The sequence below is a fragment of the Cannabis sativa genome, chromosome 4 (genome assembly GCF_029168945.1).
Source record: "Cannabis sativa cultivar Pink pepper isolate KNU-18-1 chromosome 4, ASM2916894v1, whole genome shotgun sequence".
Lineage (NCBI taxonomy): Eukaryota > Viridiplantae > Streptophyta > Magnoliopsida > Rosales > Cannabaceae > Cannabis > Cannabis sativa.
The window spans coordinates 33,366,261-33,438,349 of NC_083604.1; positions in this window are offsets into that span (position 1 = coordinate 33,366,261).

Sequence of the window (72,089 nt, forward strand, 5' to 3'; positions counted from 1 at the left end):
GTTGGGGAATTTTCAGAACCCGTGTTTTTCCTCGTTTTTATGTTTTTAGGGGTATTGCCATGCTTTTTATCGATAGGGAAACTTTTAGTTCCTAGTTTAAGTCCCCGGAAAGTGATTTAGCGTGTCACTTATAGCGTTGTGATTTTTATGGTTTAGGAGCCAGTAATCCGCCGCTCAGCTTCAGTTCCAATCAGGTTGACCGGCACACCTGAATTCGGAATCCAGGTAAGATTAGTATAACAGTATGCATATGTAGATTACATGTTTAGCGAGCATGTAGGAAGCCTATTAGATTACATTAGTTGTATGTTGGCTTCGAACCATCCAACCCTGTCACGTCGGTACAGGCTGGAGTATGACCAGCAGCCGGAGTATGACCGGTTTGACCGATCAGGCTGACACTTGGTTGGTGGTTCCGTGCTATTGACGTATCCCGTCGGTACAGGCTGGAGTATGACCAACAACCGGAGTATGACCGGTTCGACCGATCAGGAGGATATAGTAACACGTCGATACAGGCTGGAGTATGACCAGCAGCCGGAGTATGACCGGTTCGACCGATCAGGTTGTTACGTGTCAATAGTACCGTCCCTATGAACGTTCAGAACTCTGTACCATGTTGGACATGGCAGTAGTGGCTCAGTACCATGTTGGACATGGCAGTAGCGGGACTCAGTATCGTGTTGGACACGGCAGTAGAATTATGTATGAGTATTATTATGCTTTTCTTACTGAGTCTGTCGACTCACAGTTCTACGTTATGTGTAGGTAAAGGCAAGGCTAAAGCTGATGGACCGTGAGCGAGCTTCAGAAGATTGTACATGTCGGGGCGGTTAGGCCTGGAGCGTACGATCATCGGGACAGCGAGGCTGAATTTTGTAACTGGTCGTTAGACGACCTTTATTTTATGTAACAGTTAAACAGTTAAATCTTTTTGTAAATGATTTTATAATCGGGATCCCGAGTCTTTTGTAATATTGTTTATAAGTTTAATTAAAAAGCTAAAATTTAATTAATCACGTTTTTCCATAAACCTCGTTGATTAGCAACGAGCTGCACAGTAAGTTTAAAAATCACGTAATACGCCTAAGTTAGTTAAGGTGTTACAAAGATATTCAACAAGAAGGAGTTTCAACACTAAAGAAAGGAGAGAAAGAGATCCAGGTTCAGATCTTGATAATACTCTACGACAGAAAGGATACAAGGTTTAGAGATCTGAACGGAAGGAGACATAAGATAGAGTGCATTGGTATAATGAATGTTATCTGAGAGTAGTGTGATACCGGCATAAGTACGGAGAGGTATTTGTAGTCTGTGGTATATCACTTAGGGGCACTCAGGGTATGAACAAACCCTACCAACACTCGTACATTGAGGTACGTAGTGTATGTGGTATAGTGGCTATACCCTAGTATGGAACATTCGTACTCATCTGTTAAGAATTGGAAATAGGTGTATGGGCGCCTAAGTAAAAGTTGGAAGTTATATGATATGTTATATGCTTTTCTTACTTAGTCTGTCGACTCACAGTTCTGCTTCCTTCTGTAGGTAAAGGAAAGGCGAAAGCTGAACAGGAGTGAACCTGAGCTGGGATGAGATTGTACATGTTGAAGCAGCGCGACCTGGAGTGTTCGGTCTCGGGACATCTGAGAGTTGTATTTTGTAGTCACTATGCGACCTGTAAATTATGTATTTTGGAATATTAAGTTTAAAAAGTTTGAAACGGGATCCTAGCACTTGTAAATATTTTAATATATTATAAAGTTTATTAATTAATAGAAAAATTTTAGTTTGATACGTTTTTCGAGAAAATTCTTTGATTAGCAAAGATTGCACTGTAATTGAAAAACCATTGTAGCGTGCCTTAGCATTAGGGCGTTACAATTTTGGTATCAGAGCTGCCAGGTTTGTCTACCGAAGCTTGCTAAGACATGTACAATCTTCATCAGAGAAAGCTCGGTTCAAGGTTCAGTAAGCCCGTACTTGCTCATTATTTTAAATAATTGTGAAAGCATGTTAGGAAGCATATTAGACTTTAATTAATTATTTTTAAAGTGTGTTGCCTTTAAGTCCTTAAAAGCGGTGTTAAGTTTTGATCGCTGTCTAACCTGCCTGACTTATGGATTCACAGGCTAAGTCCTATAAAATGGACGCCCCACGAAATACAAGAAGTCAGAGTGACATGGTTGAGACCGGAGGTAGTCAGAGGAATCCCCAAAATTCTCATGGTCGCTGCCGTGGCTGTGGCAGAGCTCAGGGTTGAATTTGAAAATTGGCGTTTTTGAGAAAATGAGATGCAAAAATGATAAAACTGCAAAATTGCAAAAAGTGAGGCCCAAATCTACATAGCCATGGCCGACCACTTTTATAGGCTTTATCATCTGATATTTTCGTTATTTTAATGCCAAATAATTCAAACCTAACCCTAGGTATAATGCTATAAATAGATAGTGAAGGCTTCAGGAAATTTACACTTTTACTTCTGATTTCCTTCAGAGAAAAACCTGAGCCTTCTCTTTCAAAACCCTAGCCACCACCTTCATACTCTTCTTCTTCCTTGAATAATTTCGAACCACTGAGTGTTAGAATAGTGCCCACACACAGCAAGTGATACCTCAATCATAGTGAGGAAGATCGTGAAGAAAGATATTCAACAAGAAGGAGTTTCAACACTAAAGAAAGGAGAGAAAGAGATCCAGGTTCAGATCTTGATAATACTCTACGACAGAAAGGATACAAGGTTTGGAGATCTTAATGGAAGGAGACATAATATAGAGTGCATTGGTATAATGAATGTTATCTGAGAGTAGTGTGATACCAGCATAAGTACGGAGAGGTATTTGTAGTCTGTGGTATATCACTTAGGGGTACTCAGGGTATGAACAAACCCTACCAACACTCGTACATTGAGGTACGTAGTGTATGTAGTATAGTGGCTATACCCTAGTATGGAACATTCGTACTCATCTGTTAAGCATTGTAAATAGGTGTATGGGCGCCTAAGTACAAGTTGGAAGTTATATGATATGTTATATGCTTTTCTTACTGAGTCTGTCGACTCACAGTTCTGCTTCCTTCTGTAGGTAAAGGAAAGGCGAAAGCTTAACAGGAGTGAACCTGAGCTGGGATGAGATTGTACATGTCGAAGCAGCGCGACCTGGAGTGTTCGGTCTCGGGACATCTGAGAGTTGTATTTTGTAGTCACTGTGCGACCTGTATATTATGTATTTTGGAATATTAAGTTTAAAAAGTTTGAAACGGGATCCTAGCACTTGTAAATATTTTAATATATTATAAAGTTTATTAATTAATAGAAAAATTTTAGTTTGACACGTTTTTCGAGAAAATTCTTTGATTAGCAAAGATTGCACTGTAATTGAAAAACCATTGTAGCGTGCCTTAGAATTAGGGCGTTACAATTTTGGTATTAGAGCTGCCAGGTTTGTCTACCGAAGCTTGCTAAGACATGTACAATCTTCATCAGAGAAAGCTCGGTTCACGGTTCAGTAAGCCCGTACTTGCTCATTATTTTAAATAATTGTGAAAGCATGTTAGGAAGCATATTAGACTTTAATTAATTATTTTTAAAGTGTGTTGCCTTTAAGTCCTTAAGAGCGGTGTTAAGTTTTGATCGCTGTCTAACCTGCCTGGCTTATGGATTCACAGGCTAAGTCCTATAAAATGGACGCCCCACGAAATACAAGAAGTCAGAGTGACATGGTTGAGACCGGAGGTAGTCAGAGGAATCCCCAAAATTCTCATGGTCGCGGCCATGGCTGTGGCAGAGCTCAGGGTGGACACCCTGTAAATCCACCATAAGCTCCTCCGGATTGGGAGCAAAGATTTGCGGAAATGGAAGATCAGATCTGCCAACAGGATGAAGAGATTCAGAGGTTGAGGTAGCAGGGTCCTCCTGCTGAGCCTCCTCAACAAGTTTCTCAGGCCATTGCATTTCCAGCGGTGCCAGCAGAAGAACCTATTGTTGGCAACCGTATGGAGCCGTTGTACGAAAGGTTTCGAAAACAAGCACCTCCAGTGTTTGTGGGAGGTCCTGATGTAATGAAGGCTGTGTAGTGGCTCCCAGTGATTGAGGGTATCCTTAACTTTATGGGAGTGGTTGGTAATGATCGGGTGACTTGCACCACTTTCCAGTTTCAAGAGGACGCTCTCGTGTGGTGGGAGTTGATAACCCTCACTCGGGATGTCACAGTGATGACCTGGGAAGAATTCAAGGAGTTGTTTAACTCTAAATATTATAACAAAGCCGTCCGCAGTGCTAAGCGGAAAGAGTTCACTGATTTGGTTCAAACCAAGGGGATGTCGGTTACGGAGTATACTACTAAGTTTGACCGTCTGGCCAAGCTCGCTGTGGGAATCGCGCCAACTGATTTTAGGAAGAAAGAAAAGTATCTGGCCGAGTTGAGCGCAAAGATTAGGCCGGATTTGGTGATTACTACCACTGAAGCTACCTCATATGCTGAAATGGTTGAAAAGGCTTTGGTGGAACCCCCACTTTTCCGACTCCTGTTTATGGTAGGGATGGTGGTGACTCCACCATTGATCAGAAAAGGAAAGTTATGTTGGGTTTTGTGCCCTAAATAAAACCCATTTCAATATAATCAAATTTACTTATTAATAAAGATTAGAAATAACATTTTATGTTGCATGGTTCACGTGATTTATTTCATGATTATATATATAATGTATGAATTCCATTTTAGTCCAGAACATATGAATTTGTTAATGATTATAGTGTTGTCAGCACAGTGGAATAGAATCTTAATTATATGTTCGAAAGTTTATTCCCTGATCTGTCAGAACACTGGATTTAGACTGACAACTCTATTCAATGGATGGTATCACTGACTCTCGCCTTAACGGGACACTGATATCAGTTTGTTGAAGACCTTGGAAATTATTTAGGATTGTATGTTTTAGTATTTTCACTTGTCATTCCTACTTGCTATATGTTTAATAATTTCTAAATTGTGTATGAATTTATATTGAACCATGTTATTTTCTGTTATTAAATTGTAGTTCCTTGATTTTGTAATTAATCTGGCACCTGGAGTCGAACCTATTTCTAAAGCTCCATATATAATGGCTCCAGCAGAACTCAAGGAACTTAAGTTACAACTTCAGGGGATGCTTGACATTGGGTTTATCCGACCCAGTGTATCGCCCTGGGGAGCTCCGGTGCTGTTTGTGAAAACGAAAGATGGTTCTCTCAGAATGTGTATTGATTATGGAGAGATAAACAAGTTGACAATTAAGAACAAGTATCTGTTACCCAGAATCGATGATTTATTCGATCAGCTTCAATGAAAGACAGTGTTTTCGAAGATTGATCTACGATCTGGTTATCATCGACTTAGAATCCGAGAAGAGGACATACCAAAGATAGCTTTTCGAACCAGATATGGGCACTATGAGTTTCTGGTAATGTCATTCAGATTGACTAATGCTCCTACGACCTTTACGGATCTCATGAATAGGGTATTCAAGGATTTCCTCGACAATTGCGTGATAGTGTTTATCGATGACATTCTTGTATACTCTCAGTCAGAAGAGGAGCACGAGCATCATCTTCAAATGGTATTGCAGCGACTTAGGCATCACAAGTTGTATGCAAAGTTCAAAAGGTGTGAATTCTGGTTGTCTGAGGTATCTTTTCTAGGGCATATTGTTGGAAATAATGGGATTATGGTTGATCCAAGTAAGATTGAGTCAGTGAAGAATTGGCCGAGGCTAAAGTCTGTGACGCAGGTTTGAAGTTTTCTCGATTTAATACGGTATTATCGACGTTTTGTCGAGGGATTTTCTAAGATCTCTATGCCCCTGACCGAATTGACTAAGAAAAATCAAAGATTTGTGTGGTCAGACAAGTGTGAAACAAGTTTCCAGGAGTTGAAGCAACGTTTGATAACAACCCCAGTGTTAGCTTTACCATCAGATCAAGAGAAATTCGTAGTTTATTGTGATGCATCCAGACAGGGTCTGGGATGTGTTCTGATGCAAGTTGACATAGTCATAGCTTATGCCTCTCGTCAACTAAAAGATTATGAGCAACGCTATCTAACTCATGACCTAGAGCTTGCTGTTGTGGTTTTTGCTCTATAGATATGGCAGCATTATCTTTACGGTGAAAAATGTGAGATTTATACTGACCACAAGAGTCTCAAGTACTTTTTCACCCAAAAGGATTTGAACATGAGGCAGAGGAGATGGCTGGAATTGGGTAAAGATTATGATTGTGAGATTCTGTATCACCCCGGGAAGGCCAATGTTGTGGCCGATGCTTTGAGTAGAAAGGGTCCCGGGCAGGTTTGCACCACGGTTCTGATAGCCCCTCAACTAGCCTCTGAAATGGTTAGAGCAGGGATTGAGTTCGCAGTTGGAAAGTTGCATAACTTTACACTTCAATCCGATCTATTAGAAAGAGTCAGAAAGGCACAATTAGAAGATCTCGAGCTAATTAAGGTTCAAGATGAGGTTATGGCTGGTCGGCCTAAAGACTTTTCAGTCTCAAACAGTGGAATGTTGTTGTACAAGACTCGAGTTTGTGTTCCTAATGTTGACGAGCTTAAGAAAGAGATACATTATGAAGCTCACACCACACCTTATTCACTGCATCCGGGAACCACCAAAATGTATCAGGATTTGAAGCCCTACTTCTGGTGGTATGGGATGAAAAGAGATGCGGTGGACTACGTGTCCAAATGCTTAACCTGCTAGCAAATCAAGGCTGAACATCAAAGGCCGGCAGGGTTATTGCAACCTTTGGTCCTTCCTGAGTGGAAGTGGGAGGACATTGCAATGGATTTTGTAACGAGGTTGCCTAAAACCACAGGAATGTATGACTCGGTATGGGTCATAGTGGATAGATTCCCAAAATCAGCTCACTTTCTACCAGTGAAAGTTACATATTCAGTGGATCAGTATGATGAACTGTATGTAAAGGAGATAGTTCGTCTCCATGGAGCCCCAAACTCGATTGTGTCAGACAGGGATCCAAAGTTTACATCGAAGTTTTGCCTGAGTCTTCAAAAGGCTATGGGTACCAAGTTAAAGTTTAGCACCGCCTTTCACCCTCAGACTGATGGTCAGTCAGAAAGAACGATTCAGATATTGGAAGATTTACTACGAGCCTGTGTCATGGACTTTGAGGGTTGATGGAATAAGTACTTTCCTTTGATTGAATTCTCCTACAATAATAGCTACCAGAGTACAATAGGGATGGCTCCCTATAAGATGTTATATGGTAGGAAATGTCGTTCCCCAATTCATTGGGACGAAACTGGAGAAAGGGAGTACTTAGGTCCAGAGTTAGTTCAGAGGACCAATGAGGCTATTGATAAGATCAAGGCTCGGATGCTTGCTTCTCAAAGCAGGTAGAAAAGTTATGTTGATCCGAAGCGCAGAGATGTCATATTTCAGGCAGGGGAACATGTTTTCCTGCGGGTTTCACCAATGAAGGGTATTAGGCGCTTCGGGAAGAAGGGTAAGTTAAGCCTTAGGTTCATTGGGCCATTTCAGATACTTGAGAAGGTCGGGCATGTAGCGTATCGGCTAGCCTTACCACCAGCGTTATCAGCTGTTCATGACGTATTTCATATTTCTATGTTGAGGAAATACATGTCAGACCCGACTCATGTCATGAGTTATAAAGCCCTTGAACTGCAATCAGACTTATCCTATGAAGAGCAACCTGTACAGATTCTTGATAGAAAAGACAAGGTTCTTCGGAATAAGACTATTGCTTTAGTTAAGGTGCTCTGGAAGAACAGTAAGGTGGAAGAAGCCACCTGAGAGTTGGAGTCTGATATCAGGAATCAACATCCAGAGCTATTCAGGTTAGATTTCGAGGACGAAATCCTTTTAACGGGGGGATAATTGTAATGACCGCTGTAGTAATTTGGATTAGAAAAGGCAATTAGCACTAAATTCTTTTATTTTATGATTATTTATGAAATTAATTATTTGTGGACCCCAATATTTAGAAATAAATATTAGAGTTATAATTTCTCAATTCTGGAGATTTTATTAAACTCTAGGGGTATTATTTGATTAATATATGAAATATGCGATTTTTGTATTTTGCTCGGCGACAACAGAAAATGCGATGGATGGCTAGTTTGATCACATGGGTAAGTTTAGAACCTTATTTCTTAGTGGGAAATATTTTAGAGAAAATAAAATATTGGGATTGAGCGGGGTTATGGAATTTGACCATTTTACCCCTAGCTTTTGAAAAACCTTAGTTTTGGGTTAAATGGCAATTTAGTCTTTTGGTTTATTTGATTGTTAGGTGGCTGCCCTAAGCAAGTGACACCTAGCAAGCCTTATTTCAGCAAAGGAATAAGCTAGGAAATTCCTTTTTCATTTTAGAAAAAATAAAGGAATAGCCTTATTTGAGTCTCTCTCTCTCTCTCTCTTGTTCGGCCACCCCAAAAACCAGAGGAAACCACTCAAATTCATCTCTAATTCTGTAATCAAGTTAAATAAAAGGTGTTCTTGAGGTTGAGGTAATCCCTAGTCCTTTAATCTTTGTTTTTTTAAGCTTTGAAATGGGTTTCATGTATTAATTTTGTGAAAGAGGGGCTACTAGGGTTAGTAATGCTTAGGGTTATGATTTTAGGTTGATTTTAAGTTGATTTATGCTCTGGTTATTAGTTTTGAGCTGTGGTGAGGGTATTAAGAAAGCTTGAGTTTTGAAGCTCAAGGTTAGGGCTTTAATGGCATCCTTTGATTTACAGACTTTTTCTGGGAATTTCTAGTTGGACTATATTGTAAATGCATTGTACAGGTATACTGGAAAGTTTGGTGGAGTTTGGCTTGATTTTGAGGTCATGGGGGGCATTTTCCAGGTTCCCGGCACCGAACCAGAATTCTGGTTCTGGGGACCTATAGAACCCGGTCGACCGGTTAGTGTCCCGAAACCGGACTTCCGGTTGGGAATCGATCTGCCAGTTGGGGTAGTTTTTGGAACCCTAGTTGTTCCCAGTTTTGAGATCCTTACGGTATTTCCATGTTATTTATCGATAGGGAAACTTTTAGTTTCAAGTTTAAGTCCCCGGAAAGTGATTTAGCGAGTCACTCATCTTTGTTATAATTAATGTGATTAGGGCATCCATCTAGCACGAGACTTTCCGTTCAGGTCGGCCAGCACACTTGAATTTGGAAAGAAGGTAAGAACTGTATATAATGTGCGATATGAATATCTGAGTGTATGTATATGTTATGTGTATATGCATGCTTAAAATGTTATTTGCACTACCAACACTTATACGGTTATGGTATAGAGTGCATTGGTATAATGAATGTTATCTAAGAGTAGTGTGATACTAGCATAAGTACGGAGAGGTATTTGTAGTCTGTGGTATATCACTTAGGGGTACTCAGGGTATGAATAAGCCCTACCAACACTCGTACATTGAGGTACGTAGTGTATGTGGTATAGCGGCTATACCCTAGTATGGAACATTCGTACTCATCTGTTAAGCCTTGTAAATAGGTGTATGGGCGCCTCAGTACAAGTTGGAAGTTATATGATATGTTATATGCTTTTCTTACTCAGTTTGTCGACTCACAGTTCTGCTTCCTTCTGTATGTAAAGGAAAGGCGAAAGCTGAACAGGAGTGAACCTGAGCTGGGATGAGATTGTACATGTCGAAGCAGCGCGACCTGGAGTGTTCGGTCTAGGGACATCTGAGAGTTGTATTTTGTAGTCACTGTGCGACCTGTATATTATGTATTTTGGAATATTAAGTTTAAAAAGTTTGAAACGGGATCCTGACACTTGTAAATATTTTAATATATTATAAAGTTTATTAATTAATAGAAAAATTTTAGTTTGACACGTTTTTCGAGAAAATTCTTTGATTAGCAAACATTGCAGTGTAACTGAAAAACCATTGTAGCGTGCCTTAGCATTAGGGCGTTACAATTTTGGTATCAGAGCCGCCAGGTTTGTCTATCGAAGCTTGCTAAGACATGTACAATCTTCATCGGAGAAAGCTCGGTTCACGGTTCAGTAAGCCCGTACTTGCTCATTATTTTAAATAATTGTGAAAGCATGTTAGGAAGCATATTAGACTTTAATTGATTATTTTTAAAGTGTGTTGCCTTTAAGTCCTTAAGAGCGGTGTTAAGTTTTGATCGCTGTCTAACCTGCCTGGCTTATGGATTCACAGTCTAAGTCCTATAAGGGTGGACACCCTGTAAATCCACCATAAGCTCCTCCGGATTAGGAGCAAAGATTTGCGAAAATGGAAGATCAGATCCGCCAACAGTATGAAGAGATTCAAAGGTCGAGGTAGCAGGCTCCTCCTACTGAGCCTCCTCCACAAGTTGCTCAGGCCCTTGCAGTTCCAGCGGTGCCAGCAGAAGAACCTGTTGTTGGCAACCGTATGGAGCCCTTGTACGAAAGGTTTCGAAAGCAAGAACCTCCAGTGTTTGTGGGAGGTCCTGATGTAATGAAGGCTGTCTAGTGGCTCCCAGTGATTGAGGGTATCCTTAACTTTATGGGAGTGGTTGGTAATGATCGGGTGACTTGCACCACTTTCCAGTTTCAAGAGGACGCTCTCGTGTGGTGGGAGTTGATAACCCTCACTCGAGACGTCACAGTGATGACCTGGGAAGAATTCAAGGAGTTGTTTAACTCTAAATATTATAACAAAGCCGTCCGCAGTGCTAAGCGGAAAGAGTTCACTGATTTGGTTCAAACCGAGGGGATGTCGGTTACGGAGTACACTACTAAGTTTGACCGTCTGGCCAAGCTCGCTGTGGGAATCGCGCCAACTAATTTTAGGAAGAAAGAAAAGTATCTGGCCGATTTGAGTGCAAAGATTTGGCCCGATTTGGTGATTACTACCACTGAAGCAACCTCATATGCTGAAATGGTTGAAAAGGCTTTGAGAGCTGAGGGTGCATTAAAATTTCTTCAGAGCCCCGAGTGACTCCGGTGTTGGTGGAACCCCCACTTTTCCGACTCCTGTTTATGGTAGGGATGGTGGTGACTCCACCATTGATCAGAAAAGGAAAGTTATGTTGGGTTTTGTGCCCTAAATAAAACCCATTTCAATATAATCAGATTTACTTATTAATAAAGATCAGAAATAACATTTTATGTTGCATGGTTCACGTGATTTATTTCATGATTATATATATAATGTTTGAATTCCATTTTAGTCCAGAACATATGAATTTCTTAATGATTATAGTGTTGTCAGCACAGTGGAATATAATCTTAATTATATGTTCGAAAGTTTATTCCCTGATTTGTCAGAACACTGGATTTAGACTGACAACTCTATTCAATGGATGGTATCACTGACTCTCGCCTAAACGGGACACTGATATCAGTTTGTTGAAGACCTTGGAAATTATTTAGGATTGTATGTTTTAGTATTTTCACTTGTCATTCCTACTTGCTATATGTTTAATAATTTCTAAATTGTGTATGAATTTATATTGAACCATGTTATTTTATTTTATTAAATTGTAGTTTAATTTCGAATCTTCATTGTTGGTCTAACTTTGTTTGTTTTTCTAATGAGATAAATCCCTAATGGATTTTCACCATTAGACAAACATAATAGTGTTTGGTCTCGAAAGATAAATATTGTATATGCAACATCTAGTTGTTCATCAATTGATGACACCTTAGACTAGTATTTCACAATATGAAACAAGAAGATTGTATAAATAAGATTACTTTGACTCTCGCTAATCAGTGCATCGTTGGATTCTTATTTAAAGCGAAATTATCCTAATTTCTCTTAACTTATTCATTTCGAATTAGCTCCATGACATATTATTGGATGAATGGTCTATAAATCATATAAAGTCATTCTATATTTTCTCTTAAGAAATTAAATGATAAATATGATTATATTCCCAAAATTCAACCCGAAATGATATAAATCCTCAATCTTAAAAATCTCCTACTTTTATGGGTAGATCAACTTAGAGTTAAATTAGTAGTGGTGGTCCAAGAAAGAATTACTCATCATACAGTTACACTTTCACAAGTGTTTATTAACCATTTTCTATCAATGGATTAAAACTATCTGACTTGAGTATTCTGTGACCAGAATCCACTTGCACTATTCTAAGAACTCTTTGATGTAACTAAATCAAGTTAACACGAGATACAACTAAATAAATCTATGGCTTTTGTATCTTGTTCATAGTGGTTTTAACAAGATCAATCTCTGCAAAGAGTTTATATGCCTATATCCACTGAAAGTAAGTTCATCTCATTCACAGATGGATGTACATTTAGGGGTGGATGTGAGTTTTCGTTGTATTCTTAAAACGGTCACTCTAGATTTTACCTTATGCAAAAGAAATTTGAAATGTTTGAAAAATTTCATGAATTTCTAACAATGGTGAAAAACTATCAAGGTAAGTGGTTAAAGATCTTGCGAACTGATAGGGGTGGAGAAATAGTTAGTTGATATGTAGTTCAAAGATCATTAATTTGATTTTTCAATTATATCCAAACTTACCTCCCCAGAAATTCGATTTGCATGTTGATAATTAGTTACTAGTTGTTGCCTAAATCCTTCTATGATAATACAATTTCAGAATGATGCAATGGTTGTATAATTAATGTAAATCATTACTAGATTCATGGATGACCTAATCAAAATCTTAAGAAAAGCTAGAACTGCTAACCTTGGTTTGCATGTTTGTTAGCTATTCTAAGTGATTAGGGGTGGACCATCCCATAGTCATTAGATAAGAAAGTGTTTGTTTAAACAAATACTACTTTTCTAAGGAAATGACTAAGTCTGAAAATAAAGTAGCAAATAAAGGAGATAATTTTTTTTTTCTTGATTCCAAAAGTGTTCTATCATCTTATTTGACATATGATGATTGTTGTGAAAATTATATTGCTTTGTAATTGCGCAAGTGTACACAATCACAAACAAGTAATACAATGATAAGTAAATCAAAGTTCGTCTCCACAGGGACTTTTTACTAAATAATGCTAAATCAACTAAGAGCAATTCCAAGAATTTCAAATAAAAATAAAATAAAATCACACATCAATTCACAAGAAAAATTTATAGCCTTGAATCTAAACTTGAGAACTAATTTTTTAACTAAATAAACTAAGAATAAGAAACTAAAAGTGATTAAAATGGTGGTAATTTCAGATTAGGAAAATAGACTTGGGTGATTAATTTCCACTTGTATGTCCCAGTTGATACAGCAATGACCCAGCAATGACTCAGCAATCCTGGCAGAGTTAACAAATTTAAAAAAAAACCAGCAAGCTTTTTCCAAAACTTGCAAATAACCATTCATAATCTCACAATGCATTCCTACATCAGTTTAGATCACAAATAGCCCAATAAAGCATCAAATCCTTAGTTATACATGGTAGCAAAATATTCCTATTTCACTACTAATTAATACCTAAAAGAAAAGGTAAAAATCATGCATCAATTAGAGGGGTTCAACTAGGTCTTACTTTTCCAAGTAAGATCTAGCTTGCTAAATGTTAAAAATGGCCAAGAATTAACATTCATTCAACATTTCATCACAACTAATTGAACTAAGTCAAGATTACTTCATCATTGCAAAGTCAAAACACTAGTCCATACAAGGGTTTATAACCACCCAAATCTCAAAAAGTTTAGTTCATAACTGAAATTAAAAACTCAAAACCAGAAAATATATTGTTCATGGAGTTAAAGAGAAACTTAAAGAGAAGAAAATGATACAAAACGAAGTGGAGAGCAAGAGAGATGAGTGGTGAGCTCAAATCCTTTCTTTGATAGTTGCCTTCTTCTCCTTCTTCTCAATCTTCTTCTTCTTTCTTTATATTCAGAAACTTTCTCTGTACCTAGAAAACTTTTTGCTGCTGTAAGTTTCGTACTGCTATTCAAGTGCAGCCAGCCACCATATTCTTGTCCTCCCTTCCTTTTTTTGCCACCCAATTAGGGTACCAAAGTTTTACCCTAATTGGAAATCCCAATCATCACCCACTTGTCCTTCATTTTCCACATGTTTGTTGAGCCAATAGCCAAATTCCGCCACCTCAGCTCGTTTTTCTTTTCATTAAAGCCAGCTGGACTATCTGCCAAAATAAACTTACTGGGCTGACAAATTGCTACGCGATGATTGCTATAGCAATGCCAGTCAGCAATAATCATTTTTCTGCTCCTTTTTCTCCTTGTCCCAAATATTTCCAAATACCTATTCTTGTATTTTTTTCTGCTTAAAACACATAAAAACAATAACATAAGTCTATTTAACACTTACTAACACGCACACTTCCATTTATTACAAAGACACAACAAACTAAACACATTTACACAATATAAACATTAATTGCTCCACAATTCACATTAAATTCAAGCTTAAAGATATGAAAATAACTCTAAATCTTAGAGTTATCAACACCCCAAACTTAAATCTTGCTCGTCCTCGAGCAATGACAATACAAACTAAACAAAATAAAACACAACAACAAATTTTTACACAAAGACTCAACATACAAGATAAATGAGAGATTTCATAGAAATTTAAGTTGGCCTAGCGAACATTGATGCTCTCAGAAAAAATGGAATTAAATGGAATAGGAAATTGCTTGCCTTAACTTTATATGCTGCCCCTTTAAAGTTTTTGCCATTGGATAACATTAATATTTCCCAAAAGTCACCTAATCAACAATTTATACAAGCATATCCCAACTAAACTTTGAACTTCCCTCCAACTACCTTAAACTTTTTTTTTTTTTTCATTCATTTCAGCTCCATAAGTTGGATTAGTGCACTCCTCTCTACTAATGTAGTTTAAACTTATCCCCTTGATCAATAGGACTTTATTAGGCTTGTAATGTTAGGCTTGGGTTAGGGTATGGTTAAGGATGTATTTTAGCTAGCTCAACACCTAACTACTTCACTTGTCAAAAACCGAGCCTCTTCCATAATTTTTTTTTCTTTTGACTCACTTCCCTAATTCATTATACTCACAAGTACTTGATATTAAAATTAACTTCTCTTGCTATGTTTATTCTTTTTTTTTTTTTTTTTTTTTTTTTGCTTCAAATGGGTGGAACACCCCAAACTTAGTTGCAAGAATATATATATATATGTACTTATTTTTTTTTCTTTTCTTTGCTGTGTTTTCTTTTTTTTTTTATATATGTTAGAAAGGAATTTAGTACTATAGTATACTTATATATAGCAAGAGAAAGTTATTAAAAATGCATACTAATATACCTTGTGAGCTAATTCCCCCACCCCAAACTTACAACCCAACATTGTCCCCAATGTGGCTAAAAGTATAATCTTGAATTAGCTCGCCACAAATTACACTCACCGCACTCACCCCAAACTTAATGTGAAACTTGGCTCTTGACAAGTGAGCAATTAAGTTAGGACATATGTGGAAATGCAATTTGGAATGGATGTGATATGTGTGATTGGGTTGCACAACAAAACGAGGCTAACGGCTCAAACTTGGGTGACTAGGGAAAACTTGATTGATAGGGAGGGTTAGAAAGGCTCAAACGTTCAAGGAAGGCCTAAATCATTTCTAAGAAACAAGTCTAACTAGGATTTCGCTTCAAGGAGATGCACTAACCAATTCTAGATGCTAAAATTACATGTGAAATAATCGTATGAGAAAGGCAAAGCATGGTGGAATAAATACAAGTATAAACTAGTGAGGAGAGACTAAGGGAAACATCCATAATATCCAACAATGCAGCATGATAAGGCAACAAGTAAAATTAGGCAGCAACAATAATGGAATGGGCGGAAAGTATCATCATCGAGCAGAACACTAGGCCACAGAAAAACTTAAAAAAAAAAACTCTCAATGCCAAACTAACAACCACATAAACAACATAGAATAAAAGTTCCAAGCACAAAAACAGCACACAACTAGCACAATACAATCGAAAAAACAAACAACACAAAACAGAAAAAATATAAAAAAGAGCTTAGGTATGAGAAAAACTCCCTCTACTCGGAGTCCTCGTGGGGCTTCTCTGTGTTCGAAGCCGATGGGCCTCCCCACGGGTCTAGAACATGCTGAGGGAAGTCCGGGAACTTGGGATCAAAACGGGGCGTAGTCCTCTTGAATGCACGTTCCATGACGGCGTCACGCTTCTGCTCATAATCCCACATCGCGTGCAATCGACCACACATTTGTTGTTGCACTTGCTCAAAGCGAGCAAAGCGATCTACGGGAGGCTCCGGGGCTGAGGACGTCGCTGGGGTAGGTGTTGTTTTCGGGGCTCGAGGTGGACCAAAATTGATAGGCCCCCGAGGATTCAAGGAGCCTTCTTCCTTCCATATGGGCACACCTGCCTTGCGGCAAAGAGCAGTGATGGTAGCAGGGAGGAATAACTTCCCCTTCCCCCTGTGTGCACAATCAACAATCTCTTGGGCAAGGACAGCCCCGACGTCAACATCCCAGCCCATTCTAAGGCAATAGAGCATCCAGGCGCGGTCTCTGCTGACGGTCGAATCATGTGAAGTGGGGCAGAGGGCAGTTTGCACGAATGTATACCAACATTTCAACTCGTGCTCCAAATCAGTGCGCCGAAATCGAAGATTTCCATAATTATCGAAACTCCACTCGGACCCTGGCTTGGCGAGCACCGGCATCATGTCACCCACAGTCTCATCACTCACCTGCCCTTTTTGCGCGGAGTATTGGCACTCGACAGAGTTTAACCCAAACAAGTCGTTGATTGCTGCAGCTGAAAATGAGACTGGGACCTCACGCACCACCACCACAGTGGGCCATTCTTGGGATAGGAAGTTGGCGTAAAATTCCTTGACAACTTCCATGACCGCCTGCTCTCTTTGTTGGACAAAAAGTCCCCAATCTCGCTTATAAATCGTTGCACTGACCCATTGAGGCAACTCATCAATATCCTCAATATCAGCTACTAATCCACGCTCCATATAAAATTCCCGATTGTCCACCTTCTCGTGATACTTTGTCTCAGCTGCCGGGCAATGAAACTTAGGAATTTCATGCAGTGATTTCTTTTTATTCTTGTTGGCGGTCTTCTTAACTTTGGGCATTTTCTTTTCTTTTCACTTGCACACTACCCCAACACAATGAATTTCTTCTTTGCTGTCTTACTCACTGCTGCCCCTCAACACAATAAGATCTCTTACAATGTACTTCACTGTCCCTAACCCAATCTTGTTCAAAAACCACTACTATTGCCAACCCACACCACACCAAGTAGAATTTTTGACACCTTACACACAATCCATGTAGTACTTGGCCATGATACTTCCTCTGTGCAACTCACTCAATGCCCAATTTATCCAACACCACTACTTTGTTCAAACTTGCAATATTTCCAATACTACCACAAAGTCCAAGTCAACACCATTTCACTAATTATCACCATCATACAAACACGGCAGAGAACAGTTAGGCATTCAAAACCACACCAAAAATTCCGAATTACAACCCCAATTTAAAACTATCAATGTATCCAAATTAACTCCTTTATACCAAATAAACCCTCTTCCATGCATCAATCTATTCACAATCACAGTTTGTCTCAAATTCACAAATTTTCTTCAGCCCAATATTCTTCAACAATTCCACCAAATTTCCATTCAAGCCATCCAAGCCAAAATTATCACACTGCTACGACACTTAAATCACAATGACAATCCTTAGCACCCTTTAACAGAATATTAACAGTCCATGACAGCCACCAATTATGCAATTCAACCCAAAATAACTTTCAAATTAAATCACCAAAACAAACTTAGCTCGAGCTGGGTAATCGAAGTGGAAAATGGATGGACTGCAGTGGACAGAGATGGTTGTTGTGCTTGGGTGCTTTGACTTCAGGTGGATCCGTTGAGTGCTCGAAACAAAGATGGACTTGAAAGTAGCAACTTGAGCTGGTTCGTGCGAGCTGCTGGATCCGTGGAGGTGCAGGAGTTAAAGAGAAACTTAAAGAGAAGAAAATGATACAAAACGAAGTGGAGAGCAAGAGAGATGAGTGGTGAGCTCAAATCCTTTCTTTGATAGTTGCCTTCTTCTCCTTCTTCTCAATCTTCTTCTTCTTTCTTTGTATTCAGAAACTTTCTCTGTACCTAGAAAACTTTTTGCTGCTGTAAGTTTCGTACTGCTATTCAAGTGCAGCCAGCCACCATATTCTTGTCCTCCCTTCCTTTTTTGCCACCCAATTAGGGTACCAAAGTTTTACCCTAATTGGAAATCCCAATCATCACCCACTTGTCCTTCATTTTCCACATGTTTGTTGAGCCAATAGCCAAATTCCGCCACCTCAGCTCGTTTTTCTTTTCATTAAAGCCAGCTGGACTATCTGCCAAAATAAACTTACTGGGCTGACAAATTGCTACGCGATGATTGCTATAGCAATGCCAGTCAGCAATAATCATTTTTCTGCTCCTTTTTCTCCTTGTCCCAAATATTTCCAAATACCTATTCTTGTATTTTTTTCTACTTAAAACACATAAAAACAATAACATAAGTCTATTTAACACTTACTAACACGCACACTTCCATTTATTACAAAGACACAACAAACTAAACACAATTACACAATATAAACATTAATTGCTCCACAATTCACATTAAATTCAAGCTTAAAGATATGAAAATAACTCTAAATCTTAGAGTTATCAATGATACCACTGCCTCTGTTGTCTTGACACAACCGAAGAGGTCAATACCGTTTTTTCTTAGACATAATTCACGGTACCTTGTCGTAGTGGGAGGGTTTCAAGGAACTCACTCTTCTTATTACTTGGAAGACACTAGTGATTAAAATCCATTGTAAGTTTAAACAAGTAATGGATTGTTAAGATAAGAAACTAAGAAGAAAAGACAAGAGAACTATAGTTTGATCCATTCACATGGAGTAACCTAAAGTTTTCTATTACAAGGACATAAAAGGAAATTTTCGTTAATAAGTCTATTCTATGGACTTAACAAAACTTCCTGTTCCTAGTATTATAGGTTTGAGTTTATCTAAACCTACGGCTTGTGGTGTACCTGGTAATTATTTACTCTAATGCAAGCAACCTTCTTTAATAAGATGCTGAAGCATTTTCTTTCCAATGGCAATCTATAGAAGCTTCACAACTTCTAAGCATAGATTTTATTTATCTAGGGAAAACTCTCATCTATTCCAGAAAAGATAAAGCCATGAAAGAATTTCTTAAATCAACAGTGAGAGGTCTCAGATATGCTTTTGTATGCCTTAGACCAGACACCTGCTGTTGAGTGGGAGTAATGAGTAGGTATCAGATTAATCCAGGAGAGGAACATTGGAAGACAATCAAGTAAATCTTAAGATTAAGAAGAGGAACTATATGTTAGTCAATGAGTGTGTGTTTAAAACTCTTAGACTACACCACATCAGATTTCAAGACTTGCCTTTTGTTGGTTTTTATGCCTTAAATAAAACTCTTTACAATCTGATTAGTAATCAATATAAGAAATTTGAAGTGATTTATGTTTGCATGAATTTTTACATGCTAATGGTTTAATATGTTTATTGCATTTATACACAAAATCAATTAAATCCTGATCATATGTTTATTCACAATTACAGTATCGTCAACACAGTGGAATGTGATTGTGATCATATGAATCAAAAGACTTGGTCCCTGTTTCATCAGTGTTATTGGATTTACACTAATGTGATAATCAGCGATGATGTGTACTTACACTTGGAGTCAGTGTTATGTTCTTGCCAGGACATTAGTAAAGTATACTGGTTTCGAGTGTATGGAGTATACATTGGACTCGACCGATATTGCAACTAAGTTAAGATATTACAAACTTACCGTTATATATATCTTTCCAAGTCAATATCAGTAGTTCATCTTAAGATTAAAAGAATCTAAATCCTGGTATGCTTAGGCTCAACTCAGGAGTACTATTCATGTTCTTTGATTTATTAGTTAAGCCTACTTTTAGGTCAGGGTGATACGTATATTTTGGGAACATGATAGTATGATTGAGTGGGAGTGCTAAACATAAATATGGAATCTATAGCTTCTACTGGTGTATAGAAGTCAAGTGATGATTCCCTTCGAGCTTAGCAAATAGAAGTAAATGGATGAGCTCTTGTTTAACTGACTAATTATTAGATCACTAAACACCATTTACAGGTAGCTAAGTGTTTTAAGGGGCAAAATACATTGAGGGGTGAGAACGGTAAAGAAATCCCATCTCGATGTAGATCATCTATGTAGAGGATCTTTAAATCACAATAAGATTATAACAATGGTTAAATGAGATAGCATATTGATATCGTGAAACATATAATATGCTCTATATAAGTCTGAGAAAGCAATTATAAGTTCTAAGAGTGGATTCAACGAAGAATTAATAAGTAGGAATTTACTTGGTAAATTTGGTTCACTTATTGGAAGCTCAGCATATAGATCCATGTTCCCCATTCTAGTTGAGAACATTCTGCTTGTAAGACTCATTAATTGATTCGTGATTAGTCAATTATAATTCTAAAGTTAGACTATGTCTAATTTATGAAATTTCACTAAGCAGTGGCGAAATTGTAAAGAAAAGAGATTCTAGGTTTATTTATTTATTAATGGACTTTATATGTCTAGTTAATAATTAAATTAAATGACAATATTATTTAATAATCTATTTTAGTTATTAAATAATTAGTTTTGGCATTTAAATGGTTAGAATTGGAAAATTGGCGTTTTTGAGAAAATAGAAATAAAATTTGTTAAAACTGCAAAATCAAGTGGGGCCCATTAACACACCATGGCCGGCCACTATTTGTGGAAATTCAAATTGATATTTTCATTATTTTAATGACAAATAATTCTGAACCTAAACCTAGTAGTTGCCTATAAATAGAAAGTGATGGCTCAGTCAAAATCACAACTTTGAATAACATCTTCTGACAGAAATTTCTCTCTTCAAAAAAACTGAGCCTTCCGTATTTTCTATACCTGGCTGAAACCCTCTTCTCGTTTCTCTCTTCATAAATTTCGACCCTAGTGAAAGAGTGAGTGCCCACACACAGCAAGTAGTAACTCAATCATAGATTGGAAGACTGTGAAGGATCAAACTTAAAGAAGAAGGACATTCGGGCTCAGATCTTGATTATACTCTGCCACCGAAAGGATACAAGGGTTAGAGATCTGAGTGGAAGGAGACATTAATTCCGCTGGATCAATGTAAGGTTTTCTTAACTTTATATGTGTTTATTTTATCGTTTTAGAAAGTTCATATTTAGGGTGTTAAACAACATACTTGTGAGTAGATCTAAGATCCTGGTAAAATAAATTCCAACAACTAGCCTCAGAGCCATGGTAATTGATTTGCTTGCAAGAAAATTGGACTTCAAAACGATTGTTTGTTATTTGGATGGTTTCATGTTGTATTGAGTGTTATATGATGATTGATTGATGTTTGTGAATTTTCGTGAAAAATAATTGAAATTTGTTTCTAGAATTATTTTTATTGGATAGTATGGAAAAAATTAAGCAAGTTACTTTTTTACAGAACTTAATTTCGATTGAATTTGAATTAGTTATGATTTTTTGAAGATTCGAAAAAAGATAGGGATGCTCAACATCACCAACGCGCGCGCGGATTCAGACAAGCAACAACCGAGCTTGCTGTCTGAATCCCCTCATGAGCGCGCGGAAGCTTGTTTGAAGCCCCCCTACGCGCGCGAGAATGCTATAAATTCCCATCACGCCGAGTTTTCTCGGCCCAGCAGCCGAGTTTTAGATTTAATGTCATATTTTAAATTTTATTTAAAATTATATATTTTTTTTAAATAATTTGACCTTATTTAAATTTAAAATAAGACAACTATAATCATGAAATTTTAAATAGATGTAAGATATTTTGCTAACTTTTAAATTTTGTTATTTTATTTATTTAAATTAAATTTAAAATCTAAAAAAGATATTTAATTTATCTTTTTTAATTTTTATTTATAAAATAACATTTAATTTTCAACAGTAGTTAGCAAATTTTTGAAATGATATTTAGGTTAGTTGAAACCTAATTTTTCAAAATTCTAGGTTTAATTTTAAATAATTTCGAAATTAAACATATATATTTTTATTTTCGAAAAATAAATTTTTTTCATTATATTTTTTTTTCGAAAAAGTATTTATTTATTTAATTATTTATTTTCAAAATTTATTTATTTAAAATTAAATAAATCCTACTTCCAACTATCCAGCTAACCTTGTTGCAGGAGTGTGTGGTTTTAGCTTGTGTGTAAGTTTTCAAAACCTATTATTGCTTGATTGCAAATAGCCATGGTTACTTTTTGCCAGATCTAATGTTCTGATGGCTCCCTTGGTCAAGTTAATAATTTGTAACAGGTAAATTTTACAGTCTTCTTTCATCTGTGTATGACCTAGCAACATGATAGGATCCATCCAAGTGTGTACCTGTGTGAGCCTATATGTTTGTTTTATTTTACGATATAGATGCATATAGGTTATTGCTAAATAAAATGTCACACCATGATAGATTTTATTTAGGTCCATTTAGTTATTGGACCTATTCAATTAATAACAGTTATTTATTTTAAGGTTAAATTCCTCTCTTTTGGGCCTTGTGTGAGAGTAGGGAGCCATAGAAGTGGGTACGACATACTGAACCGAGCACCCCCTCACATGAACTACCCCAATTGTGAAGGCCCATTTGCCTTATTTGAATAAATGTAGTAGGTTAATTATATTAGTTTGACCTAATAAAATTGAATTAGCAACATAATTAACTTTTAAAATATATGAAATTTATTTTCATTTTAATATTTTAAAGTTAATTTTAAGAAAAACACCTTTAGTTTTAGATATTATTCCTACACAAACTATTTGTATTTTTCTTGTATTTAATTAAATAAAGAATTTTAACTAACTAGATTCTTTCTGGAGCTTATTTAATTAAATATTCCTATTTAAGTTGTAAATTAGTTATTTTAACTGATTTTTCATATCTAACTTAAATTTGAATATTTTATTTAAATTTTAAATTAAGTTGAGGAATCCTAGGCATTAGTTATTAAAGATTCTTAAGATATTTTTTAAGTTAGTTTTAAACTTAAAATGGAATATTTTTCAAATTAAGTGGTTACAACTTAATTTTTGATATTTAATTAAATTTAAATTTGAGATTATTTAAGTGCTAGATTTTTTCTAAACAACTTAAATTAGATATTTTTCAAATTTTTGTTGAAAAGATACTTAGTCAAATAAGATATTTTCTAGATAGTTATTTCTAGACTACTTATTATTTCTAATATTTAAATAGGAAAATATTATACATTGTGAAATTAATTATTTAAATAACTAATTTTGGTACAATTTTATTTAAGTATATTTTTCCTAGTATTAAACTAGAAACTAATAATTAAGCCTTCTTTACACTTAATTATTTATTTCTTGTATTTAATACATTTAATTAATTTAAAAAATTTAAATATCTAAGTTGATTCTCATGATGATACTTAAATATTTATTTTTCATGACACTAAATTAAATAGAAAATTATTTTTAGGTTGAAAATTTAATTTTTCAACTTAAATTTAAATAATTTTCAAAATATATTTTTCTTTATTTTATTAATCAATTTCGAAAATTGCATTTTAATTATGCAATATTTTTGAATTTATCTTGAAAAATAGATTGAGTTGTAAATTAATTATTTATTTTAATTAATTCTTGGACCAACTTAAATCAATGATTTTTTCATTTATTGATTAATTTAAAATAAATGAAATTTAAAATATATATTATTAGAAATTGAATTAATTAGTCAAAAGAAAATATAGATAGGTGATATTTTTTGCTTGAAGTATTTTTCTAAGTTTATTATTTTCGAAATTTGTATAATTTTTTTTGTACTTTATTTTTCGAATATAATAAATATATTCTCATGGAAATTTTTTAAGTTGCTAATTAATTTAAATTAATACAACTTAAATTAATTTCCTTAATATTTATATTTAAGATTACTACTAAGATGGAAATAATTAATTTTATTTCAATTACCATCTAAGTATAATTTTATAAATATTATATTAAATTCTTATTTTTGAATTTTTAATTCTAAATTTGATATTTAATGAATATATTTATTAGAATAATAAAAAAAATACATTTTAAAGAATGAGCTTTATTATTATTAAGAAATTTGATCTCCATTGTTGGTTTTACATTGCGTTTGTTTTAGTGAGTAATCCTCCCTAATGGAGGAACGTTCATTAGCAATTTTGCACGGTTTAATCTCGAAAGATAAGTAGTTTGTAAGTGTTTTATATGGTATCGATCACCCTAATGGTGGCAACCATATTTGACTTGCAAATTGCGAAACAATGGTAGTAGCTCATAAGATAGAATAGCCTTGACTCTCGCCTAAACGGGACAACGCTGGATTCTAATCTTGATCGAATAAAAGGTTGCTAGAATGTTTAACATTTTAGATGAGCTGGCAACTCTATTCAATGGATGGTAGCTTTGACTCTCGCCTAAACGGGACACTGATATCAGTTTGTTGAAAAACCTTGGAAATTATTTAGGATTCAATTTTTTTTAAGTATTTTCTCATATCATTCCGACTTTCTATGTGCTTATAATTTCTAAATTGATTTTTTGTTAAACCATTATTAATTTCTGTTTGTTGATTTCTTTTATTTTGTAGTATCCTGTATTATCAAAATGAATCCCATGTTATCACTGTTGACTGAAAATAAGTTGAATGGATCTAACTTTCCTAAGTGGAATGAGAACATTAATATTGCTCTCATAGGAGAAACTGCCTTGTTTGTTTTAACTGAGCCGTCACCTGAAGTGCCTGGGGATAATGCATCCAAAGCTGTGAAAGAAAAGTATGAGCGTTGGCAGAAAGCAAATGACAAAGCTCTATACTTTATGCTTTCCAGCATGGTTGACTGTTGGGTTTTATGCCCTAAATAAAACTCTATTTCAATGTAATCCAGATTATTCAATATCAATAAAGTAACAGAAGTATTTTTCATTCATTTGTGTATGTTTCGGTTCGCTTAATCAATTGTTTGTCTATTTGATTTATAAATTCATCCAAACCCCTTTTCACATACTTGATCATGTTTATTGTGTTGTCAACACAGTGGAAAGTAAACATGACTATGTGAATAAAGTATTCCTAGATTTATCAGAACACTGGGTTTTACTGATATGATAATCTACAACAGAGTTTACTTGCATTTGGAGAAATGCTATGTTCTTTCCAGAACATAGGTTAAAGTAAAGCTCAGGTTGGATGCATGGAGTATGCATTGGAATGGACCGATATTGAACTTTGAAATAGATTTATGAAACTTACCATAAATATCTATTCAATTCAATATCATAAGTTGATCCTAGATCACATGATCGAAATCCTGATATGGTTAGGCTCAATCTCAAGAGTGTTATTCGTGTTCTTTGATTTGTTAGTTAAGCCTAATTTTTGGTCAGGGCAATACATACATTTTGGGAACACGGTAGTACGATTGAGTGGGAGCGCTAACATAAATATGGAATCTATAGCTTCTATCTGGCGAATAGTAAGCAAAGGGTGATTTCCTTCGCGCTTAACCAAAGGAGATAAATGATTGAGTACTCATTTCACTTAGTTGAAATATCTTTTATACAGGGTTAAGTGTTTTAAGGATAAAATACATTGTAGGGTGTTACGGTAAATTAGTCCCTTTACAGTGTAAATCATCCATATAGAGGATCATTGATCACATTAGGATTATAATAATGGATAACTAATGATGTGTCTATATGGTGGAACATATAGAGCATTCTATATACTGAGAGTGCAATTTTGAGTTCTATGTGTGGATTCAACGAAGAATTAATAAGTCAGTGAATTTAAGTGGTAAATTCTAGATCTGCTTATTGGAAGCTCGGATATATAGACCCATGGTCCCCCCACTAGTTGTGATAATATTACTTGTAAGACTCATTTAATTGATTTTAATTAATCAATTATAATTCTCAAGATAGACTGTGTCTATTTGAGAATTTATCACTTATTAAGGGCAAAACAGTAAATAGAGATTTTGAATGGCATATTTATTAATTAGGAAACTTTAATTAGTTTTATTATTAATAAAATAAATGACAATATATTATTTGATAATTAATTTTAATTATTAAATAATTAGATTTGACATTTATGAGGTTGAACAAAGGAATTGGCAGTTTTTGACAAAACAGGAAACTATCAGTGTAGGAAAAGGAAAGTTGGAAAGTGGCAAGCCTTGTTTCCACAATGCTTAGGCCGGCCACTTAAGCTTCCTTTTCTCTTTGATTTTTTCAATTTTAAATGTTAATTAATTCAATCATAGCCCTGGGTGGTCTTCTATAAATAGAAGGCAAAGGCTTCAGTTTTCAATACAACTGATTCACAACATTATTCTGACAGAATTTTCTCTCTAAAAATTCTCTCTGAGCCGCCACCCTCTCTCTCTCTATTCCTTCACTGTTTCGAAATCTATAAGTGTTAGAGTAGTGCCCACACACATCAAGTAATACCTCAATCATAGTGAGGAAGACTGTGTAGAATTCAGAAACAACAAAGAAGGACTATCGGGCTCAAATCTTGATTATACTCTGCTACAGAAAGGAATCAAGGGTTAGAGATCTGAGTGGGAGGAGACATATATTCCGCTGCACCCAATGTAAGATTTCTGATACTTTTATGTGTTTAATTTTCCATCGTTTTAGAAGTTCATTTTTAGGTTGTTAAATCAACATACTTGTGAGTAGATCTAAGTTCCTGGTAAAATAACTTCAAACAACTGGCACCAGAGCCATGGTAATTGATTTGCGTGCAAGAAATTTGGACTTAAAACGATTTGCTTGTGTTTTGGATGGTATCATGTTACTTTGTGTGTCATATTGATGTTTGATTGTTGTTTGTGAATTCTGGGAAAAATCGTTCCTTTTCTGTCTCTGTAATTATTTTTGTTGGATAGTTTGGAAAATTCGAAGCAATTTACCTTTTTACAGAACTCGATTTCGATTTAATTTGAATTAGTTATGAATTTTTGAAAATTGGAAAAATCTGGATGATGAGCACCCTCATCACGCGCGCGGAATGGCTGCAAGCAGCCTTCCTGCGCCGTGATTCCTCGGCGTGCACCCCAAATACGCGCGCGGACGAGCATGCATGGCATGCCATCCGTACAGTTCATCATTTTTTTCAATTTTTTCGATTTTTCATGCTATTTCATGGAATTAAATTCTGATTTTTTGTGTAGTTTTGTATGTTGATTTTTGTTTTTCAAATTTCAAATCTAATTATCAGAAATAAATTAGTTTTATTTTTTTTAAAATTAATTTTAGATATTAGTGTAATTTGATTTTGAAAATAGGAAAAATCAAGTTTTGCTTACCTCTTTTCTTATTTCCTTTAAAATTTGATTATTTTATTTTTTTTAATGTGAGATATTAATTTTTTTTGGTAACTTGACCTTAATTAGAATAAGATCAAAATAATCATGATATTTTTAAAAGAGGAAATAAGGTATTTTTGTTAACTTTTAAATTTTGTTATTAAATTAAATTGTAAAACAAGAAAAGGGTATGTATTTACCATTTTCTATTTTATTATTTAATTTATTAAATAACATGAAATTTAAAAGGAAAGTTAGCAATTTATTTTGAAATGACATTTAGGTTACCCAAAACCTAATTTTTCAAAATGGTAGGTTTAATTTTAAATTTCATTTTTCGAAATATATGTTTAAAATTAAATAAATCCTACATCCAACTATCTAAATCTAACCTTGTTGCAGGAGTATGTGTTTTAGATTGTTTGTAAGTTTTCTAAAACCTATTATTGCTTGATCTAAATTGCCTTGGTTAACTTGTTGATAGATCCAATGATCTAATTTTAACCAATGGTTCAATTGATGATAGATCAAGTAAATAATTTGTAACAGGTAATTTTTACAATCTTCTTTCATCTGTGTATGACCTAGTAACATGATAGGATCCATCCAAATGTGTATGCCTGTGTGAGCCTATATGTTTAATTTCTATTATAGATACATATAGGTTGTTGTCGCTAAATAAAATATCATAACTGATAGATTTTATTTAGGCTCATTTAGTAGTGAGTCTATTCAATTAATAACACTTGTTCATTTTAAGGTTAAATTGTTAGACTTTTATTTGGGCTTACATTAAATTTTATTGGTTTTATTAAAACTTGGGTTGATTGGATAGTTCTTTGCTGTATTAGCCCATGTTGTTGGTGATCAATTGTTAATGGGCTTAGCATCTGTGAGTAAAGTCTAGGTGAAGCAGAAGTGTGGGCTTTTCTAGTTGACTGAAGCCTTTGATGAGCAGGCCCAGCCCAACTAGGGTTTTGTAGCTAAGTCCCCTCCCTAACTCTATAAATACATATTGTCTCATCACAATTGTATACTTTTTGATAATCAGAGAAAATAAACTGCTTCTGATTTAGAGATCTAGGGAGGAAGACTTAGTTGATAGTATTGTACTATCAAATTGGAGTAACTGCTGTGGATCAATCAGAGATAATTGCTATGGATCAATCAGGTACACATACCTAATTATTATATCTTATTATTGTGTTCTATGTTATATACAAATAGATCTTGGGTTAATTGTTAATTTATCTAACATGTGGTATCAGATTGCCTATTGTATATGATTTAGAACCTATAATTAGTATAATTAATTTGTATATATTAATTATCCATAATTTCATATTAATTTCGTTATTATTTTATGTGTAATTTTTTGTTTATAAATCTTAAAACTTTAGGAATTTTATTGATCGTTAAATTCTCTTTCAATTGATATATTATATGCATAAAATCATTGTGTATATTAAGAGAATTTTAAATTTAAAGTTTTAGGGTTTATATGATTATAATATGAAATTATATTTTGTGTATTTTGATTTTATTGTTTTTAATCTAAAATTGATTATAGATATCTCATTATTAATTGTTTATGAATGTTCTTAAATGATTAATTTTGTATTTTGATTAAGATTGATATTCCAAATCAATTTTTTTTATGTTCTTTATTTTTTGAATAGATTTTCTTTAGATCTATTGTTTTTTAGAAATTAATAGCCGAAATTAGACATTTAGATTGATTAGAAATCCAATCCCGAGCAAAACCCATCGAAAATCCAGTGTTTTCGTCGATTATTTGGCCGGAAAAACGAGCAGACCCGACTGGAGGAGATCCGGGTCGCGTACCCGGTTTCAGACCCGGCTGGAGGAAGAAGACAACTCCCAGCCGCGAAGCCCACTCGCGCAGGCGGCGCGTGGGGGCGCGTGGGGCCGGCTGGGAGGTCCGTTTTCGACGATTTTTTTTTCAGCGTTATTAGAATTCAATTTCTGATTTTTCTATGATTTTTAATTAATTTTTTGACTCCGTTTAATAATTATTATTATTTTAATGATAATTATGCAGTTAAAAAATTATTAAAAATAATTTTTGATGATTTTTCGAAATTTGTCAATCATAGAAATTTTTTTGAGTTTCTTCTCGTTCCATAAAACATAGTCACTCTCTTATTTAATTTATTTTGACTATGTAATCTCCACCTATATTTTTTTATTTCACATCTTTTAATTATTTGTTGTTCTAAAGTTATAAAACTTGGTTGTTTGATACAAAAATAATGTGTTATGGTGGACACTTTATTTTTTGCTTATCAATATAATAAAAGCAATTATATATCTCTTTTGGAAATTTGGTTGAAAATTATTAATTTTCAATGATTGTTTTATCACCAAATTTCACATGTTGAAGAAAATATTATATTTTTGGTTGACTATATGTGTAATTACTTGCCCAAAGGTAGTATTTACATATATTAGTTCACATTCCATGAAGTGAGTTAATATTAAATATATATATTTTAATTATTTGCCCAAAGGTAATAATTTAAATATATAAATTTATTATTATTTTTTTGCTTGAATTAATACATATTTTTTAAGAAATTTATTTGCCCAAAGGTAATAAAATTCTTAAATGATATGTATTTTTTCTTTGTTGTTAACTTCATGAAGGTAGATCATGTGTGTGTTATATTCTCACCCCAAAGGGGAGTTTATAATGACCAGTTGATTCTACAATATTTTCTAATACATTGCTCATATTGCTTATTCAAGTTTTAATTTTGAATTTTTTCAGTCTCCTTTTCTGTGAACAACAATAATGCTTCCATCCATATTTTGAATGCTTCCAACTACAAGACATGGAAACGAGATGTGAAATTTACTTTAGGCATAATGGATATGGACTTGTGCCTACGAGAAGAAAAACCTGCTGAACTTACTGACTCCAGTACAGCTGCCGAGAGAACTCATCATGCAGAATGGGAAAAGTCAAGTCGTCTTAGTCTTCTTACTATGAAAAGATCCATTCCTGAACATCTATTGAGTGGTTTGCCAGACACTACAAATGCCAAAGAGTTTTTCAATGCTGTAGAAAAATTATACGACACTGGTGAAAACGCTGAAGCTGGACATCTTATGGATGAAATGACAACCATTAAGTATGATGAATTAAAAGGAGTGCGAGATTTTATTCTGAAATTGGTGAATGTTCAGTCCAAGTTGAAAGATCATAATATTCCTCTTCCTGACTCTTTCATTATTCATCGAGCTCTTCATGCTCTTCCTGCCTCTTTCAAATTTAATCGAGACAAAACCTACAACACTTACAATCAAACATGGACTATCAGCGACCTAATTTCTCAGTGTGTAGCTGAAGAAAGCAAGCTTAAAAGGGAGAAGAATGAATCTGCTAACTATGTTTCTCACCTCAAGCCCAACAAAGGAAAATGAAAATTCAAGAATAAAAATGATGGTGCTACTAAACAGAATGGTAATGGTAAGGAGCATAAGAATAAACAGAAGAATAACAACGGAAAGTCCAAATACTCTAATGTGAAGTGTTACTTTTGTGAAAAATTGGGGCATCGAAGAACGGACTGTCACAAATTTAAGACTTGGTTAGAAAAGAAGCAAGCACAATCAGGTAATCCATTGGCATGTGTTTGTTTTGAATCTAATCTTGTTGATGTTCCTCTTGATTCTTGGTGGTTAGACAGTGGTGCTACTGTTCATGTTTCTGCTTCCTTACAGGGGCTAAGGGATCTCAGGAAGCCAAGTGAGAGGGAGTCCAAGCTTAAAGTGGGCAATGATGTTGGAGTTGACGTTATCTATGTTGGAACATTTATTCTTGAATTACAGTCTCGTGATAAGATTATTCTGAACAATACTTTTTATGTTCCTACTTTTAAAAGGAATTTAGTTTCGCTTCCGCTTTTGGTTAAACAAGGATATTCTTTTCATTTTGCAAATGATAATGTTGACATTATGCTTGAATCTCGAATTATTGGAAATTGCTTTTATTCTGATGGTCTTTACAAGTTGTCATTGGCTCCTTTAAATTTCTCTCTTTTAATGTTGTGAATTCTGTGGGTAAAAGACCTCATATTAAGGAAACATCCTTATTGTTATGGCACAAAAGATTGGGTCATATTTCCAGAGAAAGGGTTGATCGTTTAATTAAATCTGAAATACTTCCTCCTCTTGATGCTTCTGATTGGGATACTTGTGTTGATTGTACTCGTGGAAAATTGACTAAAACAAGAAAGAAGACTGCAAACCGCAGTCAATCTTTATTGGAAATTATCCACACGGACATCAGTGGTCCTTATTCCACCACGTTGTGCAGAAATAAGTATTTTATCACTTTTATCGATGATTTTTCTCGTTATGTATTCACCTATTTAATTAAAGAAAAATCTGACGCCCTTGATAAACTCAAAATTTTTCGAAATGAGGTTGAGAAACAATTAGGAAGAGTCATCAAAGTTGTTCATTCTGATCGTGGAGGAGAATATTATGGTCGTTATACAGAATCTGGACAACACATGGGGCTTTTTGCAGAGTACTTACAAGAAAATGGTATAGTTGCTCAATACACTATGCCTGGTTCACCTGAGCAAAATGGCGTTGCTGAAAGGAGAAATCGCACTCTCATGGATATGGTTAGAAGTATGATGAGTAGAACAAATCTTCCAGAGTTTTTATGGGGTGAAGCACTTATGACTGCAACTTATATTTTAAATCGTGTTCCCAGTAAATCTGTTCCCAAGACCCCTTTTGAGTTATGGACTGGGCGGAAGCCTAGTCTTAATCATCTTCGAGTATGGGGTTGTCCAGCTGAAGTAAAGATTTATGATCCTAATTTGAAAAAGTTAAATCCGAGAACAAATCGCTGTTATTTCATTGGTTATCCAATGCGCTCAAAAGGCTATCGCTTTTACTGTCCCACTCGTGGTACGCGAATTGTTGAATCTCGAATCGCTAAATTTACGGAATTTGATGTTCTTTGAAAAAATTCCTTCAACATCTCTTGAAATGGGGGAGTCCTCTAAAGGAATTTGTATTCCTATGTCATTTTCAAGAGATGATAATAGTAGTCTCCATTCTACTCCAGTTGGTAATGCTCCCATTGTTGATGAAAACATTGCTCCCGATATCGAAGATGATGAAGGTCCTATTATTGATGAAGGGCCTATTAATGATGAAGCTCCTATTGTTAATGAGAATCCTGTTATTGAAGAAATTCCAGTTGTGGAAGATGTTATTCAAAACAATGATCAACAAAGAGAAGTTATTCCAGAAGTACCTCCTCTAAGAAGATCTCAGAGACAAAAGAAGTCAACAAAGTGTCATGATAATTTTGTTTATCTTGGAGAAGGAGAATATGATATTGATCATTTTGTGGATCCTGTCACTTTTAGTGAAGCACTTAATAGTCCACAATCTTCAAAATGGTTAGCAGCTACGGATGATGAGATCGACTCCATGAAGAAAAATGGTGTATGGGAGCTAGTTTTATTACCTGATGGTTTTAAACCAATAGGTTGTAAGTGGATTTTAAAGGCTAAAAGGGATAAAAAGGGACAGATTGAAAGGTTTAAAGCGCGTTTAGTGGCTAAAGGCTTTACTCAAAGAGAAGGTATTGATTACACTGAAACTTTCTCACCTGTTTCCACTAAAGATTCATTCAGAATTATTATGGCCTTAGTTGCGCATTTTGATTTAGAGTTGCATCAAATGGATGTTAAAACTGCTTTTCTGAATGGAGAATTGAATGAGGAAGTCTATATGTCTCAACCTGAAGGCTACAAGGAGAATGGAAAAGAACACTTAGTTTGCAAGTTGAAACGATCCATTTATGGTCTCAAACAGGCATCTCACCAGTGGTACTTGAAGTTTGACAAGGTTGTGACATCGTTTGGTTTCGTAGAGAACAAGTTTGATCAGTGTATTTATATGAAGATCAATGGGAGTCGTTATATTTTTCTTGTTCTTTATGTAGATGACATTTTACTTGCCAGCAGTGATTTGTCACTACTAAATGAGACCAAAAATTTTCTGTCTTCCAATTTTGATATGAAAGATCTTGGAGAGGCATCCTATGTTTTGGGGATTGAGATCCATCGTGACAGGAATCGAAAAGTTCTTGGCTTATCTCAAGAAGCTTACATTAATCGTGTGCTCAAAAGGTTCAACATGGATTTGTGTAAAGCAGGTTCACTAAGCAACAATGTCCTAAGAACGACTTAGAAAGAGGAGCAATGAAGAACATCCCTTATGCAAGTGTAGTAGGGAGTTTGATGTATGCTCAGGTTTGCACTCGACCTGACATAGCTTTCGTAGTCAATGTTCTTGGGAGATATTTATCTGATCCTGGCCTTGATCATTGGGTTGCAGCCAAGAAAGTTTTGAGATATTTGCAAAGAACGAAGAGTTTTATGCTTGTGTATAAGCATGTTGACAATCTTCGAGTTGTTGGTTATTCAGATTCGGATTTTGGTGGTTGTGTAGATGATTTAAAGTCAACTTCTGGCTATATTTTCACCTTGGCGAGTCTTTGCTATTTCTTGGAAGAGTGTCAAACAGACTTTGATCACATCATCTACTATGTATGCTGAGTTTGTTGCATGTTATGGGGCATCTTTGCAAGCTTTGTGGCTGAAGAATTTTATTTCGGAGATACGAGTGGTTGATTCTATTTCCACACCTATGCTAATCTATTGTGATAATAATGCTGCTGTTTTCTTTTCAAAGAATAACAAGATTAGTAGTGCTTCTAAACATATGGAAATAAAGTATCTCACTGTTAGAGACTTGGTCAAGAAATGAGACATTGTCATTGAAAATTGCAAGACCGAGTCGATGTTAGCTGATCCTCTAACCAAAGGGTTAAGTGCCGTGCTGTTTAATAAACATGTTGTTAATATGGGCATTTTAGAATCTTTTGATCTTTTGGGTTAGTGGGAGTTTTGTTTTCTGTTTGTTTTTAGAAATTATTATTTATAATTTTCTGAATAAAGTTATGAACTACATTTTATGTTTCAATATTTTTTATTATTGAATGGATATGTTTTCAATTATGTTTTGTTATATTCTCGAGAATGATTGAATTGAAAGCATGTGGTTCATATTGTTGTGATCATTGTCTATTAAATTTATTTGCTTATTGACAATGATATGTTGTTGGCTTAATTCTTTAAGCAAGTTTAGTGACACTTACTTATTTTAAGTGGTGTATGTTTAATTTCACTGGCTTATTTATTAAGCATCACGGTATCAGTGAAATTGAGGACTGATAAGGATATTATGTTATTTTAAATTGATCACATGTTGAACATAATTCCTTACCACACTACTAGACTTATTGACCATGTCGATTTAATACTTTGGTATTTGTGATTATGAATGTCTTTTGTTGAGCTAAAAACAATATGACTGTCATAGTTCATTATCAAAGGTTAAATTGGACCGGTATGTTGAGATGCTATCAGAGAACTATCAGTTTTTAAAGTGGCCACAAATGTTTTCTTGTTGTTCAACCCATGAGTCGTTTTTTCAAACAAAATTATTTTGATATATAATATATATGTATTAAAATCAATGTAGCCCAAGTGGGAGAATGTTAGACTTTTATTTGGGCTTACATTAAATTTTATTGGTTTTATTAAAACTTGGGTTGATTGGATAGTTCTTTGCTGTATTAGCCCATGTTGTTGGTGATCAATTGTTAATGGGCTTAGCATCTGTGAGTAAAGTCTAGGTGAAGCAGAAGTGTGGGCTTTTCTAGTTGACTGAAGCCTTTGATGAGCAGGCCCAGCCCAACTAGGGTTTTGTAGCTAAGTCCCCTCCCTAACTCTATAAATACATATTGTCTCATCACAATTGTATACTTTTTGATAATCAGAGAAAATAAACTGCTTCTGATTTAGAGATCTAGGGAGGAAGACTTAGTTGATAGTATTGTACTATCAAATTGGAGTAACTGCTGTGGATCAATCAGAGATAATTGCTATGGATCAATCAGGTACACATACCTAATTATTATATCTTATTATTGTGTTCTATGTTATATACAAATAGATCTTGGGTTAATTGTTAATTTATCTAACATAAATTCCTCTCTTTTGGGCCTTGTGTGAGAGTTGGGAGCCTTAGAAGTGGGTACGACATACTGGACCCAACCCCCCTCACATGAACAACCCCAATTGTGAAGGCCCATTTGCTTGATTTGGATAACTGTGCTAGGTTAATTATATTAGTTTGACCTAATAAAAAATTGATTAGCAACATAATTAATTTCATTCTTCCTTGAAATTAATTTAAGAAAAATATAGTTTGAATAATTATATTCTGGAAAACTATATGTATTTTTCTTGTGTTTAATTAAATATGGAATTATAACCATATTAATTCTTTCTGAATCTTAATTTTATAATTTCATTAAATATTCCTATTTAAGTTGAGATTTAGTTAAATCTATCAAATCAACTTAGATTTGAATATTTTTGAATTTCCTATTATAAATTAAGTTGAGGAATTTTAGGAATTGGTTATTAAGATTCTTTAGATATTTTTTAAGTTGATATTTTATAAATATGGAAACTTAAAATGGAATATCTTCTCAATTAAGTGGTTACTACTTAATTGGTAATATTTAATTAAGTCATTGATTGAAGAATACTTAAGTTGGGTATTTAGATTTTTCTAAACAACTTAAATAAGATATTTTTCAAAATTATTCCATTTTTGAAATTTAATTAAAGTTTTTACTTTAATTTGTAATATTTCATTATTGAGATATGGAATATAAATGAATAAACAAAATACATATTTTTTAAAATAATGAGCTTTAATCAAGAGAAATTCGATCTCCATTGTTGGTTTTACATAGCTATTGTTTTAGTGAGTAATCCTCCCTAATGGAGGAACGTTCATTAGCAAGTTAGCGCCATTTAATCTCGAAAGATAAGTATTCTTATAAGTTTCTTATATGGTTTATGTCCACCCTAATGGTGGCGACTGTATAAGACTTACAAGAGTATGAAACAATGGTAGAAGCTCATAAGATAGAATTGCCTTGACTCTCGCCTAAACGGGACAACGCTGAATTCCAATCTTAATCGAATAAAAGGTTGCTAGAATGTTTGACATTTTAGATGAATTGACAACTCTATTCAATGGATGATGCTTTGACTCTCGCCTAAACGGGACACTGTATCAGTTCGTTGGAAACCTTGGAAAATAAACCATGTTAGATTTAGTATTTTTATAACATATGTGATTATTTGTTTTCTGAACCTGTGTATGAATTTATAGAACCAAAACCTTACTTCTGTTTATTGATATGCTGTAGTGCCAATATGAATCACCCTCATCCCGATCCACTCCTAGTTAGTATCTTTGCAAAAGAACTCAATAGTGTGAAAATGCATCCTGGTAGTTGCATTAACTCGCACCTATTGTTGATGAATCTGAAATTCCAAAAGGCAAATCTACTAGGAATTGATTTATCAAGGGAACAATGGGTAAGACTCATACTTAATAGTCTTCCTCAGGAGTATGATAGTTTTCTTCTATATTACTTATTGAACAATCCTCACTTCTCCGACATGGACAAACTCGAGACTGAGTTAAGGGCCCATGAGCGGAATCTGATTGCAATGGGACCTCCTGGTATTGCAAACTTTAATCAGAGGAAGAAGATTAAGCATGAGGGCTCTAACAAAGCTGCTTCTTCAAGTACAATTATTAGACATCATGTTCTATGTGTGAATTGTAATGGAAAGGGACATAAAGAAGAACAATGTCTCAGGCTTATAGACAATTCAAACGAAGGTGATGCTTTCGTCTTTGAATCATGTCTTTTAGAGAACGACAAGTCCACCTTGATTGTTGATTCTGGATCTACTAACCATGTATGTTCTTCATTGCAGCTGCTTGAAACTTGGAAGAATCTTCACCCAGATGAGTTAAAGCTTAAAGTTGGAAATGGCGAGTTGGTATCAGTTAAAGCAAGAGGAACAGCCCGAATCAAGTTTAATTCTAAGAAGTTTTTACTTTTAGAGAATGTTTTATATATTCCCAATTTTAGTAGAAACTTGATTAGTGTTTCATGTTTACAGACACAATTTTATATATTTAATTTTTCGAGTTCAAATTGTTCAATTTCTCGTAATGGATTTCATATATGTGTTGCAAACATGGAACAAGGGCTTTATGTTTTAAGACCTGTTACTCAAATCTCACTAAATACTGAACTTTTCAATGTAGTTAAACCTAGAAACCTTAAGAGAAAAGAGATTGATAATGATGATCAAACTTATCTATGGCATTTACGTTTAGGTCATATAGGCTTTGATAGTCTCAATAGGCTAACCAAAGACGGTCCATTGAAAAAAGTCGGCTTAGGAGAACTGCCAGTTTGCGAGTCCTGGCTAGAAGGAAAAATGACCAAACGTTCTTTCTCTGCGAAGGGAGAGTGTGCCAAACAACCCCTAGGGTTAGTACATTCAGATGTTTGCGGACCGCTGAATGTAAAATCCAGAGGAGGTTATGAGTATTTTGTCACTTTCATTGAAGATTTCTCTAGATACAGTTTTCTTTACCTAATGCAAAAGAAATCTGAAACGTTTGAAAAGTTTCAGGAATTTCATGCTTTGGCTCAAAACCAATTAGGTAAAACATTAAAGATCTTGCGAACTGATAGGGGTGGAGAATATATGGATATGCAGTTCAAAGATAATTTAACTGAACTTGGAATTGAATCCCAAAATACTGCCCCAAGCACTCCACAACAGAATGGAGTTGCAGAAAGAAGAAATCGCACTCTCTTGGAAATGGTTAGGTCTATGCTGAGTTATTCAACTCTATCTACGTCCTTCTGGGGATATGCTATTCAAATGGCAAACGACATTCTAAATGTTGTACCATCTAAAGCAGTCCATAAGACACCCGTCGAACTATGGAATGGTCGTACACCTAGTTTACACCATTATAGGATTTGGGGGTGCCCTGCTCATGTTTTGAGAAAGAAAGAAGGCAAACTGGAATTGCCAACTAAAGTTTGCATGTTTGTCGGAAATTCTAAAGAGACTAGGGGTGGACTATTCTATAGTCACAAGGATAACAAAGTGTTTGTTTCTACAAATGCTACTTTCCTTGAAGATAACTATATGAAAGACAACAAACCGAGAAGAGAAATTGTATTAGAGGAAATGCTCACAGATACTGTGCCTTCAAATGTACCATCCTCTTCTACTCAAGAAGAGGAACATCCCACTCCCTCAGTTGTAGCAACTGAGAAAACTACTACCAAAGCTCCTGTTTAGAAGGTCACCGCTCCTCGTCGTAGTGGGAGGGTTTCTACAAAACCATCTCGTTATGGCTTGGATGGTGAAATCAATATGGTCGTTGCTGACGGTATTGATGACGACCCATTAACCTATAAACAGGCAATGGCAAGTCCGTAACGGAAGCGATGGTCAGCCGGCATGGATTCAGAAATGGATTCCATGAAAAAGAACAAAGTCTGGGAATATGTAGAACCACCTGATGATTATCGTCCAATTGGATGTAAGTGGGTCTACAAGAAGAAAAGAGGTGCTGGAGGCGAAGTCAAAACTTTCAAAGCTAGACTGGTCGCCAAGGGTTATACCCAAAGAGAAGGTGTGGACTATGAGGGAACTTTTAGTCTAGTTGCCATGCTCAAATCCATCCGAATTCTTCTCTCCATTGCTGCCGCTTTAGATTATGAAATTTGGCCAATAGATGTCAAGACAGCCTTTCTTAATGGGATTCTTGAAGAAACCATCTATATGGAGCAACCAGAAGGTTATGTTCTTCCTGGGCAGGAGAATAAAGTTTGCAAATTAAATAGATCCATATATGGACTTAAGCATGCTTCTCGCTCATGGAATAAAAGGTTTGATGAGATCATCAAAACCTACGGCTTTCATCAGAATGAAGATGAACCTTGTGTTTACCAACTCAAGGAAAACCAAGTAGTAGTATTCCTTGTCCTTTATGTTGATGACATTTTGATCATTGGCAACAATGTCAAGAAAATGACTCACATCAAGGAATGGCTTGACACTCAATTCGACATGAAAGACTTGGGTGAGGCAGCCTATGTTCTCGGTATTCAGATTATCAGAAACCGGAAGAACAGATCCCTTGCTCTCTCTCAAACAGCTTACATTGACAAAGTTCTAGAGAGATTTTCCATGACTAATACCAATGGGGCTAATATGCCCTCTAGACATGGTATCCATCTATCTAAGGAACAGTGTCCTACTAATCCTCAAGAGATAGAAGACATGGCAAAAATTCCTTATGCTTCTGCAGTTGGAAGTCTAATGTATGCTATGCTATGCACTAGACTTGACATCTGCTATGCAGTTGGAATCGTGAGCAGGTATCAGTCAAATCCAGGACGGGTAAATTGGAATGTTGTTAAGTATATTTTGAAATACTTAAAGAGTATAAGAGATTATGTATTAGTCTACAAGGGTGGTGCTTTAAATCCCTTATGCTATACAGACTCAGATTTCCAGGGATGTCTTGAAGACAGGAAATCTACATCTGGGATGGTCTTTACTCTTGGGGGTGGAGTATTGGTTTGGAGAAGTGCTAAACAAACTGCGACTTCGGATTCTACCATGGAGGCAGAATATATAGCTGTGGCTGAAGCAGCTAAAGAGGTTGTCTGACTTACGAAGTTCTTCACCAGTCTTGGTGTAGTTCCTGGAATGGAAAAACCTGTAGTCCTGCTTTGTGATAACAATGGAGCTATAGCCAACAGTAAGGAACCTCAGAGCCACAAGAGAAGTAAGCATATAGAAAGAAAGTATCATATTATCAGAGAATATGTGGCAAGAGGGGATGTACTGGTGGAGAAAGTGGATATGCAGGACAACTTAGTTGATCCATTCACCAAAGTCTTGGCAATAACTTCATTCGAAAAGCACCATCAGAATTTAGGATTAATTGAAATGTACTGATTTGTTTTATATTAGTGCAAGTGGGAGTTTGTTGGGTTTTATGCCCTAAATAAAACTCTATTTCAATGTAATCCAGATTATTCAATATCAATAAAGGAACAGAAGTATTTTTCATTCATTTGTGTATGTTTTGGTTCACTTAATCAATTGTTTGTCTATTTGATTTATAAATTCATCCAAACCCCTTTTCACATACTTGATCATGTTTATTGTGTTGTCAACACAGTGGAAAGTAAACATGACTATGTAAATAAAGTATTCCTAGATTTATCAGAACACTGGGTTTTTCTGATATGATAATCTACAACAGAGTTTACTTGCATTTGGAGAAATGCTATGTTCTTTCCAGAACATAGGTTAAAGTAAAGCTCAGGTTGGATGCATGGAGTATGCATTGGAATGGACTGATATTGAACTTTGAAATAGATTTATGAAACTTACCGTAAATATCTATTCAATTCAATATCATAAGTTGATCCTAGATCACATGATCGAAATCCTGATATGGTTAGGCTCAATCTCAAGAGTGTTATTCGTGTTCTTTGATTTGTTAGTTAAGCCTAATTTTTGGTCAGGGCAATACATACATTTTGGGAACACGGTAGTACGATTGAGTGGGAGCGCTAACATAAATATGGAATCTATAGCTTCTATCTGGCGAATAGTAAGCAAAGGCTGATTTCCTTCGCGCTTAACCAAACGAGATAAATGATTGTGTACTCATTTAACTTAGTTGAAATATCATTTATACAGGGTTAAGTGTTTTAAGGATAAAATACATTGTAGGGTGTTACGGTAAATTAGTCCATTTACAGTGTAAATCATCCATATAGAGGATCATTGATCACATTAGGATTATAACAATGGATAACTAATGATGTGTCTATATGGTGGAACATATAGAGCATTCTATATACTGAGAGTGCAATTCTAAGTTCTATGTGTGGATTCAACGAAGAATTAATAAGTTAGTGAATTTAAGTGGTAAATTCTAGATCTGCTTATTGGAAGCTCGGATATATAGACCCATGGTCCCCCCACTAGTTGAGATAATATTACTTGTAAGACTCATTTAATTGATTTTAATTAATCAATTATAATTCTCAAGATAGACTGTGTCTATTTGAGAATTTATCACTTATTAAGGGCAAAACAGTAAATAGAGATTTTGAAGGGCATATTTATTAATTAGGAAACTTTAATTAGTTTTATTATTAATAAAATATATGACAATATATTATTTGATAATTAATTTTAATTATTAAATAATTAGAGTTGACATTTATGAGGTTGAACAAAGGAATTGACAGTTTTTGACAAAACAGGAAACTATCAGTGTAGGAAAAGGAAAGTTGGAAAAGTGGCAATGTAAAGCCCGCTTAGTTAATTTGGAAATTAGCAGTTATTTATGTTAATCAGGAAATTATTTATAGCTATTTAAATAATTTATCATTGTTATTTATGGAATTCAGATATGCATAATTATGTCATCAGCAGTTTTTATATTTCGCATTTCCGGTGTCCGGTATCTTGGAACGCGGCGTTTGGCTCAGTAGGGATCACAACTTAGTATGTTAGTATTTTGGGGACGGGTTTAGACATTGGGAATGTCGGGAATGGCCGGGAATTTAGAATGTCCCAAAAATACCCCTTTAGTATGATTTTAGTGATTTTATGGTGGAGGGGCAAAATGGTCTTTTTGCCCCATTAGTGTTTTGTCTTATATGGTTTATTAAATGGAAAATGAATAATTAATTAAATGTTTATTTGGCTGAAATAGATGATTTATGTGATTTATATTTCCCTTTTCTCAAATTTCAACACTTAGTCATTTTAAAGAAATTAGAAAAAAATCACTCAAAGCTCTCTCTTCCTCCCTCTTTTCGGTTTGGTGTTGGGCTGCTAGGGCAGAGATTTTTCCTCTTCAAGCTTGTGATTTTCTCCTCCTCTAGTGTAATTCAAGTAGGTTTGATCCCTTTTATTTCCTTTGTGTTTTATTCAAGAAAAATGATGAAAATGGATGATAATGCATGTTAATTTTGAATGTTCTTGCTGCTGTAATTTTGTTGTTAGTTTATGGATTCAAGCATGATTTTTTGATGATAAATGAGTTAAGAAAGCATGTTGTATTGATTGTTCAAAGCTTTTAGTTTATATGTTAAAATTGGTGATTTTTGAAAGAAAATGATGTGTTTTGTTTCTGTGAATTGCTGAAGGTTTCTGTATATTTTCAGAGGTGTTTTAATGCTTAGTTAAGTAGAATTAACTAGGCTAGGGTGCATGCTAGAGGGTTTAACCAAGTTTGAGTTCTTGAACTCAAAGCTTGGTCTTCAATGGTGAAATTTGCTTGTGAGGTTTCTGGGTAGGTTTGAGGCCTTGGAATGGTCATTTGGGACCTATGTAGGAGGTCTGGAAAGTTTGGGACCATTTGGGTTCGAAATGGTCAAGATATGGGAATTTTTGGTTGCTGCCTGCGAGGAACCGGAATTCCGGTTGAGCATCCGGAATTCCGGATGGGGGTTCAGATTTTCCCAGAACCGGAATTCCGGTTGGGCATGGGACTTCGGATGGGGGATTTTTCAGAACCCTAGTTTTCCTCGTTTTTGGGTTTTTAGGGGTATTGCCATGCTTTTTATCGATAGGGAAACTTTTAGTTTCGAGTTTTAGTCCCCGGAAGTGATTTAGCGTGTCACTTATAGCGTTGTGGTTTTTATGGTTTAGGAGCCGATGTCCAGTTCGGCTTCGATTCCGGTCGGGTTGACGGCACACACGAAATCGGAATCCGGGTAAGATTAGTATAACGGTATGCATATGTAGATTACATGTTTAGCGTGCATGTAGGAAACTGTTAGTTTACATTAGATATGTATTTAGGCTTCGAACCACCCAACTTCTGTCACGTCGATGCACGGTGGAGTATATGACCAATGGGAGTATGGCCAAGTTCGGCCGTCAGTGACAGTTGGTTGGTGGTTCGGTCTTATTGACCTATCCGTCCGGTACGAGGCTGGAGTATGACCGACGGCGGAGTATGGCCGGTTCGACCGATCGGGAGGATACTTGTCAATAGTGCGGGTACTGAACGTTCAAAAACTCGGTACCATGTTGGACATGGCGGTAGTGCTCGGTACCATGTTGGACATGGCGATGGCGGGACTAAGTATCGTGTTGGACACGGCGATCGGTTTTATGTATGATATTATTATGCTTTTCTTGCGGGTACGTCGACTCACGGTTTACGTTGCATGTGTAGGTAAAGGCAAGGCGATTCTTGATGGACGTGAGCGAGCTTATGGGATTGTACATGTCGGGGCGGTTAGGCCTGGAGCGTACGTTCCTCGGGACAGCACGGCTGAGATTTTGTAATTGTCGTTAGACGACTTTATTTTGATATAAAAGTTGAACAGTGATTACGTTTGTAAATATTTTTATAAATCGGGATCCCGAGACTTTTTGGTAAAATGGTTTATAAGTTTAATGAAAAAGCAAAATTTTAATTAATCACGTTTTTCCATAAACCTCGTTGATTAGCAGTACACGCACAATATGTTTAAAATCACGTAATACGCCTAAGTTAGTTAGGGTGTTACAATTTGGTATCAGAGCCGCCGGAGTTGTCTTAGAAGATCGTCACGACATGTACAATCATCATCGGCGGTTAGCTCGGTTCACGGTTCGGTAAGCCTTTATTGCTTTAGTAGTTTATTTTATTCGGTTATGAAAAGAAAAACTGTTAGGAAGAATGTTAGTAGCCTGATAGTAGAATAGGCGCATGTTTCATTTCTAATTTCCAAATTAAGCGGCATTAGTAAGCTCGCCTTGAATACGACCTGATATGCCAACTCTTGGTTTCGCAGGCGGTTCTAACTAGATGGACGCCAGGCGGACTACCAGGAGTCGAGGCAACTCAGTGGGGTCGAATCAGGGAGAGGGAGCTCGGTTTCCCCCACCTGCTAGGGGCGGGGTAGAGGTCCCGGCGGGGGCTCGTGGTCGGGGTGATGAGAACCGCCACGGGCTGCCCGAGGCTCCCCCGTAGATGGGGGAGCCCGAGAAGCTGGGAGATACGGTTTGCGGAGATGCAAGCCGGAATCGAAGAGCAAGACCTCGAGATACGAGAGGTTGAGACGGCGGGGTGCTCTGCGGTTCCGGTGCCCGGTAGTTCCGGCGGCACACCCCTTTCTTTGCCCAGCCGAGATGGTAGTGGCGGCCCATAGATTGGAACCTTTGTATGAGCGGTTCGAGGAAGCAAGCACCTCCGGTATTCACAGGAGGTCCGGATGTGTCGAAAGCGAGCGGTGGCTTACGGTGATCACCGGGATTCGAACTTTATGGGTGTCACGGCAACGACGAAGTGGTGTGCGCCACATTTCGAGTTCCGGGAGGATGCCACGGTATGGTGGGACATGGTGTCTCAGATTCACGAGGTCACCACCATGACATGGGAAAGGTTCCGGGGGAACTTTCAACGCGAAGTACTACAATGAGGCGGTTAGAAGCGCCAAGAAAGGAATTCGTTCACGACCCGGCGGGAGAACATGAGTGTCCGCGGTATACCACTCGGTTGTGGGTTGGCGAGGTTAGCCTCGGGTATCGTGCCGAGGCTTCGGCGAAAGGAGAAGTATGCGGACGGGTTGAATCCCAAGATCAGACATGACGATGATTACCACGGACGACGGCACCACCTGCGCTCGGATGGTGGAGAAGGCGCTTTGCGGGCGAGGGCGCGGTGGGGTGCATGTCGAGTCGGCTAGTACTCGGTTGGTGGCGGAGCTCCTACCCCTCTGCATCGGGCTTCGGCGGGGGAGTAGTGGTTCGGCCATTGATCGGAGGAAGAGGGCACCCACGCCCGGCGGCTCGAGTCGAACGAGGTTCGGGGGAACCGGAACGAGAGGGAGTCGTCCTGGTGGTAATGAGACTCGCTTCTCCTATCCCGAGTGCCCTATCTGCAAGAGGCATCATCGGGGAGAGTGCAAGGGCGGGGATGCTTCCATTGTGGCATGCCGGAGCCGCAGAGGAATGTCCCCGGCTCGGCCGGAGCCGCAGGAGCTCCGGCGATGCCCACTCCGGCCCGGGGTATTCGCGATCACGCGGGCGATGCGGATGCCGGCCCATCGGTTGTTACGGGTCGGATTCTTATTAACGACTCGTTTTATTCGGTCTTTGTTTGATTACGGGGCTACACGTTCTTATGTGGCGGCCGAGTCTTTAGTAAGTTGGGTAGACCCTTTGATAGATATGAGTCGGGGTTTGGAACCACGTTGCACAGCGGAGGTGGTTATCTCCAATAGGTGGATTAGATCTATGCGTCGGGATAGACGGTAGAGAGTTAAGCGCGATCGATAGAGATGAGCTTAGTCGAATTTGATATTATTTTAGGAATGGATTTCCTATCTAAATATTCGGCGAGCATTGTAGAGGAAGATGGTGGTCTTCCAACCGGAAAGTGAAGCCGTTCGTATTTGTGGGTTCGGTTCGGGGATCTCGGATCCGGTGATCTCGGCTATGTCGGCGAGAGAATTATTGCACGGTGGGTGCTTAGGGTTTACGGCCGTGGTGGTGGACACCACTCGGCCGGACACTCGGCTCGGCCGAGAAGGACATCGGCGTGGTTCGGGGAATTTTGGACGTTTTCCCGAAGAACTCGGGGTTACCACCTCATTGGGAGATCGACTTCGTGATTGACTTGGCACCGGGGGTGGATCCGGTTTCCAAAGCCCCGTATAGGATGGCTCCGGTGAACTTAAGGAGTTAAAGATTCGGCTCCGGGGTTGCTTGACATAGGGTTCATTCGGCCCGGTGTGTCACCTTGGGGAGCCCCGGTTTTGTTCGTGAAGAAGAAGGATGGCTCTATGAGGATGTGCATTGACTACAGAGAGTTGAACAAGCTGACGGTGAAGAATAAATATCCATTACCTAGGATCGATGACTTGTTCGATCAGCTTCAGGGGAAGACGGTCTTTTCTAAGATTGATCTCCGTTCGGGTTATCATCGAGTTGAGGATCCGAGAGGAGGACATTCCAAAGACGGCTTTCGCACTAGGTATGGACACTACGAGTTCTGGTTATGTCATTCGGACTAACCAATGCTCTGCGGCATTCATGGACTGATGAACGAGTATTCAAGGATTTCCTCGATATCTGTGTAATTGTGTTTATCGACGACATCCTCGTGTACTCTCAGTCAGAAGAGGAGCATGAGTTACATCTTCAGATGGTGCGCAACGACTTCGAGAACATAGACTCTACGCCAAGTTCAAGAAATGTGAGTTACGGTTGTCTCGGGTGTCCTTCCTAGGGCACATAGTGAGTAAAGATGGGATCAAGGTGGATCCGGGAAGGATTGAATCAGGTCGGGGATTGGCGAGACCGAAGACGATTGACGGAGATCGAAGCTTTTTGGGATTAGGCGGGTACTACGAGTAGGTTCGTGGAGGGTTCTCCAAAATTTCAATGCCCCTAGCAGAGCTTACAAAGAAGAATCGGCGATTTATACGGTCGGATAAATGCGAAGCTAGTTTTCGGGAGCTGAAACGAGAGGTTGATTCTTGCTCGGTACTAGCTTTGCCTTCGGACGAGGAGAAGTTCGTGGTCTATTGTGACGCATCCAAACGGGGTTTGGGGTGCGTATTGATGCAAAGCCGTCGGGTTATCGCTTACGCCTCCCGTCGGTTAAAGGATTATGAACGGCGATACCGACTCATGATTTAGAATTGGCCGCGGTGGTTTTGCACGCGAAGATTTGGCGGCATTACTTGTATGGTGAAGTGCGAGATCTATATCGACCATAAAAGTCTCAAGTATTTCTTTACTCAGAAAGATTTGAACATGAGACAGAGGCGTTGGTTGGAGTTAGTGAAGGACTATGATTGTGAGATTCTTTACCATCCCGGGAAAGCCAATGTAGTGGCCGATGCCACACGAGCGAGAAAGGGTCCGGGCAAGTGGCTAGCATGGTTCGGATCTCACCTCGGCTAGCGAGAGGATATGGTGAGATCCGACGTGAGTTTGTGGTAGGTCAGCTTCACAACTTAACGCTGCAATCTGATTTGTTAGAAAGAATAAAAGTTGCTCAGACAACAGATCCAGAATTAATGAAGATCCGAGATGAGGTATTGGCTGGTCAAGCCAAAGACTTTTCAGTGTCAGATAACGGGATGCTTTTGTATAAAGCCAGGGTTTGTGTCCCGAACAGTGTGGACTTGAGGAACGAGATCTTTGAGGAGGCTCATTCTACTCCGTATTCTCTGCATCCCGGCACCACCAAGATGTACCAAGACTTGAAACCGTACTTCTGGTGGAACGGTATGAAGAAGAATTTGGTAGAGGTCGTATCGAGATGCCTCACATGTCGGCGGATCAAGGCTGAACATCGGAGACCCGACGGGGGTTGTTGCAGCCTCTAACCCTACCAGAATGGAAATGGGAGGATATTACGATGGATTTTGTGGTCGGGTTACCTAGGACCACGGGTTTGTATGACTCCATCTGGGTAGTGGTGGATCGATTTACAAAATCTGCTCATTTTCTGCCGGTCAGAACAACACTTTCAGTGGATCAGTTGGCAGAACTGTACGTCAGGGAAATAGTGAGACTTCACGGGGTACCGAAGTCTATTGTTTCGGACAGGGATCAAGAAATTCACCTCCAAATTTTGGCGAGAGTTTGCAACGGGCAATGGGTACGAAGCTAAAATTCGGTACGGCATTCCATCCTCGGACGGATGGTCGGTCAGAGGACCAATCCGGATATTGGAGGACATCTTTGAGAGCTGTGTTATGGACTTTGAGGGTTCATGGAATAAATACCTACGGATTAATAGAGTTTTCGTACAACAACGGTTATCGGAGTACGATGGGGATGGCACCACTATGAGCTGGTATGTACGGTAGGAAGTGCGGATCACATCCCTTTGGGATGAGACGAGGGAGAGGAAATACCTAGGTCGGAGTCGGTTCGGCGGACCAATGAGGCAATAGAGAAAATTAAAGCTAGAATGCTTGCCTCCCGGAAGCGGAACGAGAAGAGTTACGCGGATCGAAACGTCGAGATGTTGAGTTCCGAGTAGGGGACCATGTGTTTTTGCGAGTATCTCCGATGAAGGGGATTAAACGTTTCGGGAAAAGAGGCAAGTTATGCCCTAGATTTACAGGACCTTTCGAGATTCTCGAGAAGATAGGTCAAGTGGCATATCGGTTAGCATTGCCTCCAGCTTTATCGGCGATTGCACAACGTATTTCATGTCTCAATGTTGAGAAAATACGTTTCGGACCCCTCTCATATAATCGGTTATGAGCAGCCGACTTCGATCGGATATGTCCTATGAGGAACGGCCGGTGCGGATCCTGGATAGAAAGGATAAAGTCCTTCGGAATAAGACCATAGCGTTGGTCAAGGTTCTCTGGAGAAACGATGGGTGGAAGAAGCCACACAGGAGCTAGAATCGGATATGCGAGCTCGATATCCGAGTTATTCGAGGTTAGATTTCGGGGACGAAATCCTTTTAAGGGGGATAGTTGTAAAGCCCGCTTAGTTAATTTGGAAATTAGCGATTATTTATGTTAATCGAAATTATTTATAGCTATTTAAATAATTTATCATTGTTATTTATGGAATTCAGATATGCATAATTATGTCATCAGCAGTTTTTATATTTCGCATTTCCGGTGTCCGGTATCTTGGAACGCGGCGTTTGGCTCAGTAGGGATCACAACTTAGTATGTTAGTATTTTGGGGACGGGTTTAGACATTGGGAATGTCGGGAATGGCCGGGAATTTAGAATGTCCCAAAAATACCCCTTTAGTATGATTTTAGTGATTTTATGGTGGAGGGGCAAAATGGTCTTTTTGCCCCATTAGTGTTTTGTCTTATATGGTTTATTAAATGGAAAATGAATAATTAATTAAATGTTTATTTGGCTGAAATAGATGATTTATGTGATTTATATTTCCCTTTTCTCAAATTTCAACACTTAGTCATTTTAAAGAAATTAGAAAAAAATCACTCAAAGCTCTCTCTTCCTCCCTCTTTTCGGTTTGGTGTTGGGCTGTAGGGCGAGAGATTTTTCCTCTTCAAGCTTGTGATTTTCTCCTCCTCTAGTGTAATTCAAGTAGGTTTGATCCCTTTTATTTCCTTTGTGTTTTATTCAAGAAAAATGATGAAAATGGATGATAATGCATGTTAATTTTGAATGTTCTTGCTGCTGTAATTTTGTTGTTAGTTTATGGATTCAAGCATGATTTTTTGATGATAAATGAGTTAAGAAAGCATGTTGTATTGATTGTTCAAAGCTTTTAGTTTATATGTTAAAATTGGTAATTTTTGAAAGAAAATGATGTGTTTTGTTTCTGTGAATTGCTGAAGGTTTCTGTATATTTTCAGAGGTGTTTTAATGCTTAGTTAAGTAGAATTAACTAGGCTAGGGTGCATGCTAGAGGGTTTAACCAAGTTTGAGTTCTTGAACTCAAAGCTTGGTCTTCAATGGTGAAATTTGCTTGTGAGGTTTAGGTAGGTTTGAGGCACTTGGAATGGTCATTAGGGACCTATGTAGGAGGTCTGGAAAGTTTGGGACCATTTGGGTTCGAAATGGTCAAGATATGGGAATTTTTGGTTGCTTTGCACAGGCAGGTCCCGATTGAGCATCCGGAATTCGGATGGGGTTCGAATTTTCCCGAGCCGGGTCGGTTGGGCAACGGACTTCGGATGGGGATTTTCGGAACCACTAGTTTTCCTCGTTTTTTGGGTTTTTAGGGGTATTGCCATGCTTTTTATCGATAGGGAAACTTTTAGTTTCGAGTTTTAGTCCGGGAAGTGATTTAGCGTGTCACTTATAGCGTTGTGGTTTTTATGGTTTAGGAGCCGATGTCCGTAGTTCGACAGTTCCGGTCGAGTTGACGGCACACACGAAATCGGAATCCAGGTAAGATTAGTATAACAGTATGCATATGTAGATTACATGTTTAGCGTGCATGTAGGAAACTGTTAGTTTACATTAGATATGTATTTAGGCTTCGAACCACCCAACCCTGTCACGTCGGTACGGTGCCGGAGTATGACCGACGGCGGAGTATGGCCGGTTCGGCCGTCCGACAGTTGGTGGTTCGGTCTTATTGACCTATCCGTCGGTACGGAGTATGACCGACGGCGGAGTATGGCCAGGTTCGGCCGTCCGGAGGATACTTGTCAATAGTGTCGTCCCCTGAACGTTCAAAACTCAGTACCATGTTGGACATGGCGGTAGTGCTCAGTACCATGTTGGACATGGCAGTAGCGGGACTAAGTATCGTGTTGGACACGGCAGTCAGTTTTATGTATGATATTATTATGCTTTTCTTGCGAGTACGTCGACTCACGGTTACGTTGCATGTGTAGGTAAAGGCAAGGCGATTCTTGATGGACCGTGAGCGAGCTTATGGGATTGTACATGTCGGGGCGGTTAGGCCTGGAGCGTACGATCCTCGGGACAGCACGGCTGAGATTTTGTAATTGTCGTTAGACGACTTTATTTTGATATAAAAGTTGAACAGTGATTACGTTTGTAAATATTTTTATAAATCGGGATCCCGAGACTTTTTGGTAAAATGGTTTATAAGTTTAATGAAAAAGCAAAATTTTAATTAATCACGTTTTTCCATAAACCTCGTTGATTAGCAACGAGCTGCACAGTATGTTTAAAATCACGTAATACGCCTAAGTTAGTTAGGGTGTTACAGGCAAGCCTTGTTTCCACAATGCCTAGGCCGGCCACTTAAGCTTCCTTTTCTCTTTGATTTTTTCAATTTTAAATGTCAATAATTCAATCATAGCCCTAGGTGGTCTTCTATAAATAGAAGGCAAAGGCTTCAGTTTTCAATACAACTGATTCACAACATTATTCTGACAGAATTTTCTCTCTAAAAATTCTCTCTGAGCCGCCACCCTCTCTCTGTCTATTCCTTCACTGTTTTGAAATCTATAAGTGTTAGAGTAGTGCCCACACATATCAAGTAATACCTTAATCATAGTGAGGAAGACTGTGTAGAATTCAGAAACAACAAAGAAGGACTATCGGGCTCAGATCTTGATTATACTCTACTACAGAAAGGAATCAAGGGTTAGAGATCTGAGTGGGAGGAGACATATATTCCGCTGCACCCAATGTAAGATTTCTGATACTTTTTTGTGTTTAATTTTCCATCGTTTTAGAAGTTCATATTTAGGTTGTTAAATCAACATACTTGTGAGTAGATCTAAGTTCCTGGTAAAATAACTTCAAACATTGACACCCTCAAAACTCGGTTTTCTAAAACCGAGAAGGCTGCTGAAGTTATGATGAAGTTAAATGAGCTATTCGGTAAGGCATCACTTCAGTCACGTTTTGACGCGACTAAGAAGTACATTAATGCACGGATGGAACCTCATCACAACGTGTGTGACCATGTTCTCCTCATGGCGAGTTATTTCCAAGAAGCCCATGATCATGGTGCTGAAATGGATAGTGCTACTCAAGTAAGCCTTATCTTGAATAGCCTGACTCTAGCATTTCTACCATACACATCAAATTATGTCATGAATAAGAAGGAAATTGACTTTCATGAATTAGTCAATGACCTTCAAACTTATGAAAATTTGATTGGAGGACCCAAGAAGAAAGGGAGTAAACCTCATAATCCTGGGAATGGTAATGGGACAAACAAACCTGAAGCAAATGTTGCCTCTGCTTCGAAACCCAAATCGAAGAAGAAGTGGAAGAACACTAAGAAGCGTGCAAAAGCCATGAAACACAAAAAAGGCTGCAGCTTCTAGTGATGCTACACTTAAAGGAAAGTGTTTCTACTGCAATGAAAAAGGTCATTGGAAACCCCAATGTCCTAAACTTGTTGCAAAGAAACAAGGTATTTCTATTTATAAACTTTAAGAGTTTTAGTGAATTATTATCCAATTGGATTTATGATTCTGGACTAACTTTGTTTATTTGTTTTCTTCTTCTTATGGCCAAGCTACTTGAACTCAGATGAGTTGGATCGGAAAGTTGGACCAAGGGTGAAATCGTCCAGATGAAGATGAAGCTCTTTAATTTATTTTTGAATTAATTGTTTTACTTTAAAGACAATTTGGATTTCAAATTTTAGTTAGGGATATTTATCGCTGTTTTTCTCATATTGTTGCAATGCTTTTTTTTATTATTAATAAAGTTCCCTTTAATTTTTGAAATTCAACAATTGCAATTTAAGAGATTGAGCTTCATTTAATTTATCTTCATCAATTATTACCACATTATATTTATATGTTTGTATGTGTAAGTGTTTTTATTATTGATGCAAATTCTATAATCTTTACAACTCTTCATAGAGTTATATTACATAAACACTAGAAATTAATTCTATGTTTATTAATAATTGTTCATTCTAATACAATTATTAATAATTTTTTTAATGAAAGGATCTTTTGATCTGATAGGGGTGGAGAAAAGTTAAGAAAACTATGCAGTTCAATGATCTTTTATATCTAATGAACCCTGGATAGTATTCAACTCCACATAAACTCTATCACACTTAGAGAATCATGATCTTTACAACCTTTAGGGGTGGATCATAATCTCTATATACTTAGGGGTGGAGTATATTCCACAATTTCCTATGTAACACATATTTTCTTTAAACATGGAAGTAATATAATGAGTTAGCTATTGTCAATATAAATCCTTGATCTTGATTGTATGTTCCATTTCGTTTTACTGTTGTAAGTAAAAGTTTGATACCTATGAAAGTTCTTTGATAAAGTTTCACACTACCTTAATTGAGTGGGAGAATTTTAAAATTCTATTCCCATCTTCATCAGGTTGATACTTGTGATAGGTACTTAAGAACACTACTGAAAAGCAAATCTAACCATACACATGGATAGGTATAACTTATCAGAATTATGAGAATAAGATAAAGAACTCTAGTTCAGTCCATTCGAATGACTTGAACCAAGAATTCTTAATCCTCACTAAAGTTTTGTGGTATCTTAATTTTGATTACTTAATCTCTGGCATGTATTTTTCACTTCAAATACTAGTCTGCTATGTTGATGACTTAGTCTTAACTTAAAGTTTCAGACTAATACAAAAGTCACAACTAGGTAACTCTCCAAACAATCAGAGGTTAAAAGTGTTATTTAACCAGACATCTGCTATTGAGTGGGAGCTATCTGAGATGTAATCAAATAGGGAACATTAGAAGATATTCTAGAAAGATTTATGAAAGTGATCTATATGTTAGATATTAAGGAACTGTGTATCAATTGTCCTGGTATCTCACCAACTCATTTCGAGATCTTTGAGATGGTGCTTACTTTGGGGGTGGAGGAATTATTCTATAATAATTCAAGCTCTACCAGAGAAGAATTATAACTTTGTAAATTTCGAAAAATACCAGAAAGTTATATTGCTGAAGAAAAGTCTACACTGTATTATCTCAATTCCATATTTTAAAATATGAGAGATATGTCTTCTGTTAATTCAGATGTACTTTTAAAATAGTAAAGATTGCAGTATCCCTTGATGAGTAAAGCATATAGTAAAGGATGTTTCATAAGAGTATTTATGAACTAGTTTCCAGAAGTTTGGGTGGATTCAAATATACTACACTTGATCTGAAGATCAAGACATCAGATTGACCTATTTGCAAAGTTTGTTTTATATTAGTGCAAGTGGGAGTTTTTTTGTTTTTATGCCCTAAATAAAACACTTTACAATCTGATTAGTAATCAATATAAGAAATTTGAAGTGATTTATGTTTGCATGAATTTTTACATGGTAATGGTTTAATATGTTTATTACATTTATACACAAAATCAATTAAATCCAGATCATATGTTTATTAACAATTACAATATCGTCAACACAGTGGAATGTGATTGTGATCATATGAATCAAAAGACTTGGTCCTTGTTTCATCAGTGTCATTGGATTTACACTAATGTGATAATCAGCGATGATGTGTACTTACACTTGGAGTAAGTGTTATGTTCTTTCCAGGACATTAGTAAAGTATACTAGTTTCGAATGTATGGAGTATACATTGGACGGGACCGATATTGCAACTAAGTTAAGATATTACAAACTTACCGTTATATATATCTTTCCAAGTCAATATCAGTAGTTGATCTTAAGATTAAAAGAATCTAAATCCTGATATGCTTAGGCTCAACTCAAGAGTACTATTCATGTTCTTTGATTTATTAGTTAAGCCTACTTTTAGGTCAGGGTGATACGTATATTTTGGGAACATGATAGTATGATTGAGTGGGAGTGCTGAACATAAATATGGAATCTATAGCTTCTACTGGTGTATAGAAGTCAAGTGATGATTCCATTCGAGCTTAGCAAATAGAAGTAAATGGATGAGCTCTTGTTTAACTGACTAATTATTAGATCACTAAACACCATTTACAGGTAGCTAAATGTTTTAAGGGGCAAAATACATTGAGGGGTGAGAGCGGTAAAGAAATCCCATCTCAATGTAGATCATCTATATAGAGGATCTTTAAATCACAATAAGATTATAACAATGGTTAAATGAGATAGCATATTGATATCGTGAAACATATAATATTCGCTATGTAAGTCTGAGAGTGCAATTCTAAGTTCTAAGAGTAGATTCAACGAAGAATTAATAAGTAGGAATTTACTTGGTAAATTTGGTTCACTTATTGGAAGCTCAACATATAGATCCATGGTCCCCATTCTAGTTGAGAACATTCTGCTTGTAAGACTCATTAATTGATTCGTGATTAGTCAATTATAATTCTAAAGTTAGACTATGTCTAATTTATGAAATTTCACTAAGCAGGGGCGAAATTGTAAAGAAAAGAGATTCTAGGTTTATTTATTTATTAATAGACTTTATATGTCTAGTTAATAATTAAATTAAATGAAAATATTATTTAATAATCTATTTTAGTTATTAAATAATTAGTTTTGGCATTCAAATGGTTAGAATTGGAAAATTGGCGTTTTTGAGAAAATAGAAATAAAATTTGTTAAAACTGCAAAATCAAGTGGGGCCCATTAACACACCATGGCCGGCCACTATTTGTGGAAATTCAAATTGATATTTTTATTATTTTAATGCCAAATAATTCTTAACCTAAACCTAGTAGTTTCCTATAAATAGAAAGTTATTGCTCGGTCAAAATCACAACTTTGAATAACATCTTCTGACAGAAATTTCTCTCTTCAGAAAAACTGAGCCTTCCCTATTTTCTATACCTGGCCGAAACCCTCTTCTCTTTTCTCTCTTCATAAATTTCGACCCTAGTGAAAGAGTGAGTGCCCACACACAGCAAGCAGTAACTCAATCATAGATTGGAAGACTCTGAAGGATCAAACTTAAAGAAGAAGGACATTCGGGCTCAAATCTTGATTATACTCTACTACAGAAAGGATACAAGGGTTAGAGATCTGAGTGGAAGGAGACATTAATTCCGCTGCATCAATGTAAGGTTTTCTTAACTTTATATGTGTTTATTTTATCGTTTTAGAAAGTTCATATTTAGGGTGTTAAACAACATACTTGTGAGTAGATCTCAGATCCTGGTAAAATAAATTCCAACACCTTTGTGCTAGAAAGTCTGCTGATAAAATGGTGATTACTCAGGGGGTGGAATAGTGATTTTGGAGAAGTGTAAAAACCTATCTAAAGTCTCTTAGTCTACCAGAAAGAGACTGAATGTTAAAGTTGTAGGAAAGGTACTAATTCAGTCTAAGGAAAGTTCTATACATTTGTGGCACCGTTCCAACATGCCTTAACTACTAGTGTTACTTCCTGAATAACCAAGAAGTAGTTGCCAAAAGTATAGAATCCAGTATCCCAAGAGAGTAGACATATAGAGAGGAATTTCACATTATCAAGGATTTTGTGATTAAGGAAGAGTAATGGTGGAGAAGAGGTTGCGTTTAATTCAACCTGTCAGATCCTATTACGAGGAGTTTACTACTATTACACTTGATTTGTATATCAAGGTGTTGAGATTATTTGAAATACACATTTTGTATTATATTAGTGCAAGTGGGAGTTTGTTGGGTTTTGTGCCCTAAGTAAAACCCATTTCAATATAATCAAATTTACTTATTAATGAAGATCAGAAATAACATTTTATGTTGCATGGTTCACATGATTTATTTCATGATTATATATATAATGTATGAATTCCATTTTAGACCAGAACATATGAATTTGTTAATGATTATAGTGTTGTCAGCACAATGGAATATAATCTTAATTATATGTTCGAAAGTTTATTCCCTAATTGTTCAGAACACTGGATTTAGACTGACATGGTATAATCAGTGATAGGTATTCTTACACCTTGGAAAAGTGTTATGTCCTTTCCAGGACATTGGCAAAGTTTACCAGTATCGGATGTATGGAGTATACATCGGAAGGGACCGATATTGAACTTTGATTAGATATATTAGAATTTATCGTAATATCTATTCAATTCAATATCACCTGTTGAACCTAGATCAAATGATCTTAATCCTGATATGATTAGGTTCAATCTCAAGAGTGTTATTCGTGTTCTTTGATTTGTTAGTTAAGCCTACTTTTGGGTCAGGGTGATACGTACATTTTAGGAACACGATAGTGCAATTGAGTGGGAGTGTTAACATAAATGTGGAATCTATAACTTCTATCTGGCGAATAGAAAGTAAAGGATGATTTCCTTCGAGCTTAACCAAACGAAAATAAATGGTGGAGTACTCATTTCACTTAGCTGAAATATCATTTATACAGGGTTAAGTGTTTTAAGGATAAAATACATTGTAGGGTGTTACGGTAATTTAATCCCTTTACAGTGTAAATCATCTATATAGAGGATCATTGATCAAATTAGGATTATAACAATGGATAACTAATGACGTATCTATATCGTGGAACATATAGAGCGTTCTATATGACTGAGAGTGCAATTCTAAGTTCTAAGAGTGGATGCAATAAGGAATTAATAAGTTAGGGAATTTACTTGGTAAATTCGGTTCGACATATTGGAAGCTCGGTTATATAGACCCATGGTCCCCATACTAGTTGAGACCATACTGCTTGTAAGACTCAGTTAATTGACTTTAATTAATCAATTATAATTCTAAAAGTTAGACTATGTCTACTTTATGAATTTTCACTAAGCAAGGGCGAAATTGTAAAGAAAAGAGATTCTATGTTTATTTATTAATTAAGATATTTTATATGTCTAAATTAATAAATATATAAATGACAATATTATTTAATAATTATTCTTAAATTATTAAATAATTAGAATTGGCATTTAAATGGTTAAATTAGAAAATTAAAATTTTTGAGAAAATGGGAATGAAAAATAACAAAATGGGAATGTTGCAAAGTGAGGCCCAATTTCCTATTCTGGCCGCCCACTATGCATAGGTTTACCATTTTATTTTTTGCATTATGCCACACAATTCTAACATAAACCTAGAGGACATTCTATAAATAGAAAGTGCTGGCTTTAGGAAACTCATAACTTTGCACATTGTTTCCTTCAGAAAGAGCCTACACACCACTTTCTCTCTCTTTTCCTCTCTACAATTTTGAAACCCTTGAGTGAATGAGTAGTGCCCACACACATCAAGTGCTACCTCAATCATTGTATGTAAGACTGTGGAAAATCAGCATCGAAGAAGGAGAGAAAGAGATCCAGATTCAGATCTTGATAATGCTCTGCTACAGAAAGGAATCAAGGGCTAGAGATCTGAATGGAAGGAGTCATAATATTCCGCTACACCCAATGTAAGATTTTCTTAAACTCTTATGTGTTTATTTCATTGTTTTAGAATTCATATTAGGATGTTAATCAAACATACTTGGTAGTAAATCTAGATCCTGGTAAAATATTTCCAACAACTGGCACCAGAGCCATGGTAATGATTTACTTTCATGTAATATGAATTAAAATGATATTTTATATGTTTTGTGTTGCTTTGGATGGTTTCTTGTTGGTTTATATGCATATGTGATGAATGTTTGTGTTGTACAAATTTTTTCCATGAAAAATATTTTCTCTTTTTTTGAAAATATTTTATTTAGATTCCTTGTGAAAAATTGAGCAATTTTTGTTTTTACGGAACTTGATTCCGATAAAAAGTGGGAAAGTTATGAATTTTTGAAATTTGGGTGCCATGGCTGTCGAGTGGGTGCATCGAGTGCACCAGGCACAAGCGCGCGCCCATCACCCTGCAGCTGACCGAGTTTTCTCAGTCAGGGATGCTGCAGGTACCAAAGATCCTCGGCGTGATCTCCTCCTCCGCGCGCGTACAGGGGCTTTTGCAGCCTCTTGGGCTGCTGCTTGCAGCCCCTCCTGAGCAGCGAGCCTAAATCTCGAATTTTGTGAGATTTTTCCCCAAAATTCGATTTTTTTTCATGGGATTGTTTCCCAAAATTCATTTTTCCAATTTTAAATATTTCTAATTTGAAATATTTCCAATTTTAAAATATTTTCAATTTGGAATTTTTCCAATTTTAAATATTTTCATTTTGGAATATTTCCAATTTTAAATATTTCCTATTATGGTCAAATTTAAAAATTTGTTAACTTCTTTAATATTTATATATTATTTAATTATAAGATTAGATATTTTGATATTTAACATATTTTAAATTAAAAGATAACTTTGTCTTTTTATTTAAAATATTATATTAAAATTATCTTATATGACAAATTAAATAATTAATAAATTTGAAATTAACATAGATATTTTTATAGATACTAGATAAAAGTTACGTGCAAGACGTATCTTTTGTTTTATTTTTGGTGTTATATAATTTAATTTTTTAATGATGCAACACATAATTATATATAATTTAATTTAATTTTTCGTTTAATTAAATTTTTTTTTAATGTAAAGTGATTAATTAATTAAAAAAACAAATTGGAGTTATTTTGCTTTCACAAAAAAAAAAAAATGGATCAGTTATTTTTATTTATTCAATGTAAGAAAATAATAGTAACACAATTCAAAAGTAAATATTAAATGCACTATATTAGTGATAATGATTTAAAAGTAATAGAAACAATAAAATGAATGTTATAATTATAAAGCAAAGCTTAAAATTGTGAAGTTTATTATTGTTATTATTTTTTTTTTTTTAAAAAAAAAGAACAATTTTTAAAATGTTGATAATTAAATAAAACTAATAAAATCATTGCATAAATTTTGAAGAAGAGAAAATTAAAAGTACACATAATTAAAGGTTCCTATTCTTTTGCTTTGTACATTTTTTATTTTCTCTAGCTAGGTCTGTCCTTTTTTTCGTTAATAATTTGTCCTTAATATTTTTGACAAAGTTGTAGAAATTAGTGGAAAGTAAGCAATTACCAAAAGACAAATATAAAATGTATTTTATTACTTATTAGAATCATGCAAACTTGATTAGATATTATCATCAAACACAATATCTATTATGTACATCCATATAATCACTATCCACTAAAAACTTTTCAACAGATTAGGTGGCTGGAAATGGGTATAAATTTGCAAGATGTTATTCTATTTTTCCTTTTCATCTTAGTGCCCATTTTAGCTAATGATCAAATTAAATTTTGTAGCCGTATAGGTAGTAGGTACAATGTTTCTTAAAGGGAAATTTGACATTTTATCCTTAAACATTAGATAGGGTGTTTAATTATACCACCCTTCTAAAAATTTTATAACTATCCTATTCTTTTATTAGTGACCCCAAAATACCCCTCTCCTCTAACCCAAAAAATTCCAAAAATTTTGCCTCCTTCTCCCTCTCTTCTTCACGCACTCTCTCTCTCTCTCTCTTCAAGCACTCTCTCTCTCTTTCACTCTCGCTCTCTCTTCACGCAATCTCTCTCTCTCTTCACACATACTCCCTCTCTATCACTGCCGCCGACTCCGCCGAGTGCCACTCGATCCTCTCCCGGCCGACTGCCACCTCCACCATTTTCACCCTCAACCTCCACCTCACTCAACAAAGCAATGGGTAAGTGTTTTTCTTAGTAAATAGTGTAGTTTTTTGTTGAATTGCATGGATCTGAACGTTGTTAGTTGTAATTTGTGACCTTTGTGTCCTTGAAATGGAGGTAGAGTTTGTGGCTAACAGTCTGTATTTTTTGGGGTTTTTTTGTTTTTGGTAATTTTATGCGACATCATGCGATGTTTTGTGCGATGTTTTGTGCGATGTCATGAGAAATCTGAGGTTACGGATGACATGATTAATTTTGGCAACTTTGTACGATTATTGTACGATTTTATGTGCGATAATGATATTTTGCGATTTGTGTGCGATATGTTGTGCATCGTTATGCGATTTTGTTGACTATGTGATATTGTGCGACTTTATGCGATTTCTTTCCTTTGTTGTGCGATTATTGTGCGACATCATAACTGGTTTATATTATGTTAGCTTAAGGCGATATTGTGCGATATTGTGTGGGATATAGTATGGTGATTTTTAAATGTAAGTTTGTTTGTATTTCTTTGGGACAGATTCATCTGTATTTGTGCCTGTACTGAATGATGGCGTTTGGACTTTGGAGGGTTTCAACTGGGTATTTGATTCCTCAAAAAGTAAGACATTGATATTGGACATTATTTGGTACCTTTGAAAAAGTTGCGTGAAGTTTTGCATGAGGAGTTGGAGGTGGACCCCTTGGTGTATGAATTGAAGTTAGAAGTTCTTTACATGTACATGAAAGGCACTAAGTTTCCACCTGAGGTTTTAGTGAAAGATAGTCAACTACGAGTGTTCTTGAGCATGAAGGCAAAAATGAGTGTGGACAACTTGTTGCCACTATTTGTGACTAAGGTGAAGAAGAATGTTAATTTGGAGCAGATTCCCCGAAATGTAACCCCTAGAAGTGTTGTTGGGACCTTTGTCCCAGAAACTGATTTGGGGGTTGGTTTGGACGAGCAAGTTGGCACTAATGTAGATGATGAGAGAGTGAGTATTGAATTTCATCATTCAGATGAGTTCGATGCTCCCTTTTACAACAATGATCCTGTGGTTGATTTGGGTGTGGATGATGATGTGACTACAGATGTACCTCCCCTGAGGATGGAAATAACTCCAAGCAACCAAGTAGAGCGACAAAGAAGACCCCCCGTAGTGAGAATCGCCAAACACCAGGAACTAGTAGCAGTCGGCCAGGTCCTTCTGATAGTGCTCCTGCATCTGAATTTAAAGTTTCTACTAAATTCAAACCTCTTGTGTGGACAAGGGAAGACTAGAGGAAAATAATGTGTATACAACATCTCTTAGTGGTACGCCTTCAGGGGAGATATATCTTAGCAAGTTGTACAAAAACAAGGAAGAATTGAAGAATGTATTGGGAAGGTATGCACTGAAAAATAATTTTGAGTGGATGGTAAGTAAGTTTGGCACTGATGTGTTTTACGTTACTTGTAAGGATGAAAATTGTAAATGGAGATTAAGGGGGAAGAAAAAGGCACTTTGTGACATGTTTGAGGTTACTATGTTTCACAACGAACACACATGTAACTTGGATTCTAGACATTCTGATCACCGGCAAGCAGCACCGTGGGTCATTGGTCACATTATTAAGAACAAGTACACATCAGATGGATCTAACTACGAGGCAAAAGACATACAGAGGGATATGTTTGATGAATATGGCATCAAGATGAGTTATGAGAAAGCTTGGCGATAATTAATGTGCGATTTTAATGCGATTATTACCAGAATCATTTTTCAAGATGTCATCATTTCCCATAGTTGCCGTTATAAGACAGGTATTTATCAAAAATTAAAAAAATAAAGAAATTGATACAAGCAACAATTTAAATAGCTTTAAATTTACTTGTTATATATAATTTTGGTGAGATTATAATGCAATTACAAAAGGGGAGTTTATGTGTATAAGAACCTACAAAAAACTACCATGTTAAGTTCTGGTAAAATAAGTCCACACACCACCTATGTCGAAAGGTGAGCATGTTACCATCATGAACATGCTCCAACGACCGGTCCAGCATCAAGTGCTCAATATGCTCCATGGCATACATTCCACAATTGCCACTACAAAAAAAAATTACTAAATATTAGCAACAATTAAGTTAAGTAATTCATAATGGATTGCAAAATTAAATAAATTACTCAAAATATACAAAAAAAAAGAGATTCACCTGCTCTTCGTTTGTGGTGCGACCTCATAGGTAACTCGTCTATAATGTAGGGGTAGCAGCTGACTGAGATCGCCCAACTCCACCGGATGTACATAATTGTTGTATGGGAAATAACCGCTAGCTCGAATTAGATTCGCAAATAGCTCGCTGTAAGGCTTCAAATGTGACTCCATGGCTGCCTCAACGCTGCCACCGATATCAGAATCATATACAATGATCTCCCAGTTGTCAATATCCACCTCAACTACCGCAGTGGCGCTCTTTGGGAAGGTGCAACACAAAGTATATGTAATCCTGGTTCTCCCAACATGGCAAGTATCTCTGCGGTATCCCCTGCACGTAATTCATAACGCCCTCATTCCATTTCATCTTGCTCTTGTCACCCTCATAGAAATTCCAATACATGGAAAAGATCTGTGGAGCAGATGTGTCCAAAACTACACCTTTTCGAGTGTAGACTTCTGGGTACAGGGTCTGTCTTCTTCTCAATAAGTGCGCCATGGCATCAAGTTGCTGTGTTCCAAAAGAAAACAGTAAGACAACAATCGCATAAAAGTCGCACAAATATCGCAGGAAATCGCACAAAGAAATTACCAAAATTATTTCAAAAATTGCACAAACATCGCAATTTTATCGCACATAAGTCGCAAAAAATACCTAAAAAAGTGAATAATCGCACAAACATTACATATAAATTGCATAAAAATCGCATAAACAGATCAAACATAAAGTGCAAATGTAATATCCCGAAAATTTTATTGATATTTATTTGGCCATATTTTATTAAATATGTAGTTATGTGGATATTAGAGTAAGATTATAATCTTACTTAAGCTAATTACGAGTTAATTAGTGGAATTTTAGTAAATGAATAAATAAAGCGTAATTGATTAATTACGGAGATTTTATTGGAATATGTGGGTATCATAGATACCATAATTTGAATAAAATATTTTCGGGCTTGGCAACTGTGGAACCTGACGGAGTGGTCAAAAATGTTACGACAATTAAGTTATATTGAACTGGGTTTATACCGGATGAGGTTAAAATGATGAATAGTGGATTATATCGGGAAAGTTAGAAATGACTAAAATAACCCTAGGTTTTATTTTTTTTACTTAAGTGTATGGTGGAAGGCCAAATGGTCATTTTAATGGGTAGATTGTTATGTTTGTCTTTAGTGAGTTTCTAGGCTGAAATTAAGTTTAATGTTAGGTTTATATATTTATTTATTTATTTATTTTAGTTAGGAATTAGAATATAACTTTAAAAAAAAAAAAGAAGAAGATAATTTTAGATTATTACATAACATCTTTCTCTCTCTCCATCTTCTTCTCCTTCGAAGCTCTAGAACCCAGCTGAACCATGGGATTTTTCTTCTCAATTCAACCATTTCTAGTTGAATTAGCTAAATCTAAGAGCTGTTCAAGTGTTGAGGTAAGTTCATCATCTATTCTCTTTAATTTCTAGGGTTTTTAAGTTGAATTTTCTTGGGTTTTATTTGAATTCAGGGCTGTAAGTTTAAATTGAATTCAAAGCATGATTTCTAAGTTGGATTCAAGATTGTTTAAGTTTGAATTTGATTATTCTAGGGCTGCTAGGTCTTAAATTGAGTGAATTGAGTTTATGAACTAAAATTTAACTCAACTATGGTGAATTCATTATCGTGATGTGTTACTGCGTTTTGAAGGTTTGAATATGTTGTATTTGTGATATTGAGTTGGTCTGGAGCTGTTGGGCAGGTGTGGTTGAGTTTTGGTTCGAGTTTGGGGGAGAAAACTCAAGATTTTAACTCAGCCAGAACCGGTCGACCGGTTGGTTCTGGTGTAGCAGAACCGGTCGACCGGTTTAGGCAGCAGGGGGGACTTTTTCAATTTTTGTTTCAGGGCCGGTTGTAGGACTCGGGGTGATTTCCGTATTCGGGATAGATTGTTTAAGAGTTGTAAAACTTATTTTGGAGCTAATAGAAGATAGGGTTTACCGATTATGGGAATTAGGGTTATTCCCGGAATGATTAATTTAAGTTATTTATTGAATGTTGTTGTCGTGCATAGGACCCGAGATCGTCAAGCTTTGATTCCACCTAGGTCAGCATGTACGCTAAATTTCTGGACTGAGGTAAGAAAAGTATGAAATACTGTATAAGGTTAATGTTATGTATTGGTTGTGACTCGATTATGATCGAGGGAAAGTATTATGAAACGATTATTATCGTTTGACTCGATTATGATCGAGGGAAGTATTATGAAACGATTATTATCGTTTGACTAGATTATGATCGAGGGAAGTATTATGAAACGATTATTATCGTTTGACTCGATTATGATCGAGGGAAGTATTATGAAACGATTATTATCGTTGTGGCTCGATTATGATCGAGTAAAAGAAACGGTTATTACCGTCATGAGTAATTACTCCTGAAACCGCGGATAGGTTTCTTACTTATCGTTTGTTGTATCGGACAACGATAGTGACATATACAGCTCGTGGCTAACGAGTGGTAGGGGTACTTTATGAAGTACCTAAATTATGTGGTTATGAAGTTGTGGAACGATCAAGCGTGTTATTATGTGATGAATTGTAACTAAATTATTGTGTTATGGTATGATTGAATGAACGTTATATTATTTATGAAATTAGTCTCTGTAACTGTCGGGGGTAAAAATACATGTTGTAGGGATGTAAGATTTGAGTGCTTTATGAAGTAATAAGATTATGTGTTTGAGTGCTTTATTAAGCACTGAGATTATGTGGTTACTGTAACATATGAATTAGAGTGATTTATGAGGTACTGAAAATGAGTGTTTATAACGATGTGTAATTAAGGTACTTAATAGACCACTTAGATGGTTGATTATAAGTAGCTATAAATATTCTTTATTGTGTATTAAATTTGCTTACATAAGCATTATGTTATTTTGTATATGTAGATTGACATATGTAAGGCCTACCGGTATGTATATTATATTATTATGAAATCTGCCTGCACTTTCCATAAAGTCTAATTAGTAGCTTTTCTTGCTGAGTCATTGTGACTCACGGGTGCTTCGTGGTGCAGGTATGGAAGTTGGAAGCTGTGTTCGGCCATGAGTCAGAGGTCTCCAGCAATGTACATATCAGCCTGGGGTCTTGGCTTCTTGGAAGCAGGATGGAAATTCCTTTCTATGTTTGGAAATGTAATTTATTGTAAAAGAATATTTTTATTTTATAAACAGGGGATCCCTATATTACGACATTATTTAAAATGAAAGTCTTTATATTGAATTTAATTAAAGATTTAAATTAAACCACACTTTTCTAAAATTTATAGATTAACAATAATGAGTTTATAAAAGCACACACACACGTGGCGTTCCTGAGGGTCAGGGCGTTACAACATGGTATCAGAGCGACCAAGGTTTAAAGATCACGAAGGCGGTTTGATATGTACATTGGCTGCGAAGACTCGTTCGACTCATGGGTTAGTATGTATTGATTGTTAATTGATTAGTGGATTATTTATTAATTGATTGAAGTGTTTGCTTATTGAAATGTGTAAGCTGTTAAAGAAGCATGATAAGTTATGATAAAATTGTTAAATATGTTTATGCATATGTGGTAATGCTTATTAGCATTAACTCTAGTTTAAAAGATTTTAATGATGGAAAGGAATGGTCGTGAGTGTACTGGAAAATGTACCTGGGGCGATCTAGTAAGTATAATTGTGAGCTTACAAAGCTTGGAGTTGGTAGCATGAGTATGAATCTTCTACTACCACAGAGTGAAAATGAATGTATGATAAAGTAAGGGATTAACTGAGTGGTAAAGTAGTAAAACATACATGATTAATTCCGGGCAGTGTGGTGATGGGGAATGACACTAAACTGAACTGATTGGTAAGGTTCTATTTTGAGGAAGCGACTATTAAGGCCGCTAGAGAGCCTAATCTAGTTGAAGGTGGGAAAAGCATATCGCTTTAAATGTGGATATAGTTGTTTAGTAACTAGGGGTATCCTAGTTCTATACTCAGGTGGTTAATTTAACATCTTATGCTAAGAGAGTGTAAAGTTGAGATGTAAGAGACACTAGCAAAGTGAATGCCAAGGGGTGATGACATTTTAGATTTTGTTTGGGTGTTTGTTTGACCTAAAGCGGGAATTTGGAGCTAGTCTTTTCCACCGTGATAAGTTGAATTTCTATGGACCATACTTTGTTAATCGTTTTAATTGATTTTGGTATAATGTAATCTTATATTTCAAGAAGGATGATTGGAAGATTGAAAAGTTTTACTGTAGAACTAGTTATTCTACAACAAGTGGTTTAAATCCCTTCCAGAGTTGTGGGGGAAGAAGGGAATGCTTGGTTGTAATCGTTGAGCAAAGATTAGAGAATCTTGAGGATGAATTAGGGATGGATTGATTTGTAAAGTTTAATGTAATTTTTTATTGTGAAAGAAAGATGGTAACTCTTGGACCTGAAGGCGAGGATTCATTCGTGTTCGTGGGCAAGGTTCAAGAGTCCTGAATTTCATTAATTTCAGCATTTAAGGCAAGACATTTAATGTGGAAAGGATGCATCAGTTTCTTAACTAGTAAGGTATATATTATGAAGAATACCTATGGGACCAGAATACGTTCCAGTGGTCTAAGAATTTCTGAATGTCTTTTCAGGGAAATTACTAGAGTTACTATTAAATGGGAGATTGACTTTGATATAGATCTGGTACTTGGGCAGAGTTATATCTTAAACTTCGTAACGAATGGTATTTGAGATGGTTGAAAGTTCAGTTATGCTGGATGTTGGATTTGAAGTTGTTGGACTGTGTATCCCACCCTGGAGTATGTTAGTTTTATTTATGAAGAGAAAGAATGAAACTTTACAAAAGTCTATTGATCGTTGAAAATTAAATAAATTCATGATGAAGAGTAAGTATTCCTTTGTCAAGAATAGAAAAAGTGATGATTAATTTTAGGGAAGTATCATCTTCTCTGAGATTGGTCTTCGATCTGGTTTTTACCGGTTGAAGATTTAAGAGAAGGATATTTCCAAAGTAATTTTTCGTACTTGATGACTTTGTAAATGTTATCATTAAGGATATTCTGATTTCCTCCAATTCAAAGAAGGAATTTTAGAGGTATTATTGAATGGTATTGTAATATTTTAGGAGGTTAAACTTTATGCTAACTGCTGGAAATGCAAATTGCCAACTCTAGGTAGATTTCTTAGAGCATGAAATGGATATAGATAGTACCTTGAAAGGCTCGACAAGGATTAAAGCAGTTTAGAGTTGACCTCAATCCAAGTTTACAACTGAGGATAGAGGTTTTCTGGAATTAACAGAATGCTACAGATTATTTGTTGAGGTTCAGTGGAGTTAGGTCGAAAGAATTGAAACAAAGGTCAACCATCGAAACAATGTTAACATTGTTAGTTAGTGAGGAGATAATGTGGTATGTTGTGACACTTCTAAACAAGAACTAGATCGTATTTTTTTTTTACACAGTATAGGAGAGTTGTTGCTTAACTACTTAGACCAATTGAAGGAGTATGAGCAATGGTATTTCAGTTATGATATTGAATTGGGAATAATCGTTTTGCACTGAAAGTGGGGCACATTATCTGTATGGTGAGAATGTGAAGTCTATATAGAACACAAAAAGCCGGAAATATTGTTTCTTTTGGGAGGATTTAGATAATAGGCAATAGAAACAGTTAGAGTCGATCGAAATTTAATGGTGTGATTACATACTACTTTGGGAAGTAAATTAGTAGTGAAAATTTTAAACCGAAAAGATCTTACCAAAGGTTATTGGAAATGTAACCAGAATAAGAATTGAGATCGTGATTGGAGAATTTGTTAATATTACATTGTAGTGCAAATTGTTGGAAAGAAATGAAATGGCCAGCAAAGTGACTCCGAACTTTAGAAGCACGAGAAGAGGTATGGCACCAGCTTGACAAGGACTTTTGATTTTTGTTTGAAGGAAATTTTATGAATTAAACCAACTTGGTGTATCAGTCCGATAAGGATACTGAATGGAAGGTTCTAAATGAGTTTTCATGTAGTAACAGTTATTAGAGTACTGTTAATGTGATACTAATGCAGTTTAAAGATTCAAGTTTCTGTATTACTTATATAATGGATGGAAGAACCGTGCTAATCCAAAGTGTAGAGATATTACATTTCAAGTTAGGAATCCTATCTTTCTTTAGGTGGTCCCAATGAAGGGAAATGCAAAATTGAGAAGAAAGGGAAGTAAGTCCCAAGTTAATCGGTTTGTGTGAGTTTCTAGAAAGGGTAGGTCGGGTAGCTTATCAGCTAGCCATACTCCTTGTTTTATCTGATGTTTACAACATATACTTCGATGTTACCCTAGTGATCCATATGCAGAGCTGTGAAAATATTGAATTTCAAGCAGATTTGTCATACAAGGAACAAACGGTATATATTTTTTTTGAATTGAAAAGAGAAAGTGTTGCGGAACCAAGACTGTATTATTAGTTATAATGTTGTGGAAGAACGCTAATAGTGAAAAGCGATGTAGGACTTGAAGCCGCTATGGCAAGAGCTATATCCCGAGTTGTTTGAGTAAATTTCGAGGACGAAATTTCTATAAGGAGGGGATAGTTGTAATATCCCGAAAATTTTATTGATATTTATTTGGCCATATTTTATTAAATATGTAGTTATGTGGATATTAGAGTAAGATTATAATCTTACTTAAGCTAATTACGAGTTAATTAGTGGAATTTTAGTAAATGAATAAATAAAGCGTAATTGATTAATTACGGAGATTTTATTGGAATATGTGGGTATCATAGATACCATAATTTGAATAAAATATTTTCGGGCTTGGCAACTGTGGAACCTGACGGAGTGGTCAAAAATGTTACGACAATTAAGTTATATTGAACTGGGTTTATACCGGATGAGGTTAAAATGATGAGTAGTGGATTATATCGGGAAAGTTAGAAATGACTAAAATAACCCTAGGTTTTATTTTTTTTACTTAAGTGTATGGTGGAAGGCCAAATGGTCATTTTAATGGGTAGATTGTTATGTTTGTTTTTAGTGAGTTTCTAGGCTGAAATTAAGTTTAATGTTAGGTTTATATATTTATTTATTTATTTATTTTAGTTAGGCATTAGAATATAACTTTAAAAAAAAAAAAGAAGAAGATAATTTTAGATTATTACATAACATCTTTCTCTCTCTCCATCTTCTTCTCCTTCGAAGCTCTAGAACCCAGCTGAACCATGGGATTTTTCTTCTCAATTCAACCATTTCTAGTTGAATTAGCTAAATCTAAGAGCTGTTCAAGTGTTGAGGTAAGTTCATCATCTATTCTCTTTAATTTCTAGGGTTTTTAAGTTGAATTTTCTTGGGTTTTATTTGAATTCAGGGCTGTAAGTTTAAATTGAATTCAAAGCATGATTTCTAAGTTGGATTCAAGATTGTTTAAGTTTGAATTTGATTATTCTTGGGCTGCTAGGTCTTAAATTGAGTGAATTGAGTTTATGAACTAAAATTTCACTCAACTATGGTGAATTCATTATCGTGATGTGTTACTGCGTTTTGAAGGTTTGAATATGTTGTATTTGTGATATTGAGTTGGTCTGGAGCTGTTGGGCAGGTGTGGTTGAGTTTTGGTTCGAGTTTGGGGGAGAAAACTCAAGATTTTAACTCAGCCAGAACCGATCGACCGGTTGGTTCTGGTGTAGCAGAACCGGTCGACCGGTTTAGGCAGCAGGGGGGACTTTTTCAATTTTTGTTTCAGGGCCGGTTTTAGGACTCGGGGTGATTTCCGTATTTGGGATAGATTGTTTAAGAGTTGTAAAACTTATTTTGGAGCTAATAGAAGATAGGGTTTACCGATTATGGGAATTAGGGTTATTCACGGAATGATTAATTTAAGTTATTTATTGAATGTTGTTGTCGTGCATAGGACCCGAGATCGTCAAGCTTTAATTCCACCTAGGTCAGCATGTACGCTAAATTTCTGGACTGAGGTAAGAAAAGTATGAAATACTGTATAAGGTTAATGTTATGTATTGGTTGTGACTCGATTATGATCGAGGGAAAGTATTATGAAACGATTATTATCGTTTGACTCGATTATGATCGAGGGAAGTATTATGAAACGATTATTATCGTTTGACTCGATTATGATCGAGGGAAGTATTATGAAACGATTATTATCGTTTGACTCGATTATGATCGAGGGAAGTATTATGAAACGATTATTATCGTTGTGGCTCGATTATGATCGAGTAAAAGAAACGGTTATTACCGTCATGAGTAATTACTCCTGAAACCGCGGATAGGTTTCTTACTTATCGTTTGTTGTATCGGACAACAATAGTGACATATACAGCTCGTGGCTAACGAGTGGTAGGGGTACTTTATGAAGTACCTAAATTATGTGGTTATGAAGTTGTGGAACGATCAAGCGTGTTATTATGTGATGAATTGTAACTAAATTATTGTGTTATGGTATGATTGAATGAACGTTATTATTTATGAAATTAGTCTCTGTAACTGTCGGGGGTAAAAATACATGTTGTAGGGATGTAAGATTTGAGTGCTTTATGAAGTAATAAGATTATGTGTTTGAGTGCTTTATTAAGCACTGAGATTATGTGGTTACTGTAACATATGAATTAGAGTGATTTATGAGGTACTGAAAATGAGTGTTTATAACGATGTGTAATTAAGGTACTTAATAGACCACTGAGATGGTTTATTATGAATAGCTATAAATATTCTTTATTGTGTATTAAATTTGCTTACATAAGCATTATGTTATTTTGTATATGTAGATTGACATATGTAAGGCCTACCGGTATGTATATTATATTATTATGAAATCTGCCTGCACTTTCCATAAAGTCTAATTAGTAGCTTTTCTTGCTGAGTCATTGTGACTCACGGGTGCTTCGTGGTGCAGGTATGGAAGTTGGAAGCTGTGTTCGGCAATGAGTCAGAGGTCTCCAGCAATGTACATATGAGCCTGGGGTCTTGGCTTCTGGGAAGCAGGATGGAAATTCCTTTCTATGTTTGGAAATGTAATTTATTGTAAAAGAATATTTTTATTTTATAAACAGGGGATCCCTATATTACGACATTATTTAAAATGAAAGTCTTTATATTGAATTTAATTAAAGATTTAAATTAAACCACACTTTTTTAAAATTTATAGATTAACAATAATGAGTTTATAAAAGCACACACACACACGTGGCGTTCCTGAGGGTCAGGGCGTTACAGCAAACATCGCATATAAATCGCATACAAGTCGCACAAACATTTAAAAACACAATAAATTAATTCTATTAAGAAATAACTTACAGCATCGTCGAGCCATTCGTTCAGCACCATCAATTTCACGAACCAGGATCTAGTGGCTTCACCAGTGTGAACATCCCTAGGACGGCCGTTGTCCCTAGCATAGTGATCCATTTTTGGAAAAATTTTAACAGCCGAGGGTCCGCCGGTTTTAGTGTGTCTACTACCACGGGCCCATGTCGTTGTTTCTTCTTCCCAGCTGTGTAATC